Source organism: Brienomyrus brachyistius, chromosome 19 (genome assembly GCF_023856365.1).
Source record: "Brienomyrus brachyistius isolate T26 chromosome 19, BBRACH_0.4, whole genome shotgun sequence".
NCBI classification, from domain to species: Eukaryota; Metazoa; Chordata; class Actinopteri; order Osteoglossiformes; family Mormyridae; genus Brienomyrus; species Brienomyrus brachyistius.
Window position 1 is genome coordinate 13535419 of NC_064551.1, and position 72089 is coordinate 13607507.

Here is a 72089-nt window from a genome sequence, read left to right on the forward strand (position 1 = left end):
ATTTGTTACTTCCCCACGCCGTGCCTCGCCCCACCTTCCCCATCCAACACTCGCTCCCAGGTCTGCGTCTGAGGCTAGAACGCCGGCATGCTTGCACCAGTTTGCTCCTCAACCTCTGGAGGGGAGATAAAAAGCGGGGAATTAAATATTGATGTGAGGCGAGCCAGTCGCGTTATCTGCCGGCATTAATCTTAGCACGTTCTCACTGGAGAAGGTGCAGAATTAGGCACTCGTGGGGGCTCCACCAAGTCTCCTGCCACAGCTCCATTTATAATGGGAGTGCGGTGAATCCACGTTGAACTGATCCTGAACTTCAGCGGTTATGATTAGAAATCAGAGTGAGAGATATAGGAGCAGTGCATCTCCTCATAGACACGGGCATCCTTCCCTGAACGCTGCTTTTGAAGCCTGCCTTCCTGCGGGCGACTTAACATAACCCCCCAAAAGACTTAACACAACCCCTGAACAACCTAACACCACCACCTTATGCTGTGTTCCATTTTACTCGTAACTTGGAAATTCTGAGTTCCTAGTCAGAAGTCTCAACTGGAATGCCCCCTGAAGACAGAATTCCAACTCGACACAACCAGCTCAGAATTCAACATGGCTGCGCCCTTTATAAACAGAAGTTTAACCTATAGTTTTATAGTTTTTATTAGCACTTACGTCTTATTTGTGGCTCGTTAAATCGGCCGTACACACAATAATGTCCAACCGATATCAGTGGACATGTTGCTACAGTGTTTTTATGTGCAAAATACTGTGTGATGTGTTGCTATCAACTGATATCATTAACAATGGCTATCAGTTAACCAGGCTTGAACTGAGGACTGTTTCAAAAAGCAAGATTTTTTGCATAGTCGGATAATTTGTCGAATTTTAGGTAGTCTGGGCTAAATATAAGTGAGTGAAGATAAAGGCCATTTAAACTGGGGCAAATTAAATCCAACAAGCTATCCGGCTAACCAAGAAACCTTGCGTTTAGAAAGAGGTCCCTGGTATTTCTACATGGCTTTCCGACTTGGAACTGGAACACAATTAGCCTGTGTCTGATGTCATTCCCAGTTCCGAGCTCCTACCTCTGAGGTAAGAGGAATGCAGCATTAACACAACCCCCAAACAGCCTAACACAACCCCCTAATGACTTTACACTACCCCCCAACAACTTAACACAGCCCCCACAATGACTTAACACAACCCCCCCCCAACGAACATGCCCCGTTATCTCCCTGGGGGGGTTGCACCGCCTTTCACACCTGTGTCTCCAAGTGGCACTGAGATGCAAAACTTGTGTTCTGTTCACACCTGCCGCCTCCCGGTCCCCCACATATTGGAGATGCTAGGCTGCGACGGGGGGGACGTTTCCCCCGTGGGCTTTGCATCCGTGAAAGAATGACAGGTGCGTGCCAATTTGCCAATTTTCACATCGTCTCAATGGACGCCCGCACCTCGGAGGCGAGTGTCAAGCGCGGCAATCTTGGGAGCGTGTCGTGCTGGTTCCCGGCGGCCTCTGATGCCACATGCTGAACGCGCTGCATTAATGGCTATACAAAATAAAACGCAAAGCGCGTCGGAGCACATTAGTTAATGCAACTTGGCAGACGTGCATGTAATTATGGCCTGATTTTCTGTTAGAAACGTCCCTCTATTCATAAGCAGAAAGCTTTCTCTCCTGGATCTCTCTTATAAACGGAGCTCTGCTCCGCAATCAGAAACATGGACAGGGATGTAAACAAGGCCGAAGCTGAGATAAATCTCCATGGAAACGAATAAATATTTCATAGGAGATGCGACAAAATTAATAAGAAGCACCTCTGAAAATGACTTATTGGATATGAATATCGACATTAGGCTTTGTGTTGAAAACAGGAATTAGAAATGATTTCCCTTTCCCAAATTAAATGAAAGTTGTTTGGGATTCGTTAAACCAATGAAAGTTTCCATGGGATAATTTTATATCATGCAAAACTCATACATAAATGTAAGCGCAAAGTGTCTTCCTCTTTATAAAAAGCCAACATTCTTTTAAAGACATGTTGGATTGTATCTGCTACAAGTGTGCACCTTTATTTTGCCCGCGTAGGGACGGCACTGGTCGCCAATAAGGTTGTAATACTCTCCGGAGAGTAGCCCCCGTACATTTGGCTTAATGGCACGAGTTGGTCTTTCTTGCTCTACTCAGATGTGAGATCATTTAAATACTGCTGACTGGCTGGCCCCATGTTGTACAAATCCAATAACAGTGAATAAGACCTTCTTTTAAAAAGCAGACCAAAAAACAACACACACAAACAAACATTGACTTTGACAAACATTGATTGGCAGGCCCCAATCTTACAAATCCAAGAGCAATGGATAAGACCTTCTGTTATGAAGCAGACAAGAAAACCTACATCAAACAAACCTCAAAAAGAACAATAGCAGTATTAAAATAATAATATTAATAATAAGAAAAATGTGTCATTATTATTATTATTATTATTAAGGAAACAAACACTCTGAACTAAGAACTAAAAAACAACACTCTTGACTGAAAATAACTACCCCTGCATTGCAAATTGCACACACCTGCTGCTATATATTTTACAAATATATTGTATATTTATATATTCTATTCTATATTCTATATTTATATATTCTATAAATATATACTATATATATATATATTTTTTATATACCAGTATTTATATTACTACTACTGCTGCTACAATCTTGTGCTGCACTAAAACAAAAAAAAAAAAACCCTTACCAACCACAACCTGGGACTATCTCAAGTAGACTAGTATACTACTTCCCCTGTGCACACTGCTGGAACACTTTACTATATGTTATGTTTTTGTCTTGTTATATCCTGTATGTTACCTAAGTGTAATGCCGTAAGCCTACTTGCACTTTTTCTTAATATTACCTTATTGTTTAGAACGGTTTTTGTGTGCATCTGCACTTATTGTTGTCAATGTCTACGCATGGGACAATGTGAAACGTAATTTCGATTCCTTTGTATGTCAAGTACATTTGAAGGAATTTACAAATAAAACTGACTTTGACTTTGACTATTATTTATTTATTTTTATTTTATTTATTTATTTATTTATGTTGTTATTCTGTTTTTTATTGTACTTGCTGTGATGCTGTCCAGGGTATACATTGGTAAGACTGATGGATGTCACATAGATATTCCATTATAAAACGAGCTACAGTACTGCTGTACTTCTTTATTCACATGCTGACTGCATTTCCTAGAAATAGCTATCGCTTTCAAATGCCTACGGTCTTAGTGTGTCCTGTTCTCTGAACCATGACATGATGTAGAACAGAGGGCACGCGGTTACCGGCCTGCTCTCCGCTGACTCGGCCTGCTCTAGTATTACCCGCTATATGTGAATGCGAATGGCCCGGTCCGTGTGAGCTGTTTTGGACCGAAGGATCCCCGAAGCAAATGGATGATGTAACAGATGATGTAATAAAGCATCTCTCGGGCTACGGTAGCTGGCGGCGAGAACATCCACAGCAGAATGCCGGGAGCTTCTCCGCATACAGCGCCCATCAGAGCCCCGAGGAGCTTCGGGAGTTTGACTGACGGCCTTGCGAGGCTCCGTCTCGCTTTTTCCTAAGTGAGACGCGACGTGAAGGAGACCAGCTGCACCTTCTGAAGAACGGAGGCAAGTCAAGCCACCAGGAGGCAGGCAGGGGGCGCCGCGTATCGCTGTAAAAACGTGTCACTCAAATCGGAAATCCCGACGAAGCAACTCCGGTCTTACACAGCCGATGACGTCAATCAGCCACTGAATACGTAAAATAAATAACGTATGGAAAACGTACAGCGAGCTGAAAAGCACCTCATCCGGACTGAAAAGTAAATGCTTGTCGCACTGTTACGAAATGTTTGAACGTTTGCTGGAAAAGCCTTACCTTCCTTTAGCTGAAAAGATAATTTGACAAAGTATAACTTAACCGTTTAAACACAACGTAATTAAAGAAAGACAAAAGATTGAAAGCACCGGCTGCACCTGCTACACTTTCGTCTTTGTCTCGTCGATGTGGTACAGGCAGAGTAGTACTGTAGTAATTATCTAGGGTTTTCTAGCTGTGACATTGTGGTCGAAGTTGGGTCACCAGCTGGGTCTCAGCAGCTTCTCCAGGTGATCACATCGATTTAATCATTACCTCACCATCTTTGGCACGGTGAGCAGGCGGGTCAGGCTTCCAGTGCAGGTCGTGCAGAGTCAGTGCCATGGAGAGGCATTTGACAGCATTGATGTCAGCGAGACATGTGCTGGTGGAGGGAACATTGTGTTGATTCATCTCGCAAGCTGCAGATGTGCGTGACAATAAGATAATTGTTCTGGAAAGTCCCAGGTTCACGGGAAAGGCAGGCCTGCTTGACGACAGTAGCAGTGATTAATAGTGCCCGGCTTAAAAAAGAAAATGTAAAAAAATTTCAGGCCACGTCCTTATATGGAAATCCCAACAAGTTCCCCAATAAAGGTCACGCCGGTCAGGATGAGAATGTAAAAGTTGTCCTGAGGCTATAGCTACTCGTCATTCCGCGGACGCCAGGTGGGCAGGCACCTTACCTCCTGGGACGGGCAGTGCCTGGGGATGAACATCCCTGATCCAGCCCAACGTTGGCGGGAAGGAGCCTGCGGCTGTTGGGCCCATGAGGAAAAGGGTCTGTAATCTCTGGTATGATGGCAGCTCTGTACTAACAATGCAGTGCATATGTAGACCTGTGCAGTTATGCTCACTGCAGTCCATGGAAGGTAATTTACAAAAACACATCGCATGGAACAATGCACTATGCCATCCTTTCCGGCTGAGGCATCTTTGCATTTGATTGGTTAGGTGTCACTGTTGATGGCTTAATGCAATGGCTTAGTGTGCTTGGAAGGTGCTAATATGCAAAGCCGGATGCAGTGCGGGGAAAAAGCAGCTTTCCCACTCCCGATTACAATCATTAGCATTAATGTTACCCGCTGCTAATTATACTTAAACAATTTCACAAATGGAGGAACAGCAAAGTAAAAACGCACTGCGCTCCTGCATCCGCTCGCTTCCCCGCAGCGCTGGCTGCTTAATGAATAAATAAATAAATGCCACTCTGTTATTAAGAACATTCACCCATCCATCTTCCATAACTGCTTCTAGGTCGCGATGAATCTGGACGTCTATCCGAGGAGGCACCAAGAATGAGGTAGGTCAGTGTTTCCCAGTCAGGTCCTTGGGGAGCCCTAGACGGTCCACGTTTTCTCTCCCTCCCAGCTCCCAAGCAAAAATGTGGACTGGCTGGCAGGGAGCTGGGAGAGAGCGAAAACATGGATCGTCTGGGGGGTCCTTGAGGACCGGGCTGGGACGCACTGAGGTAGGGGACAGCATAGATGAGATGCCAGTCCATTGTAATGGGAGCGAAAAACAAATGAACTAAGAATTCAGCTAAATTCATTGGAATTTATTTTTATATAGTGTCTTTCACAACACAGTTGCCCCAAAGCACTTAACAAGAGTGTGTGGCAATACATTATTAGTTCATTTATACTAAATGGTTCGTGAATGCAAACTGATAAAGAGATTTTGCAATTCCGCCTGCGGTGTGTGGCGGTGGTGATGTGAGTCTCACGGCAGGCCAGAGCAATGGATGAATGATGGCCCTGTAAACGCCGATGGTGGCGTGTCATTGAACCACGATCCACACCATCTGTCACATCGTGACAGAAACAGGGGCAGATAGGCGGCCCTCCACGTTACTCGTGGAAAGTTGTCCTGCTTCTCTGACAAGCTCAGGGCCTTTACATCGCTGTTGTCTGGGTTGGCAGGTTAAGCCCACGATGGGGAAATGACATAAAAAAACAGAACTGGCTGCCTAGTTAAGCCATTCTGCAAATGTAGAGGAGGTACAACATTAAGTTCCCATTTGGCTTCCATTCACAGAAACCAAATACATGCAATACAATACAACCATACACTGTGTAGTATTTTAAAGCTTTCCTTTTTTATTACAAATTTAAATAAAGGCTGCAGATAGATAGATAGATTTGGTAGATTTGGTATTGAGCGCCAAACGTGATTATGTATTTTAAATTGAATCTTAAGGAATGGAAACAGGCATGAACAGGACGTACACTGGCCTACTGCACTGGGGACGTCACTTGACAGGATGTCTCTGTGAAGTAATACAAGCATTGTCCATTGTGCAGGCCATCCAAAATATTATATATATGTTTGTCTGTGTGTGTCTGTGTATATATATATGACACAAAAATACACACACACACATTTTTTGCAAAGGCCATTTGAACATGTGATTGTGTCCTTAACAGCTCTTTCTTTGGAATTTGACTGCAAACACATGTAATACTGGTTATATATGACTGTATAGCTCAGTCTCCTTCTCTCTTATCTCTTCATCTTGAAAATGTCAGAGGAAAGTCCACAAAAATTACAACCTTCACCAGAATGTTAATTTAAGAATAAGGGTTCATCAGAGAAAATGCTGGAAAATATACAGCAAAGCTGGGAGTGTCCGTCGCTTGAGAGGAAATGCAGTGCTGGTGGCTTTGATCATTAATCCATTTCCAGAGGTATCGCTTTTCTCTTTTCATGTCTTTTTTCCCCCGATTTCTTTGCGCCGTCGCATTTGCTGGGCAGACACAGGAAACCGGTAACGTGTAGCTTTAAAAGCAGGACAGCTGAAGATCCTCTTTGTCCAGCACCGTGTGATTTATTAACCTCCCCACCCTGCATATTTCACTGCCACGGTAACTCAAAAATAGTGTTTCAAGATGTAATGTCAGCAAACGTTTGGAAGACTTCATAATCTGCTAAATACGATAGCGAATGCTGGCAAGGCTTCATATTCTGCTAAATATACTTTTTATTCTATGGAGTTTTCATGAAAAGTCACGGTTTAGCCAAGGGATCATGTTTCGTTTCCAAAGTTTTTGACTAAAATGCCACAGGAGGAGTCTGTTATCCTCTTTGTACGTAGTTCAGACATGGTTCCGTTCCCTTGCAGTCTTTTAGTGTTTTGATTCCTTTCAGAATCCATAATAATACCGTGTACAATATGGGTTTTGATACCCCATACTTTTCAACACGTAATAATGCTTTAATACTCCGCAATAAATGTGGAACTCTTAAATTAACGCCATGGGCCTTGAATTCGACCTGCAGTCGTCTAGGAGTCACGTGAAAACTCTTAGCTTTCAATGTGCCTTTTCAGCGATGCCCTGTTGACTCCCATTCACAGGGCCGAGATGAGATCAGGGGCTCTCGCTGCCCCGGCCAAAGCTAAGCAGGCCTCTCGACAGCCATACATCCTACCGGAGTGTAAGGCCTCGCGCCAAAGTCCTTCGCTGTTGCAATTATGATCTGATACTACGAAATGTTTTTCTTCACCCCCCCCCCCCATTTTTAACAAACAGCACATCTGTGGCTAATAGGAGCCCCGATTGTTTTAAGGGTTCACAGGTTAACGGTGATTCATTACGGTGGTCTGCACGCTTCCTGCTCTTACTGCTTAGCATCTGCTCCGCTGTCAGTGGTGTCTGCACTCACCAGATGTGCAATATACTGTATAAATCACTCAGGAACACAGGAAACGGCTCTATCCAGTGAGGGGAACAAATCAATATCTCTTATATGCCACATGGGTTAGCTAATTCAAAAACCAATGAGAAGGCCAGCGACTGTAGGTTTAGTTATTTAGCGCATGTTAGAAGGCGGTTTCCAGTTGAACAGGAGGAACATCCTCAGATGTTCCTGCTACAGAGAAAGTACTGGAAAGTGAAGTATTTTTTAAATAGTTTTTAAAGTTTTTTTCTTAATAATGAAACTCAGTGTATTTGAGCATTTTGTTCAGCCCCTCGAATGAAACATTTTATGTGCATTTTCTCTGTCAAAATTTATGTTGCTGTCCACAAACAGCATTTACACCTTTTTCTTTTCATCGATGCTTTAGATAGAAACACCCAAGGTCAGTACAGCAGCAATTAACAGCAGGTTGATTCTAAAACATCCTCAGCTGCCATTAAGCTAAATAACATTTGCAGGAACGCCTTAAATGGCAGACGTACAGTAGTGCATCAACGGATAATGTTTGCATTCTAGATTTTAACACAGGGTACTAATGTTCGACATATGTAATAAGATGCAATAACATTTTACACCTATGAAAATATCAGTTAACAAGTACTAGAGAAGTAAATTGTATACAGGAGTTGGAGGTTGTTTAACAAATTAGATTTGAAAATCAATTTTATATGTAACGTAAACGACTAATTTATTCGGAACAACTTTTAAATAGAAAACTTATCAAATATTACTAATAGTATAAGCAATTACACAAGTCTAAATGACAATTATGAATATTCGGTTTAAGAGTAGCACTTGGAATGGAATGCATTTAATTACTTGAAACAAATTAATTAGTCTCATGGCAAGGCCTTCCTTCGTAATTATAAGGACTGATACGGTAATTACTCCATAGGACAATAAATGAATGTGCACATAAACTTCACAAACGATAGAAATCAAGTGGGGGAGGCAAAGCTAATTAAAATAATCTGACATTAGCTGATTAGTAAATTAAGAGTTATCAAGTGCTCTTCGGAAACAGCTAAAATCAGATGGCGCTAGGTAGCTTTCAGATTCTTTAATGGTAATCAACTCAAACGTTTAATAAATAATTATACCATTAAGCGATCATTTATCATCTATCTGCGTGAATTGCGGTTTGATTAAAGCTCTCCTCCCAGAACTGATCACAATGATCACAGTATGAATGCATTACAGATTTACAATTTCCTGCTCTGAGCGATTCATGCGGAAACTCGCGACTGTTCGCGGCCGTGTAGTCAAAGAGCCCTGGAATGGGGTTGGACTGTCTGTTGGGTATAAACTCTGAATTATTAAATGTATTCTGCTTGGCACTCCAGAAAATACAGTTTTAGATGTAAGTTAGGGTGCAGTGTGGCAGACATTGGCCGGAGAAAAACAGGTTTCCATAATGGAGCTCATTTATTATCGATCGTACAGTATGTGATGCCTTCAATCTGAGTAATGTGTCTCCATTATTCACCCCCGGACGTCCCGTGTGTAAAAGACCACGCGTGATGACAAATGACTGTGTGTTTGCCAGCCTGCGGAGGCTGCTGTTCACACAACATGGCCTCCGGTAGGGGACCCGAGGCTGCTCGGGTGTTGAGCCGAGGCCCCCGCCGCCCGAGGGGGCTCCCGGTGTCCGCGGCAGTCACACGCCGCCTGTTTATTACCCCGCAGGAACACAAACATTTCGATCGGCGTCTGCGCACGTCTGCAGAACCATAACTCACTTCTCCTGGGAGGGGTCTGTCAGGCGGTGCGCGAGAAATAAAAGCATCGTCGGATATCAGGCTCCGCAGCCCGAACAGGGCAAAAAACAGGTGCTAGGCCTGATACCATAGCTCTGGTATTGAGCTAATTTTAAGCATTTAAGCAGGACTGATGCAACGACGCCCCAACACTCCAATGACTTTGCAACGTACGAAACCATACAGAACTATATCGCACAAACAGAGCCTATAATATGGTGCATGGCGGGAACCGATAAAGGGGCACTTTGGCGCCTGTTTTTGCGCTCCGCATGAAAGCCGCTGCATGAACGGTGCTGCAGACAGAGTGAGTGTGCGCTGCATGCGTGTGAGTGTGCGCGTGAGGGCTCCTGAGTGTGTGCGTGAGGGAATAAGTGAGCGGGGATTAGAGCGTGAGTGCGAGTAACAAATGACACGGCATCCCCGACTGGCATAGGCACTTGAAAGGCTCACGGACAGCCTGTTCATCTGGACCTTAATGGGTCAGCCCCCAGAACGTTCCTTCATCTCTGAGTAAAATCTGACCCATTGTCTTCTGCGCCCGGCTACCAGCTGTGAACTAGTCCCCCCCCCCCACCCACCTCTCAGACTCCCCACTACCTCCCTGGTTTGTGAGGGTCAGTCGGCGCACTACAATTACACAGAGATGCTGTCATCTCCCCGGTGCGGGCGGCTGGGATGGAAGGAGATCCAGTTTGCGGAGGCTTTGGACCAAAGCGGAGTGTGCTCCACTCGCCTTCATCGCTCCTCGTTACGGCCGCGCGGTAGGATGTGAGGACGTACATTTCCGACAGCTATGGTCTGATAAAAACGCGGCGCGGACGTGCTTTACGTGCCCCCCGGGCCTTCCTGAGAAACATATGGCGGGATGCTCATTTAGCACAGCAGAAGAAAGAAAGATTGTGTCCTACTGCTTGTGCAGCAAACCAAACAACATGGTAACAGACACAAATGACTTTCCAGCACTACTTTGGGGATGAACGTCGCTCCCAAAGCTACCTTTTAATCCGTGTACATGGTTCAACTAAGCATCCCAAGGGCTGGCGGGTCGTCAGCATTCCTCCGTCTCAGCCAGGTTTCCTCTGGCCCTTTCTGTCGGTTAAAGACACCGGGCTCCACTGGAGACAGGACAAAGAGAGGACCTGATAGGAAGCGTCACCGACCCGCTCGGGACACCACATGTCGGGCTGCATTTCTGTCCGTCGGAACGTAGCAGGATGCCACAATAAAGGCCGACGGATTTGTGGTCAGCGGTCTTGCGTGAATAAGTGGCAAAGGGGCCGCAATCACCTCCCTCTGACATGATTAGATCAGTCAGTACCTCTATTACATCCATCCTTGGACACTGTTATTTATTCTGGGCACAGACTGTGAAAGACCAGCAGGATCCAACAAAGGTATGATGTTGCAACCATCCACACAGTCTGGACCTGCTTTCAAAAAATATAAAGGCTGGGGTACATTGTGGGAATCGTGCTCTTATCTGCACTCAGTACCTACTTGTATGTGCATGTATATACAGTAAAGTATTAAATTAATAAAAAGATATTGCTAGATCAGATCAAAAAGATGAACAATTCTGGTGCTGTGTTTCAGTGGGATTGTAGCAGAAGTGTAGGAATGTTTCAGGTCTTTGCATTTTCTTTCACCAGGTAGCGTGAACTGTACAGCATGACAGAGGAAGAGAAAAAATAACCTTAGTCAATCTGAGGGTTATATTTGATGAAAGGGAATTCCATTCAGAATTGATGACATGATAATGAAAACTTTCAAAGAAAGGCAATGATGGACAAGTGACATTTTATTAATTTCCACAGCTAACACACTCACTTGCACTGCAGTGATAGACAGAGGCAGGTCAGGCGAGGCAATTCATTACTGCGGTAAAAGACATTTCCCTGTTCGTAAGAATTTTATGAATTAGACATTGTCATCAGCCAAGTCCCTACTATCAAAATAATGTCTGACATCTACAAACTCAGAAAATACTACTAAAAAAAATTATAATACTGTATATGTGTAACACAAACACACAAAGGTTTGAAATTATATGTTTGTGAGGACTCTCCATTCATTTCTATGGGGAAAACTGTAATCCCAACATACAGTAACGACCTTAAGCCCCACCCAGCCCTAACCTTAACCATAAGTAACCAAAGCAAATACTAGACTTTGGGCACTTTTAGTTTTTTGATTGCATAGAAAAAATACTTGAAAACTGGTCCCCAGAACGTCAAAAAAACAGGCTTTTATTACATTTCTTAGAATGTAACATAAACCTAATCACATTCACACACATATATATACACAGACACAAACACACACAGACACACACACACACACACACACATATATATATATATATATATATATATATATATATATATATATTCATTTGCTAATACTTTGGCAACATCTTTTGAAACCTTGAAAATGACATCTGAGCGCCATTTCAGAACAAAGACCCCACACCATCACGTATAAATGGAAACCTCCATCTGATACAGACATGCCCCTTGTTTTGAGTATTGTTGTAAATACAATTGTTTTGGTCCCCCATAGCTACCACAATGGGTAAAAAAAGTGACTCTAGTTTCATACCACATGACATTTAGACAATTCTGTAAAAGCAAAAGCTTATTGATTAAACATATTTCCCCTGGAATATTAAATTCAGAGTAAATATAGAATTAAGTTTCAATAAACATAGTCGATGACTGGGAAATGCAGTGTGGAGGAGCCTGAGGGAGTCCTGCAGAAAGCAGCCGTCACTGTGCTCGGTGGAAAAGGTCAATTTCCCCGAATCTGCTGGGGGTACGGTGAGGCGGGGGTGGGGGGGGGGGGTTACGCGCAGTGGTTTGTGACATAAAAATCCCCAGCGATAAATTAAAAGGACAAAAGCAGTTCTGGATTGTGATAGGGCACCGAGCTCTTGTGGACTCGGCACAGAGACAAAGGCCTAATTCATTCTTGACCTGGAAAACAGCGTAATACCAACCCACATTTTCCGAGTCACCAATTATATTGGAGCTACTGGCAGCGAAAAGCACAAAATTGCAGCCGGCCATGTATGAGCAGCCAGTGGCTTTTACAGGGTTTATATCAGCATTCGGGGGTTTATCGTGATTTAGATTTCGGATTCATGAGAACCAGAACACGTTAGTGATGATTCCTTGGTTCCGTGCTCCACTTATGAAACAGCATTGTCTGGAATACAGTCTGCGCTATTTGACATTTACGCTGCTTCGCTAATGTTTTCCTCTTGTTCCGTGACTGGATAATTTACCGGAGGGTCTCAAGGCACAGGGCAGCTACAGCAGGACCTCTCCTGAATCCTGCAATCGGCATCGGTACAATCGGTACAAGAGCAACATATTAATAGGCCATATGTGCTTTCAGGAGAATTCAGACATGAATGGTTTTCATTAATGAATTCCACAAGTCAGGTCCTAAATAGATTAGAAAGACTGGATAGCCTTTATTGTGGTATTAGGTACAACAGCCTTGGCATAAGCTATTGTGGCTAAATCCGTGGCTAAATGTTGAAAAAGAGACAATGTTATGTCTAATGTCTGTCAGCTGTTTGTCACGCCGTTTCATCACTTCCCAGCCAAAATCAATACAGGGCAATTTACTAACTAGATGCTTTTCAAAGAGGCCCTTATGAACAAAGAAAGCAAGAATTACAGCAATTAGGTGGAGTGGTTGTAGGACTTGCGTCATGCAGACCCCTTGAGTCCATCCTTGAAACGTTTCCTTTTCATCTCCGTAGCAGCCGTCTGAGGTAACAGCACTGCGGTCTTGGGACGTTATTCAAACTGGCACCCAACCCGTAAAACAATCACTGCATTATTTACCGGCAGCATCTTATTGGAAGGCGGAGACCGTACACTGCATCCAAGTTCAGATTCAAATAAAAAAAAAAAAATTTTAAAAACAAGAAATATAAAGAGTTCATGAGTTTCATGAACTCATGAGGTTTACAGCTAAATCATGCTTTTGTAAAAAATTCTCACAAGATGGAAAAATCACCAATATCAACATGCTGTTACGGAGTAGATCCTATGCCAGACTGCGGCGAAGTGGAGGCGTCTGAAATGCCCTGCAGATGCATACCACGCCTGCAGTGCACCCTGGGAATGTTACCCAAGGACATACTGACCATTAACCTGAACCAGTAGATCACACAGAAGACACAAATGTGTCTCCAAGTAGCGAATATGATCATACACCACCTCTCCCCTCCATATTTGTCTGATTTGGTTCAGGTCGCCATTCCATCTCGCTGCCTCAGATCCTCTTCCTCTCTTCTTCTCTCTGTCCCTTCCCACCGTCTTGCCACTATGGGGAGCAGGGCTTTCTGCTGCTCTGCTCCCCGGCTCTGGAATTCGCTTCCTCCCGACATTACAAACATTACTTCTCTTCCTCTGTTTAAATCTAGACTCAAAACTCACTTGTTTAAAACTGCTTATTCCATATAACCATTTTTTGAATCTGTCTTCTTATTTTGGATTGTTTTTTAAGGATTATGTTAATTATCTGCTTTTATGTTTGTTTTATCATTTGTTGTGTACAGTGCCCTTGAGTGTCTTGAAAGGCGCTTTTAAATAAAATGTATTATTATTATTATTATTATTATTATTATTATTATTATTATTATTATTATTATTATTAATACAGAGTGATACTATCAAATAAAACAAAAACTTAACCCTCAACAGCTTGTACCGATCCATGCATCAGGGCAAGAGGGTTAACATTACAAAAAACGCGACTCTACAACTCTACGTCTGACCTTCCACTATCAAGCTCGCAGCCCTGCTAGAAAATTGATGAAATTGATGAAATTAAACATGAGGCTTTGGCCTGGAAGGGTACGGCTCAGGACACATGGATTAAACAATAATCAAAACCCGAGTACAAAATTAACAAATTAAGACGATAAAATCGGCCAAATACTGATAACATTAACGGAAAACAAGGAAATAAACGTGGAGGTGACCGCGTGCAGAAGCCGAAGTCACTGCAAGCAGGAGAGAAGAAACAGGCAAGAGCAAAACAGCAGTGGGCAGTGGGCAGTCTTAACTTCTAAATCCGTATGGTTTTCCTACAAAAGCAACAAGACATGCAGCGGCAGCTCAAAGCTAATAAACTGCATAAAACGGCACCTCAAACTAGCCTGCCGCAATAACACACATACTGTACTATAACTTATATTAAAACAGTCATACCTTAACAGCTGACAATCCAGCAGGAAGTAAGGGGGTACCGGTAACGAGGTGGAGTACGTGACCCCCCATCCCTGAGCAGCCAGGGGGCGGATGGCACAGGGAACAATCTTACGTTTTTAGGGGCCCCCTGCTCACGCTGCAACATCGGCAGCCAAATCACGACGCCGGATCCCAGACACCGAAAAGAGGCCCATCAGACAAGCGACCAGTGCAGGCCAACGCTTACCCCAGAGCACATGCTGAAATGGCTCCGAACTGCCCTCTTTATACACACTGCATTAATTAAAAATACACAAAAGAGGCTGGGCAAAGATGTAGACCGTAGTAGGTAACCTACTCCGCTACAACTCATTTGCACAATGCTTATTGTTACAGTACTCATTGTTAATCCTTGTATGCGGAAGGTTAGACGCAATAGCATGGCATCTGTAACTGTTTTGGGTGCTGAGAACTCTGAGCGGGGAGGTAAACAGACAGGACCGTACCTTGTCAGACCATCCATGCAGTGAGTCCCATGGGAGACGTGTCCAATCAGACGGGGCCTGCAGTTCCATTCCCACATAAAAGGCCAGGCCCGGTAGGACTCGGGCCGGTCCATTTCCTCGCTGCCGTTTCCCGGCTCTCAGACGTTCAACGGCGCTCTCTCTCTCCACTCTACCGCTCGCCGTTTTGAAGCCCGTCTTCCTTTGTCGCCTTCCCGAGCTTCAGTAGCCTGCGACGCTGTCTGATGTCTGCCTGACAGCGTTCCCTGGGTGAGTCGTGGCAAAGAGAAGCGAAAGTGCTGTTTGTTTATGTCTGACTTAAAACCCCAACATCAGAGTCACCTTTGAAAAAGGCAAAATAGACACTTTTCTTAAATAGATTTTTTTTTTTTTTTACGTAAAAAAGATGGCTTTAGTAAATACCCAAGTTTATCTGTGAGTATCTAGCCAGTTACTCTGAGAATATCACAGGTTATTATTCCATTAATGTGAGGTGTGATGACATGTGATGTTTGATAACATTCCCAGTCCCTGATAAGCTTTTATTTTGCTTTCATTCGGTCTGGAGATTGAAAAGTTGGAGGGCATTCAGAGGACAGCATGACAGAATAAGCCTCATTTCATCTACCTCTTATCTCTAATCCTATGATGCAAAAATTCAAGAATACTTCAACACTCATTTTTATCTGCCTAATTGTAAAGCCTTTCCTCTCTATTTATTGCTGTAACATAAGTGCCTATTTCCACGTATCTCGTGTTTATACACAAAAGCTCTCTCTGCCGTCAGCTTCCCCCATTCTGCGTTTGCTCACGCTTAATTCCCACACTAGTCCACGTGTGACATTTTAAGGAGGATCGGACATTAAGTGCTCAGGAACGTTCCGTTACGCACCTTTTGTTTAAGTTTTCACGCCAACTGGGCCGCGTGAAGGGCTGACTCCTCCACGCCACGGGGGAGGTGAACCCCCCCGCCTGTCTCACAGGAGGCGCTGAGTCTGACGAGGACGCGCTGCTCCCCCCCCATGGTAAGGCCGAAACCGCCTGCACTGCTCTGGCCGCCAGCATCTCCTGAGTGATACTCCTCTGTCAGCGGGAGACGCGGCGATTAAATCCCCACCAAGTTGACAGGGAAGCGTATCTGTGTGTGCACACTCGCGTGGGGGGTGGAGCTGGGGCAGGGGAGTTCGAGAGAATATTTTTCCTCTCAGTGGGTATCAGCCTCTCTCACTAGTTACTTCCTTTTGATGGAAACCAAGTCTCCATCAATCTCTTTCATTATGCTGCTCAAAGGTTTTTGTGCTCATTTGCCTTATTACAAGGCCTCGTATCACTTTTGTGTCAAAATATAATAACCTGGCTAGGGGCCACATTTCAGGGCATTTTAATTACATAAATATACGCATTGTCACGTCAGAGAAATGCATAGTCAACTGCATGTAGCAAGATATTTATTTGTTTGGTGTAAATCTTACATGACCGCTAAATAATTTGAGTAGTGTTGGTTTCCTAGCTGCCTAATTGGGCGACAAATTTGAGCGTCAGCGCTGAGAACATCGCCACGGTTAGAAAGGCTGTAAGGAGCGGTGTTAAATTTTTGCGTTTGGTTTCAGGTCCGTCAGCGGAACAGAGAAAGTGATACGGGGTGCTGCTAGTGTCTAAGGAAATGTTGCCAAACACACTGTGCTTCCCAGCAGTCACAACCTCTTGGCTTTTTGTATCTAAAATCACAAAAAAACTGAAACTGTAGACTCAGCTACGGGGATTCTGTTACTCAGTTTATTCTGCGTAAGAACACACAGACCTACACAGACGGCGAAAATGACATTTCGTCCCCTATAAAAATTCTCCACATACCGTATTGCTAACCAGAAACATAAGGTTTGTTTAAATGTGGTAAATATGCTTTATATTGTCTTAGGAACATAATATTCCATCATTTTTTTGGCTTTGGCTTTCTGAGGCGTGCTGGGGTATTATTAAACACATCCATAAACCCAGAGACGTTCACTGCGTTTTGTCGAAAAAGATACGGAAAGATGACACCAGGCTGGGCTTCTGATGCGCTGGAATGACTTCGGTTTCACTGCACTGTCACTCTCTGTTTCGTCTTCCTGTCACTGCCAACCATGATCGCCTTTAGACAAAGCTGCCGGCCCCTTCTTCTTCTGTTAAATAACTACAGTAAATGCAGTGCAGCAGCACCGCGTGCAGTTGACGAGAGGAACGATGCACCACTTCAGGCTTCATAAGAAACACCCACCCATACTTCCATCCATCCACCCCTCCATCCAGCAGTGTATCCATATTCTTATTCTGCTCAGTGTCATGGATAAATATTTCTAAATAAAATGTATTCAGCTATTTAATAAATGTTGCCCTGGCTATTAATATACAAGATGCCAAGCATTCTTCTGTGTTTGACTACTATTATAGCTCGCAATTTGAAGTTTGTAGGTGAATCACTTTGAAATGTCTTTCATAGCATGAAAATTGCTGGGTAATCAGTAAAAAAGTCCATGAGACTTGCCCCTTTTCTCCACATGTGGTCCGTACTGAGTGGTCAGGTACAGGGAAAGACCCAGCTCCAAAGGACCTCGAAACAAGGCAGCACAAAGCCAAGACCCGAGAAAAGGAGGCAATGGGCCATCGCTCTGACAAGCTGCGCTCCTTCATCTTCAGCCCGCCTAGCATTTCCCGTCTCCCCTCTCGTCAGGAAACACAGCTGGCCCTCTCATCCCAGCAGCTCCCTCTAACAAAACGAGGGCCAGCTGTGGCACACTCGCAGAAATCCTGGCCGGGGGTCAGGCTGGCAGGGATGAGGAGAAAAAGCAAAAAAGTGCTAACAAAAGCTTTGGCGGGCAGTGCTGTAGATAACCTCATGCCAGGAAAAGAGACACCTAAAGCAATCTGATTGGCTGTGCCTTTCGAGGCACGTGATAGGCTGAATGTACTACAGCCTATAGCAGACATAATGTGAAATATATGATACGAGGCACATCCTTTCCGCTTCAATAACTGATGCGGAAATACTGAACCTAAATAAAAAGTCACTGCAAAAAAACAAACCGTTCATTAAAATTCAAATGTGCATGTTGTGTAATAGTGTTTAGCACTGGTGGCTGATGATGCTTTTTGCCCAGATGCTAGATCGATATGTTTGCTGGCAGTGCAGAATATACACAGGAAGCATAGGAGGAAACCTTCCATCAGTCTGCAACTGACTGCAGAGATTTCTGCTAATAGAGAGTTTTGTTAGCAGTGGGATTTTCCGTGGTCCATGGGGTAATTAGCCAATACAGGGACTCCTACTGTGGTGAAGATAGGGACGAATGTATTGATTCAGCTGTATCAGAATCACGAGTTCCAGCCCTGAATGCATAAGCACTGCATTAATAATCCTATCACTCTATTGTAGCCGCTGAATTTAATTATTGTGGCATGGGGGCAATGGAATTTGGGAAATTTTAAAAGGAGTTTTGTATGCACACAACACAGAGAGCTTACAAATGAAGTGGTATCCCTTTATAGAAGAATGTGTGCACTGCATTTGTTGAAGCACTGCACGGAAGAAGTTATCCGGGTCATTTTCATTTTGAATTTGTTCATGGGGTGATTTTATTTGACCATCTATGTTAAAGCAATCCCACTGAAAAGCCTTTGTTGAGATTTCTCATACACAAAGACTTTATAGTTTAAGCACTTTCCTTATAGAGGCTGATCATGTGAAGAAAATGGCGTGACAGATATACTTTGGCTAGCAAAAGCAAGGTTATTTATTTTTTTGCGTAATATATCATATCAGGAAAGGTACTGTCTAGGTTATCAGTATATCATGAAAATAAATGATCAAGAGATGTTTTGTTTTGCAGTGTTAAATTATACAGTGCGTTCATTTCTGTGATCCAGAATGACCTCACTGGAGAACACATATCTAGAACGTGGAGAAGGATTCTTAAACTGGAATTTACTCAGCACATTGCAAGAAGTCAATACTCTATTTTCCCTTCTATCCAATTCGGTACTCACTTTTCCACTATGGATCATTGTGAGACTGGCAGGGTACAGTATAAGGCAGGTTACACTCCACACACTGTAGGTCTCTTGGTGGAGAGTCATGTGCATGAATTTATGGAGAGAGTGGACAAATATGTGAACATGGATAATGTAGAAACATACTATTACTGTTTTTTTATTATTAATATTAAAGAAACAATGTAACTAAAGCACAGGAATTGCAAATGGCCATACAAGAACACAAATGTATTTATGTATATTTATATGCTGTTAAAAAATTCTCATGAAAACTTTTGCCTAGTATATTTTTTTGCCTTCTGTTTGGATTTATATTAAAGACAAATAAAAATATGCATGAATAGTAACATCAGAGGAACTGAACAGAATTCAAAGAGATGGAAGACGCTAAGATCAAAAGATTATCAATTCATAAAGGGAAATATGACTCAAAGATAAAAGGGCACCAGAACCACGATACGTTGGTCCTGATCTTCCCAGCCTTGGTCAATAAATATAATTAAAGCCCATTTATAGGTTTTCATCTTATATTAAAATTACTATACAAATGAGTGGTGGGATAACAATGCAGCATTAGAGCTGGAAAGATCACTTTCATCACATGATTACATCAAGAAATAAGTCACATTTAGTACCTGGCTGAAGACACAGCAGGAGCGGTACATCTGGATGTTTTGACTAGTTGTTAAAAAGTCTTGTCTGATCTACAGACCTTCAGATGCAATGCACATTGTTAATGGAGGTTAGTCAGTGAGGTGCTCTGCGTGTATGGACACATTTTGGTTTATGCCTCATCAAAGGCCTTTACTTTGTACCACTTTTACACAATATATATGTGTGTGTGATTAAAACTATCTGCCTAATAGAAGAAAACAGTGATGCTTTATTATTCTCTCGGGGGAAATTCTTTTCTTTTTTTTCCTGCCTTATCATGCTCACCCTGAGACACACAGACACATATACAGGTGAGAGAAAGTTTTGGGGTCACAGTGCAGGGGCCAGGCAGCCTGCGGCGCCCTTGGAGCTGGGAGTTAAGGGCCTTGCTCAAGTGCGCATGGACATGTGACTGTTCTGCTGAGGCTTGAAATGGGTCTGATCACAGGCACAGAGGCTGAGCCCGCTGAGCCACTCGTCGCCCCTATTGTGTAGGCCCCCCTGCTGCCGCCAAGACCACTCTGACCTATCGAGTCATGGACTCCACAAGACCTCTGAAGGCATCCTGTGGTATCTGGCACCAAGACATTAGCAGCAGATCCTTTAAGTCCTGTTAGTTGCGAGGTGGGGCCTCCATGGATCGGATTTGTTTGTGCAGCACATCCCACAGATGCTGGATTGGACTGAGATCTGGGGAATTTGGAGGCCACCTTGAACTCTTTTTTTTATGTTCCTCAAACCTTTCCTGAACAATTTTTCGCATTGTGACAGGGCACATGATCCTACTGAACGAGGCTACTGGGAATACCGTTGCCATGAAGGGGTGTACTTGGTCTGCAATAGTGTTTAGGTAGGTGGTATGTGTCAGAGTAACATCCACATGAATGCCAAGATTCAAAGTTTCCCAGCAGAACATTTTCCAGAGCATCACACCAGCTCGCCTCCCTCCCTTCGTGCATCCTGGTGCCATCTTTCCCCAGGTAAACAATGCACAATCACCCACTAAATATAACAGAAAACATGACTCATCAGACCAGGCCACCTTCTTCCATTGCTCCATAGTCCAGTTCTGATGGTCACGTGCGCAGGACAGGCCCTTTCAGGCATGAACAGGGGTTAGCACGGCCACTTTGTGATGCACTGTATGTTCTGACACCTTTCTATCACAGCCAGCATTAATATTTTCAGAAAACTGTGCTACAGTAGCTCTCCTGTGAGATAAGACCAGAGATTATAGCCTTTGCTCCCCGTACGCATTAATGAGCCTTGGTCACCCATGACCCCATCGCTGGTTCACCGGTTGGCCTTCCTTGGACCCCTTTTGGTAGGTACTGACCATTGCATACTGGGAACACCCACAAGACCTGCTGGTTTGGAGATACTCTGACCCAGTCATCCAGCCATCACAATTTGCAAAGTCGTTCAGATCCTTGCTTGTCCATTTTTCCTGCTTCCCACCCATTAACATCAAGAACTGACTGTTCACTTGCCTAATACATAACAGCACTCTCAACATGTGCCATTGTAATGAGATAATCAATGCTATTCACTTCACCTGTCAGTGGTTTTAATGTTATGACTGATTGGTGTGTGTGTGTGAGCGCGTATGCCTTACCTTATGGGGACACAATGTCCCCACAACGTCATGCCTTATGGAGACAATTTTCCCAGTTCTTAATAAAAATCTGTGACTGCAATGAAAAAACTAAAAATGCAAAGGCTCCTGTATTTTGCTTGGATACTTATGGTTATAGTTAGGTGGGTGGGGGTTAAGGGTGTCATAGTTAGCGTTAGCATTTTTCCCATAGAAATGAATAAGCGGTCCCCATGAAGATATGTTCACGCAACTGTGTGTGTGTGTGCATAGGTGAAAAAGTCTTATATTTTCATCTGTACATTAGTAACATCAAGTGTCAAAAAAGTGTCATAACACATTTCATACGCATTACATCATACTCTTATGTAGCAGTATATTATGTTACAGTACATTTACAAACTTCTCATGTACTGTTTATATGCTTAGGTCCTGCTGAATTGGTCAAGTGATGACTGCCTATGTCATAAGTCTTACAAAATCACAGCACTATACAAGAGGTTTTGACACAAGAATGACAAGCTTAAAACCCACCGAATGAAAACCTCACCTGTCTAACCCATTGAAGCGCTTAGCCAAACATAGTTCACTTCATAAGTCCGGACAGAAGAGCCTTTGTTGTATCTGGCCTGCGAGGTGAGTCAGCCATGCAATCTGTGATTAAGATGTGAAACAGCCTGAAGCTGGACCTACCTGAGACGTTAGCTCTCCCCAAATATAGTTCTGTAGGTTCCAGGGTTCACCGGCCATACCCCAAAGAAGTAAGTCAAAATCTTAGTTATGACCAAATAAAGTAAAGAATGCTCGGTACAAAAAAAAAATAATTGCAACACCTGTCTGGTTTCCAAACCGACACATTTTTAAGAGATTTAATGGAAGGAGGTGATTTGTAAAAGGTGCCGGGGCCTGTGTGGGTGTGTGCATGTGTTTGTGCGTAGTGCAGAGTTTTAGAGCGAGAGTTACTCATGTACCGAGTGGTGGTACCACACCAAAGAGAGCTTCCATAACACCGTCGTCTGAGGAGAAAAGCACGTCACGTCCGTCATGGGCAACACATACCGATTTATGATTCACTGCTACGACACAGCAACCCCTCCTTCTGATTCCTGCCTGAATTCCAGTCATGGCCTAAATTCTGTTAAATCACACGATGCCTCCTAGAACACTTCTTTCATGTGTGTAATACTGTAAGGGAGCCCCAGATGACAGGCGGGATGGCCGCAAGACCATAGCAGACAAGTGGACGTTTTGGGAAGAGCGATCTCACCACTTGCTCATAAGACTAAGGGGACCAGCAGGCAGGTCCATTAATGAGCTGGCGGGGGGGGGGGGGGGCAGTCTTAGAGCTGCAAATGAGAACCTAATGACAGAACTCGTTTCCTTAATCGAGGAAGTAGGCCCATCAGTAATGTGGGCCTAGACAATACTTTAAAGTGTTTGTGCGTAATGCAAATGCTATTAATTCCATTACGTTTTATGAGAACCACATTCCCAGCTCCATAAACACAGTATGAGAGAGAGAGAGAGCTAATCAGTGCACCCAGCTTTGTATGCATGCATACTCTACAACAGAGCAAATGCCACCTCAAACCTAATCGTTTTACAGTGGTGCTAGTTTTTAGCGTTGTACTGCATACAGACTTGTAAGTCTATCATTTTGCAGAATATATGAAACTATGCTTTGCTTTACCTATTTTCTGCAATATGAAATATTAGCAAGTCCTGCCATTTTAGGTAGCAAAACGTAGATTTATTTCAGTGCAAGTAATAATCTTTGTTTATAGATCGATAGATGGAAGATAACTGACCTTTTAGCTCCTTTTCATTCAATGCCAATTAACTTTGACTGCGATGTATTTATAATGACAAAGGTCTGGCTGTGTCCAGTGATAATGAGCAAATTGGTCACATGAAAGTAAGCAGGCTGGATAAAGGGCTTATTCTTGGGAAATATTTAAAAAATGTAAATCAGTCTCCGCGGCCATGTCTGGAGAGGAAATTCTATGGCACCACTGGGCTACTTGCGGTACGAAGCTGACATTTAGAGTGGACAGCGCAATGAAGGTTCATCTGAGGTAGACATTACATATCTCACATGCCCAACTCCTTTCCCTGACTGCCCCAACCACAGTTGTGCTTTTCTAGACTTTGTCACATAAATCAAATATAAGTACTTATGTCTGATTAATGTCTGACTTTAGTCCTAAGTTGTATTTTTCTTCATTTGCGTCGTCCTTCTGTTATGCTTGGCATCTGAAGTGAGAGGGATACTCCTCCGTTGCGGCATTTAGGTTTAATGATTCTCCATCTTCATTACATTCGGAATAATGCAGAAAAGAGCAAAAAAGGTAGGGCCTTGGAAAACTGTTTCAGTTGCCGAGTCTGTATCTGTTAATGTATGAATAAGCAAAGTTGATCATTATAATCATTATTGCAAATGATAAGACCGCATAGAGGTTAAAATGAAAGCTTGTGGTTTTCTAAGCAATTATACCTTCAAAAAGAGCCAAGAAATATGAGAGTTTTTCCAGCCAGGCAATGTTAAGGGGCACCTTCTTAAATACCGTTCCGCTTTATACTGCGGTTTAATTAATCATAAAACAGAACTTGTATAGTATAATGTTATTAAACATATTGACGAATATGCAATTTTCATTTGGCGAAAAAAAATCCAAAAATTTTCATCTTCACTTGTTTCTGTATTTCATCACAGATTATTCATGGATGAGATGTTACATAATCCCATGCTGTAGGCTCCTGGTTTATAAGAGACAAAACAACAGCCTTTTAGACACTTAATGCCATCTCCCTTGGTCTGGTTGCATCTATTAATATTTTAGCGTATCAAACGGCTATCAAATGCATTCTAGTGGGCCGGGTGTCTGAGAGCAGACAATGCTTGATCAAACAGGCTGGTTTCATGTTCGTTAGGCACGCAGGACTGCCCGCTACACGGATACCTCAAGCTCCAAATAAAATGCTTCATCTCCTCTGTACATGAATCAGGGATTTGCTTTTGAAATAAGACATGGGGAAGAAGAGTGAATCCATTCGCCCAATGATGTTAAAATGAGAGCATCATTTTTAAATAATACAGGGCTCTTGGTTTCCTGAAATACTCTGAACATAGAGCAGTAAACACTTTGAAGGACTGCTAGGAGAAGAAAGGGAGAAGGCTTAAGATTTGACGTGAGCGTAGGCGCTGAACTTTCCGAGCGCATAACCTAAGGAAGAAAGAGATCCATAATGTTCTGTCGTTATGAGCTACTATTCCTGTGCCACCAGTAAAGATACAGGCGTATAAAAATAATACAAATGAAGGCACATCAACAAGTGAAGTGATTGAAATGACATACATTTCACAGCATGCTAAAAATCAAGGAAAAAGCAAGACTCCGCTGGGCTCCAATAACATTTTGGTTCACAATTATTAACCCATCACCGCCGGTTAACTCATTCCAAAATAAATCTTTCCTTGATTTACAGCATGCTGTGAATTCATCATCCTGCCACAGTCTATTTGACTCCTGTTTCGCATCTTGACATTTCGCACATACGGAAAAATAGCTGGAGTGTGTGCGGCAAACATGGCAACGTTTTATCAACAAACACCGGGCCGTACGTTAAACGCAATTAAAAACTCAGTTAAAACACTCTACAGTCATTGCAATGGCAATGGTAGTATGGTGTTCTGTTTTTAGACGAGCCTGGCCCTGGATGTTTTGGAGAAGTTTCCTCTTTCAGTAGCATTTGCTGAATAAACTGACATTTACCCCTGCCATAGACCAAAATAAACAGACTTTGGATGTCAAGGAACGTCAAAAAAGTAAATAACGGTCAACATACAGTCAGAAGCTACTCCTAATAAAGAGTATGTAAAGGAGAGAGGAAGCATGGTGAAAAGCTTAAACACGTTCCAAGGTTTATGACTCAGTGACCCCCCCTGGTCTCCAGGTGCTGTGTTTCATTGTCACTTCCTCCAGGAATAAAGCATTTCAGTGGCTCACTGCCCATGAAATGTTTCCATCCGACTTGCAAATGTTTCAATTAACCAGGCACACGCCTCTGTCCGGCGCTTAAAAGTGTCACGTCAGAAGGCCACTGCTGAGAGATTTCGAATTCGCTTTTCATTCGGGGCTCATTATGCTACAGGGGGCCAGGGATGGGAAGATGGGGGCGGTGGGGGGAGGGGGGGCATTCCTGTACTCAATAAACTTGTGTTTAAATTTACTTTGGATGTTTTTATTGTGCCGTGGTCATAAGTGTGATGCCTACAAGAAACAAAACTGTTAAAGTCTTTAAACCCACATTTCTCATCCTGGCTTGACTCTTGGAGACCTGAAAATCATTTAGATGAATTTATCATTTATTATCTCTTTACAGCGCAAATTATAAGGTGTAAAGTTATGAGGAATGTGTCGGTTTTATTTGTCTCTCACTTTATCACTGTATATCTCGTTCATTGATGTACCTGTAATCTTTTTACCTGAATGCAGAAATGGATCATCTGTTGCAACTGGATAATTTTGTACTTTGCAGAAGTAATGGTACTTTGTTTTCTATTGGGTATGAAGCTTCTCGTTTGGTTTTAAATGATTGTAAGTATTTTGCTTAAACAAGCATATGGTACATAGGGTTAAAACTCAACCACAGCTGCAGCCGGGCCCAGTGAAGACTGTAGATGCTCATATCTGTGTTTCTTTAGTATTTTGTTTTTTTATGTGTATCTGTCATATTCCTACACCCCTCTACCTGATCTTCTAGACATTTTCCAGGTGGGTTCTGTCCCCAAGGTGAGGCGTATTTGCCTTAGAATCCTGCACGACCAGTCATGACCCCTGAAATCTAACAGAACACTAGCCGTCTCACATATTTTTTTCCACATAATACACACATGCATTTTTTTTTTCAAACTTTCCTGAGGTCTGCATTCTCTGGGGGAGATGGATGAGAGGTCGTTATTTCTACTCGATGTGCTATTTATAATTGTGTGGTATCAATTGATTTTGTATGTAGAATCATTGTTTGATATTCGATTTCGTCTGGTTCGCTCGTAATGCCTCTGCTAGGTTTGTGTTGACTGCTGCAGGTAAACAATGGGAGAAATAATCATAAAATACATCAAACCAAAATGGATTTTATGAATGCACAGTACAACAGCAAGCAATTAAGCTCTAGAAATTAAGCTTTTTTGTCAGTAAATAGTATTTATTCCCTATTACACTAATACACAGTAATGAGCCTGTAGTTTTTGCCATCCATGTTTACTTATGTAATTACATCAAATATTCTTGTATAATACAAGATGCTTGAAGTAAGTAGCAAAAAAAGTATTTACAGACAAAATATTCTGTAGGTGGCATTAAAGCAGTCATTTTTATTCTGTGTCAGCTTTGCAAATTGGTGTACTTTTAATAAGGCAAATGCAGGTCTGTTTACTGGTCATCACCATAGCAACCAACAACTTTTCCCACATGTCTTCTCCTCCCATCATGCTTGGAACAGGAGTGATTCAGCTCTGACTATGCAAATAAGTGGTGTTGTAATCAACTGGAAGGTAATACGTTTTCCTTAATAATCTGTTTTTTTCCGTCTGTGGGAGTGTGTTTTTTTTACATCCATAGTAACTAGAAAATGTTACGTTATGACATCACAAATGTTAGAACTATGCAAAATATAGAAACTGGAAAGATGGAATTTAGCAGTTAATGTTTAGCAGTTTGTTGCTGGTGGAGATGAATAGTTATATTTACTTTCATATATTTACTTTTTTATGTCCAAAAATGATCTTTCGCCCCTCGCTGGGAGAAATGACGTGTACAGAGCTATTTTTAAATTTTTACAGGTTGTAATATATTTTTCCTCTCCTTTTAAATCCCACTGTACAATGGCTAAAATTACGTTTTGATGGGTGATGCTTATGAGTAAATGACACATGTAATTTAGAACGCATCAAAGACATTTTTATTCTAACATTCACATTCTAAATTTCACAGATTTTCCATTAATTTCCCATGAGTTATATAATAGTGATTTTTTTTTTTTTATAAGTCATTCTTACTCTGAATTAATTTGCTGGCTGCTATTTTAATTAATCTGCACATAAAAGTTATTGGAGGAAAAAAAAACTTTATGGATGTGAAAATTAACAAATGAACAAAGGTTCTGCAGGCTCGTTTCAGGGGGCACAGGAGATTCCATTCGGAGCCCTTTCGGTGTAACGACCATTTAGGGACAAAGATAACCCCAGTAGCAAAAAAAAAACATTTAAAAAACAGATAAAAAATACCAGGCATCTTACTAACAACCACAAAAGGCGCATGAGGGTGTGTCCGCCGAGAAACTCATCTGTAAAAACACTCGGAGCAGATGTGGTGTGGCGTTCCGGGCCCGGATGGAAATCCATGGCTAATCCCAGCGGCGAAAGACCACTCAGCAAGGTGTGTGCTGTAAGCAAATGAAGCGTATAGAGCCGGAGATCATGGGGGGGGGGAGTGCTGGACACGGGGGTGGGGGGGGGGGCACACAGCTGAACACAAGATGCACAAACGAAAACCGTGTGACGAAACAGCAGGACAAGACCAGCTTCAAAAGCTGTTTTGTATTTTTGGTTCTTCAACATTTTATCGATATAAACGGCTATAGATATGCTTTTAATTAAGACCCCCGCAAAGACAGCGTGGCACCATATAAACATTTGTATTTTGTCTCCAAAACATGGGAGATACTGAATGTTTTGCTGAGCTCTGACTTGCTATCGGCCGGCCAGGTGACAGAACTCCGCCACAGTGTGATTCCAGATAAGCTGAGCGCTGAGGGTCGGGGAAGGAGAGCACATCTGGCTTTGAGACGCATTCCCCCAAGGTCCGGCACAGCAGTCTCCTGTGGATGTGAGCTATAAAACACCGCCGGCTTCACAAATCCACTCCCTCGATAGTCAGCATCACCGGGGGCCCATGCCCTGGCCTTCCGACTGCGCAGGCAATAAAAATAACACCATTGACATTACCCTGTCACATACTGAAGCAGGAATCTGCATACAGAAAGCATAACGCGTATCTCAATGTTCGTCTCGTACCCATTTATCTCATACCTTGTACGATATGCAAATTAAGTCCGTCTGGTTACTATATACGGATACGAGATGCATTACTCTGTTACAAATGTGCAAACACAGCACCAAACTTCCAAAGTTGCTGTAGTAACCTCTGTATTACTGGTCTACCAGTTCTGCTTGAAGAGTCTCAGGGGAAGGACTGCTATTGTGTTGTCTCTCAAGGCCCTGATTATCTTAAATAAGGGGACCTGTTCAGAGCTTAGAAACATCATTATCATTGTGTGATGACTTGTGGTGTACATTTGTGAGCGGTGTTCCATACGGCCAGGCCACCTCTGGCTGTTCTGGCACCCGAGGCGAGAGTCTGCAGAGCAGCAGACAAGTAATTTTGTCAATTCTTTTATATTAAAAATATTCACTAGTTTGTATGTTTCAGAAAAAAAAGTATAGTGAAATATTAAATAAAGTCTAAATATATGAATAATAATAATAATGAATAATAATAATAATAATAATTATTATTATTATTGTTGTTGTTGCTATGTATCATATACATTTCCCTGCCTGTTTTTTTTTTGGCTTTTAAAGTTTCTCAAGGGATTATAACACGTGCAAGTTCATTAAAGCTATAGAAGGCACAGTCTGTAGCTGAACTCGAATAAACTAACATATTTTCAATAATTAATGTGAATTAGGGTCATTTTGTATGCTGTCACTCAGAGAGAAGGTCTTGTTTCTTATCCTGCTTAATAGCTTTAACTGCACGCACACCTCAATTCATGCAATAATAATGTATTATTGTTGTTTTTTTATTATTATTATTATTACTACTTGTTTGTTTTTTTGCTTGCTTACTTGTTTTTTACTCAAAAGTTAAACTAGCCTAAATACTCCTTGGAGGAAAATCCCATCCGAGCAGGAGATCACAGTCCCTACAACACTGAAAGCTCCTTTACCTCGCCAGTCCTGTTTCTATCCCCTTGGCATCCCTGTCTCGGCCTTTTCACTCAGAGAACTAGCCGCATCTGTGGGCTTTACGGACAGCAAGAACGGAAAATAAAAGAAGAAAGAAAATGTTTTGAAGCGGGTTGTACTTCTGGCGGCACATCCTTAGCCGGCTGGCGAAGGGTTAAGGCTCTCCAGGGGAGAGGAAGCGGAGGAGCGGAGAAGTGGGCGTCTCTGTCTCCCAGCGCGGTCCGCAGCTTCTCCGCGCTGCTCCTCTCCCGAGCCTCGTCTCCCGGAAAGTTGTCAAGTTGCGCTACTAAGCGGAGAAGCGTCGTTCCCATCTCAGCCGAGGACTAAACCGCACCGGAGGCGGTTTGCTGCGATCAGCCCGTTTAAGGTAAGCGCCGCTTCGCCAGGTACCTAAGAGACCCAGTGACCGAGCTGGGACACGATCGGGCTGCTCCGCTGCTCCGGGTTTAATTGTTTCGGCTTATTTAAACAAGAACTATAATGACAGTCGGGAAAAGCAAATATAATCAGTGTAATGATAATTGAACAAAGTCGCTGCAAAATCAAACGACACTGTCGGCAGTCTGAAGTTGATCATGTTTGTTGAGTAACTGAAGCTTAAACTTTTAGAGGTACTTTTTAAGGTTTAATTGATACGGTAAAATAATAGTTTTTGCTTTTTTGAATTATTGAGATGGTGTCTGGTTTTCCTGGCACAATGATGGTGATGCACTGTTCATTTTTATTTTATTTGCACACGCACTTAAAAGCCTACCGGCGTTGTGCTTTGCGTACTCGCCAGTAAATCCCTAAGTCAGTTAAATTGATCTAACTGTAACAATAATAAGTACAGGCCCGTTTTATTGAGTGAAATAAACGTGATAAGTGGCCGCTACGAGTCTCAGACCATCCAGCGCTAAAAGGAATCTATGGGATGGGTGCCGGACATCTCTAAACTGTAAAAAACATTAGGGGCAAATAATGGAAAGATTTGATTCTCATCCATCCTGCCTCTAAAAATTTAGAAATAATTCACCGCAGGAGGTGAAACAGAGTGACAGCCAAGTACTGATCCAACATTGGCGTTTGTTACACGGAGAATTTATGGAGTTTGCTGGTTTTCTCTGATTAACCACGTTATCTCTGTAGGCACTAATTTTAGTACCTGAAAAATGCTGGAGTGACTACAGCACTGTAGACAAAAGAAGGTGTAACCGAAACTGCACATATAAAATGTACACATTTGAAGCTCTTTGCAGGGCTTATTGCGATTCGGTTTTACTAACTCGGAGAGAAGTCTAGCCAAAACTTTTTTATTCTGCTCATGAAATCAATACTGTTGAAATGTAATAGTGTAATTTGTCAGTAATCCCGTAATCATCCTATAATTAAAAAGGCAAATTCGCATACAGTCGTCAAAATAAAAATGATAATTTTACGTTAAGCAAACTACCTAAAACCAGAAATTCACAACGCCTCGTCATATAACTTGACTGTATCTAACTGTAGCTTTCGTCTTGTGCTGAATCCTTTCTCTGTGGATTATGTACATTTCTCAATCTGTTATACCAATACAGCGGTTGTTTTGTACAAACAGATGCTTGCGTAGCCTTCATTTTGTACTGATGCTACTGGAACAGTTTAAAAATAACATCGTGCCTCAAACTTCGCTCTCTGTCTTTCACCAGAACTGAGATACTTCAGTAAATTAGAAGTTATCTAAAGTAGGACTTGGCCTGAAGGTGTCTATGAAATATGTAGGAAGAACACATTGTGACTAAATGAACTGTCAGTTCGGGGCGAGTGAGTGTGTGTTTGGTATTTCATCACAATCTGGCCTGGAATTCACTGAAACATTTTAAATTATAATGTTTTTTTAAATCATTAAATTATTTCATATTCCATCATTCCTAAAAGCACTTAATTTATAGTCAAATGGACACGGACTGGACATTTCAGTTATTTTATGTACGGGCAGGAGTTACATAGTAAACAAGGTCCAAAACTTTGCAAATCACATACTTTATGATGTCATAACATTAAATATACAGATATTTATATATGTACAGCTTATGACAAACCAGTTTAAATTATGCTGTACTTATTTCCTAAACTTTATATGTTACAAATGCGGTATATTAATACTGCTTCAGCATCAGTAACTAGATTCAGAGCAAATATTTATTTTCTAAGTTCACTTTTGTGCATTTGAGCTATATATTCGGTTGTTGCTGCGTCAGCAAGCAGAATACGCTAATTTTCACAAAGCCGCTCCATAAAGAATCACGGGCCGAGTCATGCTTATCGTTATACTGTAGAAACCTGGTGTTTTCCATTAGCCAAGGGAACGCGCTCAGAAAGTGTTCCAGCATTTGCCGCTATTAATGAATGTGTCGACTTTTGTTTTCTTCTTGGCAGGAAAATAATTCCGAAGTCAGGGAACATGTGACTGAATTAATTTTGATTGAGATTTTATGGGCCTGTGTAAGGTCTGGCCGGCAGTTGTTATTTGTTTTGTGCTCTTTAATAGTGCAGTCAGGAAACCCTGGAGCAGAATTCTGGCCTGGCAAATGGGCCGACTTAGTGTTCCGTCTCTGCTTTCTGTTTGGGTCCCAGTCAGCTAATTTAACTTGAATCGCATTCCCGGGCCGAAGGCTTTCGCTCGTTCACCAGGGCCGAGGCTGACCGCGAGCTGTCCCGCCGTTCGCACGTCCCGCCCGGCACGCAGAGTGAACGCAAACGTTGCATGTTGCTGACTTCCTCTCCTCGTGGCAGTGCAGCCACAGCCGGTTATGTTATCATCTCGTTAAAACATAAAGTGCTGTATGTGGATCTTACGCCTGTCTACTCACCGTTGCTTATCTGGTATAGCACACCCACCACTACTGGCATTTAACGGGGAGAGCGGGATGTTGGGTCGAATTACGACACCACGCTCAGTTGATTAGCTGGCCGTAACTGAGCCGTTGAGCAAGCAGAGCTCCTGACCTCACATCTCGGGCATGAGGCGGCTCGGTGCTGCCGACAGCCTGGTGGGATGTGTGGTGCGGGTGCCGCAGTACTGCTGTCCCAGGGTTGGAGATGAGGGGGCGCTAGTGAGTACTGCTGTCCCAGGGTTGGAGAGGAGGGGGCGCTAGTGAGTACTGCTGTCCCAGGGTTGGAGATGAGGGGGCGCTAGTGAGTACTGCTGTCCCAGGGTTGGAGATGAGGGGGCGCTAGTGAGTACTGCTGTCCCAGGGTTGGAAATGAGGGGGCGCTAGTGAGTACTGCTGTCCCAGGGTTGGAGATGAGGGGGCGCTAGTGAGTACTGCTGTCCCAGGGTTGGAGATGAGGGGGCGCTAGTGAGTACTGCTGTCCCAGGGTTGGAAATGAGGGGGCGCTAGTGAGTACTGCTGTCCCAGGGTTGGAGATGAGGGGGCGCTAGTGAGTACTGCTGTTCCAGGGTAGGAGATGAAGGGGCACTAGTGAGTACTGCTGTCCCAGGGTTGGAGATGAAGGGGCGCTAGTGAGTACTGCTGTTCCAGGGTTGGAGATGAGGGGGCGCTAGCTGAGCGGTACCCCTCTCCATCTGCCGAATGGGAATTCGCTAAAAAAAATCACAGGATCACAAATGACCAATAGTTTAAAAAAGGAATACTGAATACTCCTTTTTCTTGTTCTGTTGTTTTGTTGTCAATAGCTAATCGGTAATGATTATTCCTGAACTCCTGAATTTGAAGGGCATTTCGCTCGATGTAAACCGGCATACAGTTGGATCGGTGATATATCCACTACCGCCGTTCCAGATGCCGATGTAACCTGGCCGTCAAAAGATAAGAACACATCAAGGTCAAAAAATAAAAAAAACAACATGTTTTTAAAACACATTCACGCCATCAGGATAATCACTGATCCTTAGATATGTGTCGCAGACACAACTTTCATGCAGGTAGAACCAGTCACAGCGTTTGTTCTCCCTCCAGACTGCCTGTCGCGTTTTTATTTATATATGAGTTGTATGATGCTGCTAACATTCTAGAGGATCATCTGATTTACCCAAAACTGACAATATGATACAGACTGACATTACTGTACTTTTTTATATTCTTAGCAATGTACACGTAAAAAATTCCAGCAAATTGAAAGCAGACACCTGTATAATTATTTTTTAGCTGCATTTAACTTTTGATAAAGGTATCCAGTAATGCTTCCATTTAATCCATAATGTTTTTAAGAATGTTGACGGTCTATGAACAAACGGCAACACCTGTGAGACAAATTACGGGCCTGGCTGTTTTCATTCTGCCTGCGTTACAGCGGGGTGACACACTCGATTTCGTCTGTGTTTCCAGTTGCGGTATGAACCGTGAAGTCTCAAATAACTTTTATCGTGTTACGTTTTAGGAAAAATACGTTAGGCTTGGGTTAAGTTTTAGCGGACGACAGCCGGACGGCTCTCCGACCGGCACCTGGTGTTTGAGAAAAACCTGTTTGTTTGGTATAGATACTGACTGCTGTTGGCAGTGGGATGTCTTAGCTTCTGTTTAATGTGAACACAGTGAACGATGGGGGAGGATGGTACGTCCGTCACACCTTCAATGACATCTGTGACATCGGTCCCATGTCTCTGTCCCCCTCTCTCATGTCCGCTCCAGCAGAGGGGCTCACAATTGTGGACATCGCCCACCCGATTTGTCCAGCGGCGACCCAGCACAGCAACGGCTTCAATTTCAGACCCTCAGCAGAAAGGCCTCCCGCCACTTCCTACCGTGATTTATTACGGCAAATTGAAAGATTCCAAGAAGTGAGTCAGTTTGTGTTGGCGTAGTGCAGAGCGGGTCAGTTACAGTCAACATGGTGAAGAAAAAGCCCCTCCCCCCTTTGTACACTGCATTTATCTCAAAGGCCACTATCACTCGAAACATCGATGTTAGCCCGTCACTGCGACTTCCCAAATCCTCCTTAGTGTATCTTCATGCAACTTCAAAATCAGAGAGGAGATGTGCACCTGATAGTGATGTGTGATGATGTTATGCGGCAAGTCCAGACGTATCTGTGTCTGAAATATTTGCCGGATTATCCCATACGGGTCCTTTTCAATACCCAAAGGCTAGTACAAGGCACTGTGTTCAGGACGTCAACCAAAAAGTGAAGTCTTGACTACTTGTGTTACATTGTTAAATTACAGCTGCTTAATGAACCCGTTTAATTGACGTGAAAGTGAATTATGAATGAGAACACAAACATAATCACCTCCAGTAACAGTATTATAATAGTAAACGCTAATAAAAAGTAGTTAAAGCTATTAATGGGATGACAGCATACAGTACAAAGAAAAAAAACAGAACGATAAAAACTGCAGTAGACTCGGACGAAGGCTCGATAGACGCTTCCCTGAAACCAGATGACAGAATTTAGTATATTAATAATTAAATTGTAGCCTTTTTTTAACGTTGTTTAAAGTAATGGTTTTTTAGTTTTCACAGCATTTCACTCCAGGCATGATAGAGGCATCGTGCAACACTTTGTTACAAGCTGATGTCAATCAAAGATGCACAGACAGAAACGCTGCAGTGGGGCAGCAAGAGTAACAGCACAACGATTTCTCTACAGAAACACAACGCGCTTTTATTTCGGTAATACCGGCGCACTACTTAAACTCTGCCCTCCCCCTCCCCCCCTACGCGACCACTCATCCATCGGCCTGCCACGACGTACAAGCCAGAGTACGTTTGACATAAAATATTGGTGTTTCTTCAGGCTTGCACTTTTAGGAGAAAGCAACCATTAGAGAGGGACTAAGGCTGCGCAGTAAATTATGACTCGAGGGTCAAGCACTTTCCATTTATATACGAGTAATGTACACTCTGAGAAATGAGGCCTTAAGCTAGCTGACAGACAGACGGACGGCAGGTTCCTGGTGTCAAGATGCCGAGGTAGGATCACAGTTCGGCGAGAGTAACTTAAAACACTGCTGTGGAAATCGACGGAAGTAAGGGTATTTCGTGATGGCAAATCTCTCGACAGAGGACAACATTATCCATGACAGCCTTCTGTGTTTCTGAAGGACTGGCTTACTCAAAATATATCCCGTCTTTGTGATAATTTAATGTTTCCTTGGAAAGGCACATCTATTAACAGGAATGTGATTCTCTATATTCCTGGTGCATTTATGTCAGGATCTTCACTGTTGACTATAAACTCATTGAAAGGGCTGGTTTGTGAGGAAGGAAAATGTTCTGACAGCGTTAAGTAGCACCAGAAAGCCACCTGAAAACCATGAATTAAATTAGGATGCAAATTCACATTCATTACTGAAAATATGTCAGTTTACTCCAGTTCAGCCACATGACGTGTCTTTTATAAGTTCAATAAGCTTGCACATGTTATTATCGCTTGAGAAACTTTCAAAGCCAAAAAATCAGGTGGGTAACACCTTCTGGCATCAATATTTTATGAGGGAATGATGCGGCGTGTTTCTGGGCCCAGTCAGAGACAGCTCTAACCTTAGGACTTTTCTATGCAAACCATCATAATCACGTCACAAAACTTGTGCTTTTTATGGATTTTTGTGGTTTCAGTTCGAAAACGAAATGCTTTAATTCATTAATGCGCGAATACATTAATATATGATGTATATTTCTAATAAAAAATGAAACAAAACATGGATGTGCGATGCTATGAAGTATAAAACGCCCCCACAGAAAGCACCGTAATAATCTCATGAACTGTTGGCAATGATACTTTTTTTTCTTTAAATGGCAGGCATTTATTTTCCATCTGCTAGCACTTAAAATCCTGCTCCCGCTCTGAAAATACATTTTGGTTAAGAATTACGTGACGACGGTTTGACTGTCTCACATTGGGTGGTGGGGGGTGGGGGGGGGGAGGCAGTGACAGGAAGCTGTTTACCTCTCGGACATCTGTCGGCGTGCTGCGGCGACGTTAGCGGGTCCCTGTCGCCGCCTCGCCCTGTGAGTGGCACGAACGCTGCCGCTTATCTGCGTAATGGGGTTGAGGCCTCGTTACTGAAGCAGTCGCTCGCTCTGGCTGTGTGGACCCATGGCTGGTTCTGCTCACCAGGCCGTCGAAGTCTTTACGGTTCAATAAAACCGCAGTGGCTCCCCTTTGATGGGGCCGGGCTTCCGTTGAACTAAATTACGGTGATTATTTACTTTTTATTGTACTTCGCCCCCCACTTCTGAGCTTCAGATCTCTCACCTGCCCTACAAAGCGTCTGCCCTCCGGTGGGCAGGTCAGGGTAGCATGATGTTCCCAAGGAACTCAACTGCAGCTTTTAAACTAGGCTATTTGTCAATAAAATGAGGTTCAAAATTTGGGATCAGGTCCCTTATGACACCATATGATGGAAATCTGCTGTGTGCAGACCGGAGTCTCACCACGTCATTTCCTGTCATGGCCGTCGTGAGGAGTATGCACTAGAAGAGCACTTACCATTACTGGTAACTTCATATGAGGTTTTTAAATAAAATACGATATCAGCTAGGTAAAAATAGACATTACAAATGCGTGGGGGGAGGGGGGTGTACAATGAGTGAAAAACACTGTGTATTATGCATAGTCACTGTGATGGGAGCCCACACCCTGGGCATGAATGACAATGTGCTCCCAGAAAGTATTGACGGGATTCGTGTCACATTAGTGGAGTAGTTTGTTAAACAGGAGCTCGGCGTCAAATGGATGTAAGCTTTGCTTCATTATGACATCCAGCTGACATAGTCACATTTGGGACACTTATTTCAATTATTAATCGGGGGGGACGACCTGGCCTGTGATTGAAGGGAAGAAGAGAGTACAGGGCTGAATGTCAGACACCCCCCAGAGGACAAGGGAGGGAAAAGAAATGAGGCTCGTGAGGGTGACCTGAGGGGTAGAAACCTGCCCTGGGCAGGGGAGTGGGGGGCAAATTCCTTATTTTGCACTGCTATCTCTCTGTAGTAAAAGTGTGTTGCTTGTCTGTGCATCTGTATGCTGGAATGAGCCCATTAACAGCTGCAACATGAATGGAAAGGTCTAGCAAGTTGGGGCAGTTTGTAACAACATTTAACGGAGGTGGCTCACATTGTCACCGAGATTTCACAAGTGTTTAACTGGATTATGGTAGGCCTTCGCCCCCAGGAGCCCCACGCAGTAATGTTCCTACTGAGATCAACCAGAGTAACTTCAAATATGCTTTTATGCATTGTAATGAATGGGCCTCCTAGCACGAGTGATAGTAAGTAAGGCCTTATAACCTTTTTAATGCTGCTTATTTATACTAAAGCTCACAAATCCATTACTCTCATTTGTCTATTGTTAAGGTTATTGTTACGGAACACTGATGTATTGTGATGGAATGTCAGGACCGTTGTGTTCCGTTCCTTCTCCAGAATGTTCTGACAACCCTTTTCACTTTCCCTCCTGCTTCCACTGGTGTCTGTTTTTATGAAAGGTTGTGGAATAATTATATATATATATGTATCATGATGTCTAGCTGGCTATCAGCTGCAGAGTGTTCTGCAGCAGAAATCTCGGCAAGAACACACGTTTAGATTCGGCTGCATTCCTGACAAGCAAGTGAGGCTTCGGGAAGCGCAGGAAAGGGCCGCGGAACGGAGCGTGCTCGCATGCTTTGTTGCAGTATTGTTATAGTAGTGAAATAATGGAGTACTGCAGGTCCAAAGCAGCACTCAGTAAGTGTTAAAAAGGGAGCGTATTTTCAGTTGAAAGTGAAGCAAATTTGTTAATACTGTTACTGTTCTCGCTGTGCCTAAACCACCTACCTGGCTCTCAGATAAAGAGATATTATTCCAGTCTGGGCAGTGTACTGTAAGTACACTGTGGGTAGCATTTTTCATACTCTCAGTTTCAGTGATGTGGGTTTACATCATTCCCTAGTCTCAGTACATATTTCTCACGCCTGGCCGGTCCGGGAGTCGCGCGGCCCGGTGCCGTGCCGCTGGGGTCAAACCACACCTCTGCCGCGTGACAGTTTGAGCGACTGCGATGACCAGCCGTCTGCCCAGAGGGGACGCCTCGCACACGCCCCGCGACCCTCGATTTTGGGAAGAATGACTCAATCGACAAGCATCAGAAATGAAAGGCTGTTTCTTTTTATTTTTACAAAATTAACAATTTGTAATTTGAAAAAAAAAAAATTACTAATGAATTATTTCAATGCAATTAGACTGGAGAGACATTTAGACAACATTAGCATATTAGTGTTATTTGGATAGCTATCTCTTGCAGAAATGCTGGCCTTTAAATGCCAAACAATGCATTTTGATATGAATCATCTGAGGAAATACTTACTACACAACACAGAGTCCCAGAGATGATCATTTTAATAACCTCTGTAGTCAAAATAAACACTTCTTAATTCAAATGCCAGATGTATTTATATCATATGGAAAATGTCTGGTATTATCGTTTTTAAAGCCTTCCACTTTGAGCGATTGTAGATTATTTATTAGAAGTTTGAGCTTTATTTGTTTCTTTGCTATTTTTCAGTCAATCTTTTTTCCCTCCGTTCTTGAAATGTGTCACCGCCTTGTCTTGATAAAAATGAGCAGTTAGCTAAGGGGAATTTTACTAAGGGAGATTAAATAAACAAATCAGTTCAGCCAACAAAAATAAGTGTATGTAAAATAAACCAAAGGCAAAGACCCAAAAATAAAACGAAGTATTCATCCATTCAGCATCGTGTCGCCTTTCGAAAGGCAAGATGCGGCATGTAACTTTAAACACGCGTCTCCATTGAGCGTGTTACCAGGATGGGCAGGCCAGTTGTCTTCTGGCTTCTTGAGAGAAAATATTTGGGGAACAATGAAAGTGCAGCGGGCTGAAATGTGATCATTCCGGGTGACAGATAGTAATTAAACGCCGTTAAAAACCGGTTTGCCGCCGTCTCTCGCTGACACCATCGCCACGGTCAGCTTATTTTCAGGCGTCTCTCACCTAACGGCCAAACAAACCGTCAGAAGAAATGAAAAAGTCTCCGCGAAAAAATGGATTTTAGGGTGTTTCCGTTGTCATGCAGACAGACCTGTGCTCATCAGCTTGGTTGCAGATCTTAAAAAAAATAAATAAACAGCATTAACAAAAACTCAGTACTGATGTCACTTATACAGGATGCGAAGGGAAAGTCAAGCCGGAGTGGGGGAATCTTTTGATGGCTGCGGGACATGAACACAAGCTGTATATGTGAGCTCCCCCCATCACCACAGAAAGCATAAAGAGCCTATTGATAAAAAAGAAAAACAAGTTCTTCTTGTTAACCTATCAGTTCGACTGGATGTGGGCCAGGCCGAAAGCCCTGAGGCATGTTCCTGCATAGCGCACGGCCGCTAAGCCTACAGGAAACGTGACAGCACCGTATTTGCCTTTTCATCGGGCGCTAATCACCGGCCCCATTCTCACAGCATCCCTCCCTGTCCAGTCCGTCATTGGGTCTTAGCCGCGAGTCCGCTCATGCTTGGCGGAGGATCGGCGTCGGCCCGCATTTCTGGCTCTGCGGTTCCCCCGACATGCCTTGACAATGGTAATAACCGCTTCCATGTTTCAGCCAGGAACAACAAGATACTCATGAGAAAATCCCTTCTGAAGATAGGAGGAAAGGTTACGTCGGTGCTGTAGGTGAGATGCCAGAGATCGGATGTGCGTGTGCGTGTGAATGGACATCTTGACGCAAACGGCTGACCGTGCACTGGAGCACATTATCTCTGCGCCTTTATTGCAGTAAACACAGGAATGTGCAGTGGGAACAACGCCTTTGTTGTTCGAAAAGTCACCTCGTCGGTGTTCGAGGAAACCTTTTTGCATCTCCGGTATTTTTTTCCCATGGCTCAGGTGACGTAAGACGCGTGGTAGCGCGCTGCGCTGTTCAGCTGTGAGACGACTGCATCTGGTTCCCATGGAACGAGCAACTGGTCTCAGTAGCGGCCTTAATAAGTTGGTGGCCTTGATGTATGTGTATGGGCAGTGGGTGTGTGCACAGATTATTTGTTTACTCATTTTTATTCGACAACATATGAAATATAAAAAAATATATATAAATGACTCTACACTTCATATATGGCTTTGAAATAAATAGCAAAGCAAAAGACGCAGAATAAGAGTTTGTACTGCATTGTGGAAATATTCAGACGCTACGATATATTTTCCAAGACTTCTGGAATTTGTTCAAATATAAAATGTTTATCTTTCAATAATTTTTCTTTGACTTAAACTGTGTATATATATATATATATATATATATTTTTTTTTTATTTTTTTTTTAAAGCAAATATTCCCATATACCCTCTTGTGGAAGTGTAAAGGAAGTCAAATAAAAAAGATTGCATTTAATGATGGTAAAATTGAACTTCCAATCCATTTTTATCCAAAGATTTGTGCACATTTAATTTAAAAGGAAATTCTCCTAATAAAAGTTCACTGAAATAAATCCTCCTAATCCAATCCTTGCAGAAGGACAGATTTTACATTTACATTTATTAGCACTGTGAGTAGTTTTATGAAATGGAGCTTAAAAGTACAGCAGGACTTCAATCAGCAGACACAGAATCTGCTGGTCCAGTAAGACACACCTAATTTCTGAAATTTAGTCCGCTTTTTTTTTTGTTTCTGTCACGTGCGCAGTGTCTCCTACCCCACGTTTGGGCTTAGAGAGGAATTAGAAGCCGTTGAATCAATGAAACAATCTCCACGACCTCTTAGGACTAAAGTACTAGTATTTCTAACTACTGGTTAATGTTTTTTTTTTTTCTTTTGTGCGTTTTTAGAAGCCCCACGAAGGCAAACAGCTCATTTAATCTTGGCAGTGATGATTTTCTCAGACCGAGGAAAAGCTTATCTGATTGGGCAATAAGTAGAAAGTTGACCGGTTGACGACTTAATTAAGTGTTAGAACTATGAGTTTACCCCTGTGAAGGAGTGGACTGTACACAATGCATACTTTTAAGGGACAGATCAAATTATAGATGGGGCGTGAGCTTGTCTTTAGACAAGGCAGTCTGCCGTGAAATAAATTGAATAGTAAGGAAATTATATACTGTTCTGTTATATTAAATGGTTTTCTACATGTGCCGTCGTAATCACACTGTAATCAGATAAGCAGCACAGTTACACAGCAAACCTAACCCCATCTAAGCCATCATTAAAGTCTAACCACAAGCCCCTTTTGTAATAATAAAAGTTGTATTAGAATGTATATTTACACAGCTGTTACTGCTGTGCACCTACATTCACGCAATGGGTGATACCAACTTCCTGGTTCTGGCACTGATGGGACAGTCTCAGTCAGCGGCCCCCTTCTTCCGGGCCGGCTGCGCGTTCTGTGGCCCCCACCAATTAACGGGCGCGGGGGCTCTGTTTTCCCAATCGCGACGTGTGGCAGGGAGGCGGACAGGTGTGCCGTCTTTCGCTCCACCGGACCTCGGCGATCAATTTGAGCATGGTATGTGGATGGCAGGATGGGACAGCGAGGGGATGTGTGGATTTCACGGTGCCAAGAGACGTAAGTTCTGACTCAGTGTATAAACTGAAATATCGTTAAGGAAGTTTGTAAAATGAAAAAAAGAAGCACTTCCTGTTTTATGTGTTTAGTTTTTTTCCCCCTTCCTGTTCTGCACTGGGCTGAAGTATAGCAACCATGTGTGATTCATTTATGGCACCATGCTTCAATTAATCTGCCCAGGGTAGCAAAGGCCGGGACTCGGCCCAGCGCCACACTAGGTATAGCTGTGATTAATTAGAGCACAAACCGATCTTTCTCATTGATACAGCACACAATATCATCACTCACCGCAGGAACCTGTAACACCCTGTATTTATCACAAGTCTATGATTTGTCTGGTTTGTTTGTTTGCTTTCCTTAAAATTCCTATCAGTGTGGTCGATTCTTAAATTATACTTTAATTAGTCAGACGACGCCTTTTTATCCGACGGTTTTGGGAACGCGCAGAAATGGGAGAGTTCAAACGTACCGAAAAAGCATTCGCTGTAAGCGCCAGATGGACCTTCAGATAGCGGGTTTATGGTTTCAGCGACGCCATATGGAAAGAATAAAGAAGTTACAAACAGCTCCCTCTGATCGTTCTGCACAGCGCTAAGATAATCAGCACTGCCAAGGAAGAGACTAGGAGAGTTTTGATTCAATTTTAGTGTAATAAAATGCTTTTTTTTCCCCTCACTGTCATCTTCTGTTTGTTCTCTGTTGTTGTAAAACTAGTGGTAATTATGGTGTCACTGGTCAGTGCCGCAGTAGCCGCGCAAATCTGAATATTGAATCATGATATGACGAATATATTTTTATCTTCACTGACATTTTAAAACAACAGAGCTCAGACGTATTTGACAGTTGTCTGACTGCATCATTTTATAATTTAGTTCTTCTGTCCAGAGCTGAGATAGATGTTAAGTGGGTGGTAATTTAGTTATAACACAATATCTGTTTCCTGAACAATGCAAGTATAGCAGCATAATCCAGTCACATATTAGTGGATTGATTTGATCTGGAATCATGTGTAGTTCGCTGACTCTGTGTGTCAGTAAGAGGATCTCAGAGTTTGTTATCTGACAGCTTGGACAAGGTTCTGCATGGTTAAGCTTTGGACGTCTGCAAAATCCTCCTGTCTCTTGGACGACTTCTCATAGCGGTGCGTGAAGGTGGACAGGCAGATAACACTCTCACCACTGAATTAGGGCATCGCAGATGATCCTCTGACAAATGACTTGATCAGCAGTGATTTCGTGATGCCGAGCGACCGACTGAGCCCAAAAGGGGAAGAGGCAAAAAAACGAGAGTCAAAGGGTGAGGAATCAAAAATTACTGAGCACAGACGTGAGCGACGTGTAATTGGTACCTCACCATCACTCTGGCATGTTTTTGTCACCTTTGTTTCTCACTCCTGGAATCACATGTTGCTACGAAAAAAGTTTATCTTCAGTGTTTTCGTTCACTCCTCATGGGAAAATAAATAAATAAGCTATACACTTAAGTCACTGCTTGGTTTGTTGATAAGCAGACACGTAGAAACGGTATGCTGTTTCTAGAAAAGTCTCTTGGCAGAGAAAGGCCATTGTTAATATGATCTCCGCTGCGTGAAACGGAAGCAGATTCCCTCCCCCGCATCTGCGTCGCACTAATGAGGCTCTAAGGCGTGTTAAAACTAAAATTCAATGGGTGGCACTGGGGGTTGGCGGTCGGGGGGGGGCGGGTGCTGTGCCGATGCAGAATGGGTCCCGCCATCTGGGTGCACGTTGACGCTACAGCAGCCTGGATGTCAGGCAGCACAGTTCGGCCCGGAAGATGGAACTCTGAGCTTCTGGCTCGGAAGGCTGATACCCGGCGTAAAACATCCCGACGTGACAGCGACATCTTCTGACGCGCCCGCCGCCCCTCGTCCTCCATCTCCTCCGCCTCTCGCTGGCGACTCGCTCTGACAGGTGGCCCACATCCCCTGCCTTCCCGGCATCTGCTTCCCGTTTGAGATGCTGCCGGTCCCCGAGGTGTGGATGTGAGGTCGCCGCCGGTGCGGCGGGCCGGCTCTCTGCGGAGGGCACCTGTCGGCCCGCGGTACGAGACGTTAACAGATACGAGCCCGGCTCGCGGTGCCTTGGGGCCCATTTACCGCAAGTTATGGCAAGGCAGATTAATATCCACAACAGTGGTGTGTCGGCGACTGCGCCGTAGAGCCCACGTTGGGAGCACACATCTGTCCGGCAGTGCGTCCCCAAGGTGTCGTATTTACCCGCTTCATTAGGAGCACCTCTAATGAACCGGCCCCTAAACACCCGCTAAGCTGTAGTCGCGGTTTCTCTGCTTATTTATTGACTTACTTGCTCATTTATCCCCCAGAGAAAGTAGGAGGAATAATTACTCACTCGAGCGATACCGAAGAGACGGGGATGACGTGCGTTTAACGAGGGCCCCTCGCTCGATCTCGCGTCACCAAACACCGATTTATGCTGGATCGGCGGTGGCCAGTGCAGATGGCTGAACACAGACGCCACGAAATCCAGTGGCAGGCCGGCCTGGAAGCAGAGCCTCCAGTGAAATGGTACCACGGTCTTCAGGTTTGGACGTGGTGGCTGTTGTTGGGTCAGACGGTTTGTAGCTACAGCAGACGCTCGAAAGAGGAGGGAATCGGATCCAAAAATACTCCCCGACTACCTGGACGTTCCCATGGTTCTCAATGACGATTTGGCTGGGGGAGAAGATGGGGGATTGGGTATTAAAAGCAGATGTGACCTGAAAGGATCAGAATATAGGATAAAGGGGGCCATGCCTGGCAACCCCCCGGGGGAATGACGGTCGCTGTCCGCTGACCGGCTGGGGCCTGTGGGTTTGCAGCTTACAACATGTGTCAGCAGTCTCCCCCCGCACCCCTCGATGGCCTCAGAGCCACAGCCTCGTCGATTGAACTCCGTAATTCTGCTCGTTTCTCTGTTCTCAACTTCTCACCGTCTCCTGTTTCGTTGGCAGTCGTCTGGTTTGCATTTCCCTGTTTAAATGGTACTTTGCGTTCCTCATGGATGTGTAATTGATAAAGGCTAAGATGAATTCTTCCTTAGTTCGCACATTGTCGTTTTGAAATATGGTTGCTTTAATCTAAACAGTGACTATACTTAATTTTGACTGGCTGTTGTAAATATACCATGAAGTCAGCCTTGTATAATTACTTCTTGCATTAATTCCCTCTAACCTCCATCTTTGTGCACCATTAATTAAGAAAATGTTCCTTTCAATTTCAAATCAAATCTTCTCACTCATTTTCTCGGACCGATTAGTTAATCTCACTAAAATTCAAATCAGTCCATTTGCACGGGTATGTAAATACCGGGGGTGGTGTGGAAATCTGTCTCAATACTGTACAAGTTCGCTGATGTTTTACACTCCTCAGACTGTGTATTGGGATATGTGTGGGTGTGTGCATGTAAGTGTAGTGGAATCTGTCTCTCACAAGCTCTGGATTACACGAATCATTTGTGTTTACAAGTCATTTTGTATGAATGGACTTCATGACAAACAAACGCCGACGTTAAATTGCGTAACCTCTGAGCAAAATCTTAAAGTTGATACAGTGTAGCGTGATAACATCTGTTGAATGAATATATCCTCTAATGATTTGCAGTGCATAAATGGGCACACTGCGATCCGACTCCATCAAATAGATGTACACAACTCTGTTCCATTACAGAGACGCCTGCAATGACCTTCATGCGCTGCAAGTAATTAACTGTCAAGGCTACAGAATTAATTCTGAAATTTATTCTATGAAATTCATATACTGTAAAGTTTAGAGACAGAAGAAGAGTGAGAGAGGTTGTCATGGAGACCTGTCCATTTATTGAATTATGTAGTAGATTTTTTTTTATCTACAATGAGCTACTGCATGTTTTTGTGAAGTGGCAAAATATATAAATGGACTAGACGAATAAGCCTACGTGTAATCATCCTAAACTCAAATGAACTTATTTTCGCAGATATACTTGGTACTGGGATATGGTTTGTGTTCTGGTGTCGGATACATATGTATATTCATTCTAGTAATGGGAAGAAACAAAATCACTGTATTTAGTTACCATTTAACGAAATGCTGTTGGAGGACAAAAAAGCATCATGGAAAATGCTCAATGGAAAAACACTTGACCATTTTCCATCACAGTCTTCCTCGTGTTTGGTTAGTAATTAATGAATTCCTGTGCACTACTGCCACCTTATTACGATGCACAGACTGTGAAACAGCAACCTATTGATTGCCTCTTGGTCTAAAATATATTTTCAGAGAAAGGGTAGCGTTAATCTTTGGGTGTTGTGACACCAAGATGAAAAATAAAGCATTGAGAATGATAAGCACATACTCAAACGTGTTAATTATACTTAATAACTTATCTAATAATGTAATTAAATGCTCGGATGGAAAAAAAATATCCACAGGCAGTTCTACCAATGCTCAGCATTTTTATACGTAATGAAAGCTTAATGACGTTATAGATTTGCCGCAGGGCTGGGTGTGTTAAAAATGCTTTTCGCCGAGTTGGTAGCGCTGTGCGATCTACCGTGAATTTGCTCTGCGTGACCATTTTCCGCCGCTGTGGATAGACGGAGTCTGTCGAGCGCGCTAATGCCGAAACAGACTGATTCCAGGAGTTTCCGAAGACGTGATATGACACGGACACATTAATGCAGCTCTTGTGATATCGCGCACAGTTCGGGAAGACAGTGACGTGGGAATCACGACGGCGAAACCCAGAAACATTCCTTCTCTGCCGTTACCGTTTTCGGTGGGGTGTCTATTTGTTTGGTGGTGAGGCGTAGCTTGCAAGCGAGACGAGACATATGTGTAAAATTCAGATGACACGCAGAGCTAATGACGCCTCAGGGGAGTCGACTGAATGTCTGAGAGGGAACAGGAAAGGCTGGCACCAGATGATCGATGCGGATCTGAGAAGGCTTCCTTTTTGGGCCCTTCAGGTGAAGAGATCTCCCATCGGTGCCACCTGAGGGAAGCGTGCCAGGACATCTGGCCACCCTCGTCAGCAGGTGTGTCACCGGCACCCCCGCTAAGCTCATCTTCGCTGGCGTCACTCTCAGGATTGGGGCACTCTCTGGGTTGCCACGTCTAGGTCTTACTTGCTTTGGGCCAGAGTTGCATCTCAGCATGGGTCCATTATGGGTTGAAGACTGTAGTAATGCAACAGGAAGGGGAACCTGTATACAGGCCACATGCTTCCTGCTATTTTGGTTGACATCTCTGTCAGTGTTTATCTAACCGCGCATGACCCTCTCGATATGGTACACCCCCTAGTTGGACACGCCTCGCACAGGCCAGTAATTAATTAACGTCCAACAGGCAAATTTTTACGGAATTTTATTCCGTGGATGGGGACAGGCACGTCTGTCCAGAGGGGGAGGGCGCAGGGGAGGATTTGACAGCTGTAGCATTTACCGTAAGAAATTAAACCCAAAAGACAGCGAGAATGTCACGCGGAAATAGAGCGTGGTGATGCTGGGGGACGCTACCTAGAAGAATGAATTAGGGAGAGTTCATGAACAAAGGCCGCGCCCCCAGGAAGGCGTCCAGCGAGCCTCTGATCGACGTGGATGCTGCACTTAGAGTATGACGTGTCTCACTGTCAGTGAATTGTCCAACCCCCACCCCCCCACCCCTTACTAATGACAGGGAAGCGATTGATCTGCGGGGCGTGACGCAGCCAGTGTCCTGTTCCCACACTCAGGCCATCCATTATGGCACCCCGCCGCTGTCCGCGGGGCGTCGCCCGCGCACCCGCTCTAATAGCTGAGATGTTAGCGGTAATTGAACGACAGAGGGCAGATAGCACATTGGGGGGCATTGAGGGGGGTTCCAGGGGGCCGCCGATGCAGCCCAGAGGTCACATGGATATAACTATCTTAGGAGCTTCCTAGGACCAGGTCTGTTCACGTGCTTTAATGACTAATATCACAGCATGCTCCACTTCCTGCATGCCTGAGTGCCTATGTCCTTCCTGAGATGGCATTAGGGGCCTGACACATGCCCATCTTCCTGTAGCCGTGGGTCTGTATGGTATGCGAATGCATCGGGTCTTGGTCAAGGTACAGCAGCCAAATTTTTTCTCTCTGACATGCTGGATAATTTTAGCGGATGGGGTGTCTGTATATGTGTGTGTGTGTGTGTGTGTGAATCCCAGTGCGCATGCGCTGTGTATGTGTGTGTGTGTGTGTGTGCCTGTGTGTGTGGACGCCCGCTGTGTCAAACCCCAGTCCTGCAAGCTATGCAGAACAGATGCTGAATCGCTCTTTGGATTTGGGCTAAGATGGTCGGTACAGATAACTCCCGTTGCAACTGAATGCATATAAACACTTTCGGTCACGGCGGCACAAAAAATGCCACCTGAAGGAGGAGGACATTTGTGGTGGTGGGGGGGTGCGGAGGGGGGTGCAACGCACCCAGGAATGTTCCAGAGTGGCCACAGTGTCACAGGCTGCTATTTGACAGGTGCAGGTCGGCATGCCGCTGTCCCACGAAACACAAGACACACGGTCTCAAATCGCCACGGTGCATCACAAAATATGAGAATTAGCTACATGTAAAATACCCTGTGCATATATATACATGAGCTTAAATACTCAGAGGACTATTTAGTGAGTTTCCTGGTCATCTTAGTCTTACTTTGGATGAATTGGGGCTTGCGTGCAGGGTCATTTTACATGATATATAAATTAACATATTGTGAAAATCATGCTTGTAAAGTACACATTTAAAAATAAGTGCAGTAAAAAGTACTAATGTACTTTAACAATATAAATAAAGAAATATCAAAAACATAAATGCTGCTTTATTTTATTATTGATAATTTTTTACTGCTGTTCGAAACATAGTCAGCCATTTTCGTATGAGCAGCCATTCCTTGCCCAGGGGAGCAAGTTGACATGCTGGCAGGGTGACATGGTGGCAGGGTGACATGGTGGCAGGGTGACATGCTGGCAGGGTGACATGGTAGCAGGGTGACATGCTGGCAGGGTGACATGGTGGCAGGGTGACATGGTAGCAGGGTGACATGGTGGCAGGGTGACATGGTGGCAGGGTGACATGGTAGCAGGGTGACATGGTGGCAGGGTGACATGGTGGCAGGGTGACATGGTAGCAGGGTGACATGGTGGCAGGGTGACATGGTGGCAGGGTGACATGCTGGCAGGGTGACATGGTGGCAGGGTGACATGGTGGCAGGGTGACATGGTAGCAGGGTGACATGCTGGCAGGGTGACATGGTGGCAGGGTGACATGGTAGCAGGGTGACATGGTGGCAGGGTGACATGGTGGCAGGGTGACATGGTAGCAGGGTGACATGGTGGCAGGGTGACATGGTAGCAGGGTGACATGGTAGCAGGGTGACATGGTAGCAGGGTGACATGGTGGCAGGGTGACATGGTAGCAGGGTGACTTGGTGGCTCAGTGGGCTGCACTGTCACCTTACGCCTCCAGGCCTGTGGTTTGAATCCTGTCTCTCCTCTGCTTGTACATTTTTACATGTTCTCTCCATGTCACATGAGTTTCCTCCAGGTTCTTTGGTTTCCCCCTGTAGTCCAAAAAACATGCAGCTAGGATAATTAAAGTCTCTAAATTGCGTATGATGGACTGGCATCCATTCCTATCCCCCCCAGCCCTGTGTGCTGTGTTGCCTGGCCCTTCCCAAGGCACCCTGAATATGATAAGCGGTGAGAGGATGGTTGGGTCAATCTAAAAAGTAGTGATGGGGGTGTAAGCATTTCTTAGGGTGGGGGGCCCGTCCATTCGTGAGTGATTTGGGAGAGCGCCATTCCCCCAGCTGCTGGAGAGCCAAGACAGTTCACTTTTGAGCATCACAGCGTTGGGCAAACCAGCTGGGTTTAGCGTGAGGGAAACCTTGCAGCCGCCAGTCGCCCCGTTTATCAGAACTGGAGCCGCCATGGGCAACTTGCACAGAAAAACAGCTCAGGTCTGCTGTGGGAGAGCCAGTGGACACGCTACGTGCCGACGTTTACATGCAAACGCAAACCAGTCACCTCGCCAAAGCTAATGTTTTCCCCTATTCATTTTGACCTCAGAGTTCAGTGACAAATTAAATCCAGTTTTGCAGTATAATGTACCGAACGTTATTTCGGGCCGAGGAGAAACAAAAGAGGAGGAAAAAACTACAAATAAATAATAAAAAGCTCAAAGAACAAAAATACACAATGTAATTATAATTGATGTTTTTATATTTAAGTCTTCGTAGAATCATTAAACAGGAAATTTACCTCCCGTATATTTCGGGGTACGAAAAATAAATAGCATGTATTATCCGTTTCAGAACTATGGAAAATATAACAGATGAGGTGAACAGAGAGGAAGAGGGTGGCTCGGGGCCATTTACAGCTGCTTCTGCTGGCTCTTGGGGAGGAATTTTTCATTCCAGGAGGGTAGGAGGGACAGAGAGTGAGAAACACTGAGTGAGCAGGAAAGAAAAGAGAGAGAGAGAGAGAGAGAGAGAGAGGCAGTGCGCACAGGAGGCGAGAGGAAGCAAGAGCAGGAGGAGAGAGCAAGAGAACAGGAGAGGAAGGAGAGAGAGAGGAGAGAGGAGTGTAAAAAGATCGCTATCAACAGAATTCATTACTGTAAACATTTCCCAGGGGTCTCGAGGGGAGCAGGCAAGTCCTACATGAGCTGCAAACAGTGAGAGTGGAGGCACTATGGCCGGGGCAGAGCCGCGGAAAGTGGCTCGCCGTTTCGGGAGGATGCACGGGGAAGAGACAGCCTCGCGTCCCTGCCAGGGCTCCCAGCGCCTAATGTAATCCTCTGATCTCTCCAAGGGAGCAGCGCAGCTCACATCGCCAGGCTGAGCCGTCAGGGGGCGGACTGGGGGAGCGGAGCAGAGCGGTGAGCGCTTGCAGGAGACTCGCCTCGGGACACGGGCAGCATGCAGCCGGGGGGAGCGCGCCACCGACCCGTCCACGCCAGCCTGAAGCCAGCCGGAGCCGTGGACTCTGTTGCATCCCCAGCCTGCATGAAGGACGGAGAGCGAGAGGAGTGCTGCATGTACTGAGAGGATTTACTATGTTAAGGGCAAGAGACTTTCCCCAGAAGGTAAAAACTAAAATGACATCACATCCCGCTTGTTTGTTTGCCTGTTTCTTTATTTATTCCTTTATTCAGTTTAATTAATTAATGATTAATGAATCCCCTAGATGATTACTGTGAACTTGCCTAGTTTTCTGCATGCAACTACTTCATGATTAATGGTGAAAGATTGAATAATAATAATAATAATAATAATAATAATAATAATAATTCAGCATATTAAAATAGTGACAACTCAGTGTTGTCTCCCGAAATTCATTATTCTATATTTGAGGCTTAAGAAAGTCATGATTTAAATTATGAGTAGTAAGGAACAGACTATCGAGATGTTAGTCGTGTGCCTCTCACTTACTATTATTTGTTAATCTATTCATTAATTACATTTTCATTATGGTGAGGATCAATGAGCTACAGCCGCCCCCCCCCAGCCCCCAGCTGTGCGCTGTGCAGCACGGGGGCTCAGTGCACGCCGTGCCCGCTGTCCCTGCTGTCCCCGAGCCCCCCCCCCCCCCCCCCCCCCCAAACACCCCCCTTTTGTCATGCCGCGCCGAGACGATCGGCCCTCACCGAACCGCCTTTGAAGTTCACCTGATCCTCGGCCCGCCATTTCCGTAATAACCCTCTTCAACTTTTAATGGCGTTAAAGGCGCTCCCGCTCCGAGCTCATAGCCTCTGACGCACCCCCCCCCCCTCCACTCGCCCGCGCTCCGGGGCCGTCGAAAGCCGCCGGTGCAGCTGGCTCCGGGAGTCATAGAGCCCTGTTAGTCAGAAGATAACCTCCCCGCCACCCCCCCCAGCTGAACGTCAGCCCGGGAAGAAGGACGTGGTGCCCTCGCGGGAAGCGAAACGGCGAGTGCAGGACACCTGATTTACAGACGCGTTGCTCTCCTCTCCAGCCATTTATTTATTGACAGTTTTATTTTCTGGCTTATGTCTGACCTCACTGTCTAGTGATTCATTGACGCATCATAATCTTTATATATTTATTTTTTGTGTGAATTTTCCTAAATCTAGCACATATGTCCATAACAGACTCCATAACATTATTATTATTATTATTATTATTATTATTATTATGATTATTATTGATTTTGAATGTGGTTATACAGCCGAACATACCAGTACTGCTGCAGGATTACATTTTTTATAATTCTTTTTCATTAGCTCCCCTGAGGCTGAAATACCCGTCCGTTTACTTGTCTTTCCTGCGCTTAGCAGATACGTCCACAGCCTGCCCGTCCGGCCGCACTGGCCGTAACGTCGGCACGTTATGATTATTCGGCTGGCATATATCCTAAAATAAACTGGCACCGGGCTTTTCCTGTGATTGACAGCATAGCTGCTTTAATTATGGCTTCATTTTGCTTTTTCTGAAGGGAAGCTACCTCCTCCAAAGCCATCTACACAATAATGGCCTTAAGTTATGTCTGGGCTCTCTAATGCACCACGGGTGGTGCCTTTTAATCCAAAGCACGATAAAACAGGTAGACTGGGTGTCACACTCAGTGTAATCCTGTGACCTTGTGCTCGCTCTAAACCTTTCCACCGAGAAAATAGCCACGATCGATCATACATCCCTTGTAGGGCAGCTAAATTATTTTCCAATCACATTTCGTCTGGCAGTCCATGTTCGTCATACGAACGTTTTTTATCTCTTTTTTTTATTATAAACTTTTACTCTATTTTGTGTTTTAAGTTGCCGCGTCTTTGAAAACACTATAGATAACGCTACAGCCCTCACGAACGCAGTGAGCAGGATTTTTTTTATAGCAGCATGAAATGCTTTTCTTTGAATTATTACCGTGAAAAGGTTGAATTTCGAAAGCAGAGGCCTGAGCGGCGGGCCTGTCAATCACAGTCCCTTCCCAGGCCATCTACTGTATTTTTAGTGTCCTCTTTTACTGGACTGAAGAGAGGCTACGATCTCGTAAACACGGGCCTTTATTGAACATGAAATGACGGCCTTTTTCCCCAAAACTTCATTTTTTTCCCTTCTTCATCTTCACAGCCTTTCCATCCCTTCATCTCATTTCTGTTGCTGTCAGTCCCCAACACTCATGCCACAATTTAACCACCTGGGAATGTGACAGCAGTATATTTTATCTTCGCAGATGAAATGCTTCTGGGGGAAAACAGAAAGTCGGGGATGAAATATCACAATCCAGACAGTGCCATTTTTTTTGACTCTGATTGCTGTTTCCGCACTTATCACTTGGGGAGACCGCGGACGACGGATGGGGGGAGTTAAATTGACGGAGGGATCGCATTGACTGGGGGCTTTGGAAATTACTGAAGAGACACACGTCCCGAACGTGATCTGATTACGCCGGCTTCAGTTATACTTTCTGTACATAGACAGGCTTAATCTGATTTAACTGAATTATGAAAGATTTTGCTGTCAGAGAAGCATACGTGCAAAGCTAGCTTACGTACCAGGGGAAGAAACTTTAAAAATGAATACAATGTTCTTTCTGTCGACTGTGAGGGAGGAATGAATGTCCCTTTTATGCCCCCCCCCCCCCCCCCCCACCAACCAGTATGCAAAATACCTCGCGGCCTTGCGTTTTGGCACAGCCTGTTTCGTGTTTAGATGGGGATTGTGCGTGCGCAAGCGCGCCAGCGATTATCTCGAGGCGGTGGCAGAAATTCCTAATCGGCTGTTTATTTTGTTGGGACAGGTCTCTGGATCCAAATGTCAAGAGGCAGGGAGCCCACCCTGGTGCGGGATCAGCCGCGTGTGACGAGCGGGCGGGCAGGCAGGCGGCCGGCCGTGGGAGGAGCCTGACAGTGCCTCCGTGCTGCCGTACGCTACTAAATTGGCCCTCGCCAGGCGGCGAGCGAGCCGCGAAGAGCCCCACCACCATCTGACTGCGGAGCATGGACAAGGCTGGCCACAAAGCAGCACTAGTTAATGAGACTCGGGCCCTTGCACTTAGGACAAGCAATTATAAGAGGATTACCCCCGTCCGAGTCGCCATAGCACACCCCTCAACAGAGTGAGCATCGGCAGGGGGGTCTTCCAAAGAACTCCTCTCTGGTGGATATTTTTTATTTTTTTTTGGTAATTTTCCATTCCAACTTGACATCTCATTGGCTGTCTCTGGGCTCCACCCACCTGGCACTATGGAGTTACAGGTGGCGCTGTGGAATAAGGACTGGCCGAGCTTCCTCAAATCTTGGATAACTATTCTGCTGAGCCTTCATCTGCAGTTCTACCAGGCCGCGGGCTGCCCGCAGGAGTGCCGCTGCGACAGGACGTTTCTTTATTGCAATGACCGCAGTCTGACTTCGGTGCCTCTGGGAATACAGGAGGGCTACAAGATCCTCTTCCTCCACAACAACCAAATCAACAATGCAGGCTTCCCGCTGGAGCTGCACCACGTATCCTCGGTGGAGACCGTCTACTTGTACGGGAACCAGCTGGACGAGTTCCCCCTCAACCTGCCCCGGAACGTGCGCGTGCTCCACTTGCAGGAGAACAACATCCAGACCATCTCGCGCGCCGCTTTGGCGCAGCTCAGCCGCCTGGTGGAGCTCCACCTGGACGATAACTCCATCTCCACTGTGGGCGTGGAGGAGGGAGCATTTCGCGAGGCCGTTAGCCTGCAGATGCTCTTCCTGACCAAGAACCACTTGAGCAGCGTGCCGATCGGGCTGCCGGAGGATCTGCGCGAGCTGCGCTTGGATGAGAACCGCATTGCGTTCGTCGCTGAGGAAGCCTTCCGCAACGTCACCCGGATAGAGCGCCTTCTCCTGGATGGGAACCTGCTCACCGATGAAGACATAGCCGTAGGAACCTTCCAGGATTTAGGCAATCTCCGGGAGCTATCCCTGGCCCGAAATTCCTTGACCACCCCTCCCCCTCTCCTACCGGGGGCGGTCCTGGTCAAGCTCTCTTTGCAGGACAATCAGATGAATGAGATCCCTGTGACGGCCTTCTCCAACCTCCGGCAGCTCGAGAGACTGGACATCTCCAGCAACCAGCTGCAGTCACTGACACAGGGGGTCTTTGATGGCCTTGTCAGTCTTCGGCAGCTGACCGTTAGGAACAACTTGTGGCACTGCGACTGCGCCATTGGCTGGGTCATCTCTTGGCTGAAGGCCCTGCCACCGACACTCAACGTGCGTGGGTTCATGTGCCACAAACCAGAGAGGTTGCGTGGAATGGTGATCCGGGAGCTTGGCCTGGATGCTATCCAGTGCCCGGATGGTGCTGGGCTGCCCACTCTGGGACCTCCTATGCTCCCACACTGGCCTAATACCACTGCTGCTGTCAGTACCACCTTGCCTTCCCCGGGGCTCCCCTTAACCACATCCCCAGCCCCCTTCTTCCCAGAACCCACCGAGGATGACACCCAGAGGACGGACCCCCCTATGCCCCCGTTCCCGGATCCCCTCCAGGTTGCCTTTCACGTCGTCAACGGCACCTGCATCCAGGTGAGTTGGGAGCCCACCTTTCCCGTCACGGCCTACAAGGTGTCCTGGGTCAAGCTGGGCCAGAGCCTGAGTGGGGGCATTGCACAGGAGCGCACGGTCAGCGGGGAGCGCCAGAAGTATGACTTGACTGACCTGGAGCCCAGGTCCATGTACCGCGTCTGCGTTCATGTGCTTGACGCCTTCAACACCTATCGACCCGGAGATGACAGCGTGTGTGCCGAAGCCACCACGGGCTCGGCCTCCTTCGGCGGCCCTGAGCAGGCCACGCAGCAGGATGCCAACTCCCCGCTCCTGCTGGCCGGCCTGATTGGCGGTGCCGTTTTCGTCGTCCTGGTGGTGCTCCTCAGCGTCTTCTGCTGGCACATGCACAAAAGGGCAGGCTCCTCCTCCTCCTCGTCGAAATGGAAATACAACCGGGGCAGGAGAAAAGACGACTACTGTGAGGCGGGCACGAAGAAGGACAACTCCATCCTGGAAATGACTGAAACTAGTTTCCAGATAGTCCCCCTGAACAATGAACAACTGCTCAAAGGGGATTTCAGAATACAGCCCATTTACACTCCAAATGGGGGCATTGGCTTTAGAGACTGTCACCTCAGTAACAATAGCACAGCGTACTGCAAGAGCAATGTTCCAAACGCAGACTGCTGCCACACATGATGCTTCTCGGTTGGATGTCGAGCCTTTGTAATAAGAACCTAGTTAAATACAATACATCTGTACAAAACTATATACATTTCCGAGACCTGTCTACGATGTAATTTATACTGTGGACGATAACGTGGAATTCTGCTATCTTTTCTATTCCTTAGTAAAAAAAAAAAAAAACAAAATACAAATTGGTTTATAATTTGTTGGCTTTTGAGTGGTATTACTCAAGTGCTGTACAGATTCATTTGTACAATCAAGGTCCTCTTCTTACTTCTTACAGAAGGTGTTTGGTTTTATTTTTGAATGCCGATAGAAACTTGGTGATCTGCTAGCCAGCGTGGTGGAACGTGCTGCTGTTCCCCCGTGAGGCCACTAGAACAGCATACTGGCTGAGAGATATAATCGTCACCGAAATACAGGTCTCGTAGTTTTAAAGGAAACTGGGGAGGCCCTTTTAATGCAATCGATCGTATGACCATCCATTCAGGAAATTAACTTTTTTGGAAATGCAGTGACTCGGAAGAAGAGAGTGAATTTCAGCACCCTCTAGCCCTGTGTAGGCTGAAAGTAGACTGTTGAAAATAGCCCAGTGAATGTTTTTAGTGATATGTGAAGATTTGACTCAATTGTTGGCTCAGGCTGATATGAAAGTGCTGGCCACCAGGTGGAGCCGCTCTCACCCTCAACAGGAGATGAAGGCACGACCGCAGTACAGCAGATATGAGATGATCTCTGATCTCTGCACATGCCAGTGTTCTTTAATTTTGCTTATTAATTTATGCTGCAATACTCTTGTCTTTAACAAATAACTAACACAGATAAGCAGCTTCCAGACTTTCAATTATCCGGAACACGTTAAAATGCTACATTAAAATGGGAACTTTGAATGTGGGACTAAATTATATGTTTTTGATTTCTTATATTAATCAGTAGGATGAATGCTGTATTCAAACAATACACAGTACGAACTGCACATACAGATAAAACACCAAGGCAACAAAAAATAGCTGTTTTTGTTTACTGTGATGAATTAGTGTGGAATTAGAATAATTATGCCATCCATTATGGCCTGTGAAATATTTCGGGTTTAGCATTGATTAATAACCATTGTGTCAGTAAATGAATGTTTATTTATTTGTTTATCTTGCTTTTGAGTTCAAATACGATCCAAAAGATTGGCTAGGCTTAATGAAGTGGAGTCGCACCCGAGTTGTAACTCTGCTATGTGCTGCCTGGGACAGGTTCCAGACCCCCCAGCCGCAGCCCTCCATCAGATAAACAGTTGGACGATTGATGGATGGATAAATTAATTTATAAATAACCAATGCTGATCCATCAGAACAGGAAAATACTCACGTTATCAAGATGACTTAAGTTAGAAGAAGAAGATAAGATGTTTTACTGAAAATTAATCTTTTTTTCTTCTTCTTCCATGGTCAGTGAAACCACCTGTAGTTTAAATATATAAAGCCTGAGAGTCCTTTCGTCCTCCTAGTCAAAGACATGATCTTCCCTGGCAAGATGTTGTTTCAGGCCCTTTTCAAAGAAAGTCTGCTGGCTCCTACCCTACTGTGCTCCAGTAATCCCTCCAAGAAAGGAGCGAGACATTCAGACTCGTTTCAGAAAAGAAGGAATCAGAAAATAAAGAAGGAAAACATAGATGTGTGAATGTGTCTTTAGATTTGTCCTTTGCAGGGGAAAAATAAATGATCATTGATTTAATTTGAACAGCACAATATTATTATTCGTTCAAGAGGAAACAGGAGGAAATCCAGGCAGAAGTGATGATAGTGTTTTCTGCGAACACCAATGTGTTTCGACTGTGATTATCATCAATAACACCAGTAATAGATTGTTTTGTACGTTCAGCAAGTGCTACAAAGATCACATCGGCATCTGCTTTCCGTGCCATCCATCTGAGAAGGCTCACATTAGTTTTATTTGTTAGCTGTGCGGGACAAAGTACCATTAACAGCGTATTATGCTATTTGGTGGCAAGATGAAGATAGCGTCACAATTTAGAGTCCTTTCTGGCTTCATAAAATGGAAGATGCTTATCAAACAGTGATCTTTTGAAGTGAGCCAAATCTGTTCACCTTATTTATTATTATTATTATTATTTTATTATTATTATCGAGTCTCTTCAAACAAGTTCAATGAGTAATCACAATAGACAAAATAGTTCAGAAATAATGTAGAGTGATTATTACGCAGTATAAATGTCGGTTTTGTGGATTACATAGACAAAAATTTTTAATAAATCTGAGTCAGAATACAGACAAATACAAAAAATATATTAAAGGTCAGCTCTACTCATACCTGGAATTTGGATTTTTATGCTACTTGAAATCTGTTTTTGATTTAAGGATTCTCAGTAATTACTACGCAGTAAATTATTATTATTATTATTATTATTATTATTATTATTATTATTATTATTATTATTACAGTGTGTGGAACATTTTTGGATCAGATTTATATTGACCTAAGCAAAGGTTCTCTTCCATATATATAAAAATTAGATTCGAAGACTGCATTGATTTTTGTGAAACAGCCATTTTCCAAACAGTAGTATACCCCGGTATGTTGTGTTTACTGTGACAATTAGTAATACTACCTTTTATCTCATTACTGCTCTTTTTGCCAGTTCCATGCTTTACATTCTGTTTGCATTTTCAGCCGACATCTAAATCTGTTACCCTCTTTAGGAACCAAAGTTTACTTTTTTCTCCTAGAAAATATTGTTGTTGTATGATGTATGTGCCTTGAATTTAACTTACAGTGTAAAATCTTTGAAACCTTTAAATGTTTTTTGCACAAAATGTAAATACAAAAGTGAAGCTTTTTGGAAATAAAAAAGCCATGGTTTAATTTTATTTTAAATTTATTTATACTCTCATTTAATCTTTTTCAATTGCAAACCAAACATTTTTTTCCCCAGTTCTTACAAATCCTCCTTAGGACCCATCATATTTTGACCCCACCAAGATTAAGTTTATTTTTTTCCTCCAATACTTTTGAATTTTTTTATCCATTTAGGTCTTAATTTCACAATTTAAATGTGCCATTTACTGTACGTAACAAATATCTCTGTTCATTTTAACATTTTCTGTTACAGTTGTAAATACAGTAATGTTGTAAATGTTGGGTTCTGCAGATTCACTTCAGGGTCTGTAACAGGTGTTTACGGCACGCTGGACCTTTGATGAACACTGTCAATGGGGCGGATGACTCCTCTTTGCATGTACAGCCCCCAGAATGGCTGAACTGTTTCAGTGTGACCCTGAACGATCCACGCGTGTCTCAGAGGAGGGATATTCACGCTCAGCTGCATCTGTAATTTATATGGAACAGGGCTCTGCACAGTAGATAAACTGATATCAGGAGACGAATTCACCAAGTGCACTCTGGGGGCTGGAGCAAACTCTGCTGGTGCTCATTAATGGGGGACGTGAATCAATCAGCCGAGGACTCCAGCGACAAGGCGCTCGTATAAAAGAAGAATAAAACCTCTTTATTAACTTCAGCACTTTTTTTTTTTCTTGGCGAGCCCCGATTTTCCATGATCTCGCACCGTTTGTTATTCCCGGCCTTCGTTCGGGGACATCTAGGCCTGGCGTGCTCTGGTAACCGCCAGCTGCGGACGGAGCCCACACCGCTGAGGGCGCCGCTGAGGTAGCTAGCCCCTGGCGCTATAACAGCTGCAGTGAGACGGAGGGACGGTTCAGCCGGCTTAATTCAGTGAGCCCTTAGGGTCATGCAGCCTGATTTCCCCAGTCTTATTCAGAGTTATTTACTAAGCCTCCCATGTGTGAGACTACGTCCCGGAACTGATGGGTTCTTTCCATTCTAATAAACACCCATCAGGGACTGGGGGGTGATGGCAAGTCCCGTTTCAGGGACCCGATTTGAGTTCATTAGTGTCCATCTGCAGATAGAAGGAGCACAGCTTATCATTAAACTACGGCAAAAGCAGGCAGTAAGATCAAATCTCCTTGTTTTTAGGCAAGATTTTCACTATGAATCCTAAATTAAAATCCAAATTGTGAATTGAGCTATGAGCTATGATTTGTTATTTCTTAGTTGTCCTATGTGGCTGACATAGAGGTTCTTTACAGACATAAAACAACTTACATCCATCATTACTTTTCCATATAATGTATATTTCATGTTTTATTTTACTTACATTATGGTATTTTGTAACAATATTCACCTGCTAAAAGTTTCAGACTGGATTCCAAATAATACTATTCCATTCAGTATTTTTATTGTCCCGATACTATCTACCCCCCAAAATTATTTATTTTCTTCATCAAGATTAATTAAGTTTTTATTGAGGTACAAAATTTGTTACCTAAAATGTGACTGAGATCTTGGGCAAGTCAAAGACATTGACCTTTTTATTCTGAAGCAATTGTATGATTTTGACTCTAGCATCTTTTGCTCTTCGGCCTTCTATGTACATGTACTGTAAGCACTATGACGATTCCTAACCTGACTGAGAATACCCCTAAATGTATATATCTGCCAAGAATATATCTGACATAATGGCCAGTGGTCTTTTCAGCTACCTGAGCATTTGAGTAAAATTTTTATTGTCTAACTGAAAGTGTCATCAAAAGCAATGAAATGTAGAATTTGTGGAGTCCAAATGCTTCTACAAGGTGCAGTATGTCTGTTTTTAGAAATGAGATTTTATTTTTTTTGTTGAGAATTTGGTGATTAGTGATGAAATGTGTCCTCTGCATTTAACCCAAATGTGACATCGTGACATAGCAGGGGGCAGCTAATTCAGCGCCCGGGGAGCAGTGCTGGGGGGCGGTACCTTGCTCAGGGTACCTCAGTGCTGCCTTGGTGGTTAGGGATTTGAACCTGCAATCGTTCAATTACAAGTATGCTTCCCTAACCGTTAAGCGACTACTGCCCACATTGTGCATTATGCCCTGGCCTACCTGGGATAACCCCCACCCCCCACCCCCCCAAAAAAAAAAAAAAAAAGCTGTACCAGATAAATGGGTGGACAGACGGACAGATTTGCCTACTTCCATGGATTAGAATTTTTTTAAATGATAAAAAGTTGGCAGTGAAGGATCTGAATGCAGACTATGCAAAATAATAAGCATTAGGATTATAACTGCTGTAGTCTTCTATGTTGTCAAAGGGCATTTTAAAATAATATCCTTTATTACAGCTCACCATTACATCATTATTTGAGTGGCCACGCCTGTTTGCTAACTCAGGCAGCCTGCTGCTCTAGAACTCGAGAACTTTAAATACACAGCAGGGTCAAGAAGTTCAGTTACTGTGCAGCATCATAATGGCTAAGACACCTGATCCAAGTGGTTTTAAAGTTGGTGTGAGTGTCGGTGCCAGAATTGCAGTTCCAGCTCTCAGAAAGAGCCGCCCTCCTGGGATTTTCGCGCACTACAATGTCTGGAGTTTACAAAGAATGTGGCGTTTCTATGGCCAAAACACCTTGTTAATAGGAGAAGTTAGGGGAGAATGGCCGGACTCATTAAAACTAAAAGAAAAGTTAGAAATACAAGAATAACAGCTGAGTACAACACAGAAGTCATCTATGCTTGAAGCAGTTCTGAAGGCTAACATGGGTCCTGCCCCAGTATTAGCTAAGGGGACTTAATACAGTGGGTTCTACCTAGTACTATCTTGGATATCTAATAAAGCAGGTCCTATCTGGTACTAGCTAGTTGTACTAATAAAGCAAGTCCTACCTGATACTAGCTAGCTGTACACAATACAGTGGGTTCTACCCAGTACTATCTCGGTTATCTAATAAATCCGGTCCTATCTGGTACAAGCTAGTTGCATTAATAAAGCAAGTCCTACCCGATACTAGCTAGCTGTACATAATAAAGTGGGTCCCACCCAGTAGTACCTACAGTAGGTCTTCCTAATAAAGTGGGTCCTACCCAGTACTAGCTAGGTGTTCTTAATAAAGTGGGTCCTACCCAGTACTAGCTATGTGTCCCTAATAAAGTGGGTCCTACTCAGTACTAGCTAGGTGTTCCTAATTAAGTGGGTCTTACCCAGTACTAGCTAGGTGTCCCTAATTAAGTGGGTCCTACGCAGTACTAGCTAGGTGTCCCTAATAAAGTGGGTCCTACCCAGTACTAGCTATGTGTCCCTAATAAAGTGGGTCCTACCCAGTACTAGCTATTTGTGTCCCTAATAAAGTGTGTCCCACACAGTACTAGCTAGGTCTTCCTAATAAAGTGGGTCCTACCCAGTACTAGCTAGGTGTTCTTAATAAAGTGGGTCCTACCCAGTACTAGCTATGTGTCCCTAATAAAGTGGATCCTACTCAGTACTAGCTAGGTGTTCCTAATTAAGTGGGTCCTACCCAGTACTAGCTATTTGTGTCCCTAATAAAGTGGGTCCTACCCAGTACTAGCTAGGTGTTCCTAATTAAGTGGGTCCTACGCAGTACTAGCTATTTGTGTCCCTAATAAAGTGGGTCCTACCCAGTACTAGCTATGTGTCCCTAATAAAGTGGGTCCTACCCAGTACAAGCTAGGTGTTCCTAATAAAGTGGGACCTATGCAGTACTAGCTAGGTGTCCCTAATAAAGTGGGTCCCACCCAGTACTAGCTAGGTGTCCCTAATAAAGTGGGTCCTACCCAGTACTAGCTATGTGTCCCTAATAAAGTGGATCCTACCCAGTCCTAGCTAGGTGTTCCTAATAAAATGGGTCCTACCCAGTACTAGCTATGTGTCCCTAATAAAGTGGGTCCTACCCAGTACTAGCTAGGTGTTCCTAATAAAATGGGTCCTACCCAGTACTAGCTATGTGTCCCTAATAAAGTGGGTCCTACCCAGTACTAGCTATGTGTCCCTAATAAAGTGGGTCCTACTCAGTACTAGCTAGGTGTTCCTAATTAAGTGGGTCTTACCCAGTACTAGCTAGGTGTCCCTAATTAAGTGGATCCTACGCAGTACTAGCTAGGTGTCCCTAATAAAGTGGGTCCTACCCAGTACTAGCTATGTGTCCCTAATAAAGTGGGTCCTACCCAGTACTAGCTATTTGTGTCCCTAATAAAGTGTGTCCCACACAGTACTAGCTAGGTCTTCCTAATAAAGTGGGTCCTACCCAGTACTAGCTAGGTGTTCTTAATAAAGTGGGTCCTACCCAGTACTAGCTATGTGTCCCTAATAAAGTGGATCCTACTCAGTACTAGCTAGGTGTTCCTAATTAAGTGGGTCCTACCCAGTACTAGCTATTTGTGTCCCTAATAAAGTGGGTCCTACCCAGTACTAGCTAGGTGTTCCTAATTAAGTGGGTCCTACGCAGTACTAGCTATTTGTGTCCCTAATAAAGTGGGTCCTACCCAGTACTAGCTATGTGTCCCTAATAAAGTGGGTCCTACCCAGTACAAGCTAGGTGTTCCTAATAAAGTGGGACCTATGCAGTACTAGCTAGGTGTCCCTAATAAAGTGGGTCCCACCCAGTACTAGCTAGGTGTCCCTAATAAAGTGGGTCCTACCCAGTACTAGCTAGGTGTCCCTAATAAAGTGGGTCCTACCCAGTACTAGCTAGGTGTCCCTAATAAAGTGGGTCCTACCCAGTACTAGCTAGGTGTTCCTAATAAAATGGGTCCTACCCAGTACTAGCTATGTGTCCCTAATAAAGTGGGTCCTACCCAGTACTAGCTAGGTGTTCCTAATAAAATGGGTCCTACCCAGTACTAGCTATGTGTCCCTAATAAAGTGGGTCCTACCCAGTACTAACTAGGTGTTCCTAATAAAGTGGCATAAAGGTACACTGCATGGCCAGAAGTATCCAGGCAGCCATTCAAATTAGGGGATAGGTTATTTAGGCATAACCTTTGCTAACACAGGTGTATCATTAAGTCACCCATACAATCTCCAGCAGAACACAGCGGCAGTAGAGTGACTCTTGCTGAAGAGCTCAGTTACTCGCACCATGGCCCCATCATAAGACACCATCTTCCCTAAGTCAGTTCATAAAATTTCTGCCCTGCTAGAGCTGCCCTGGTCAACCGTAAGTGAAGTGATTGTGAAGTGGAAACGTTTGGGAGCGACAAAGAGCTCAGCGGCAGAGTGGTAGGGCCATGCAGACTGAGAGGAAAAGCGCGCTGAAGCGCTTTGCACGTAAAAATCGCATGTCCTCGGCTGGAACACTCACTGCCGAGCTTGCAGGCTGTCTCTGGAAGGACGTCAGCACTGCTCCTCAGAGGCCTCGCAGCACAGCATTCCACGGGAGAGCAGCCGAAAGCGGGCCTGAGATCAGCGAGTGTGGTGCCAAGTGCCTGCTGGAGAGTGCTGTAAAGCTGGGGAGGTGGGGGAAGCCCGGGGAGTCAATCTCTCTGCCACCGTGATGTGTGTGTGTGTGTGGGAGGCGGCGGGGGGCATTCTCCTGGGCTGGGTCATGGGTCATGGCATCAGTCTGGTGTGTTCTAGTAAGAATATAACTGAGGTTTATATATATATATATATATATATATATATATATATATATGTGTGCGTGTTTGTGTGTGTGAGTATGCATAGTGGCACTCTGTTATTTATATAAAATAAGATTATTATACATCTTCCTCTTCAAACCAGCTGCAACCCATTAAAAAGAGCTAGAGAGGAAAAAAATCTCAAAGCATTAAATTATTCCAAAAAAATGGCGCATCAATGTAAAAAAAGTACATATGTTTGCAGAAAAAACATTCCCATATCAGAGACAGAGTTGACTTTATTCACCAAGTACATGGAAGTACATTTGATGCTTTCTGCTCTCCTGACACACACACGCACACACACACACACACACACACACATATACATGTTTGATCTTCGTGGGAATCATACATTAATTTCAATAGGGAAAACCTAATCCCAAAAATGAATGGTGTGAGTGTGTGTGTGTGTGTGTGTATTTGTGTGGTCCAGGTATACCTTACCTCACGGGGACCAAATGTCCCCATAACTTCATGAACACCCATTCTTTCCCTTATGCGGACCAGTTTCCTGTGAAGTGGAAGTGAAAACTCTATTTAATAAAAGACCATGACTGCAATGAAAAAACTAAAAAATTGACTGCAATGAAAAAACTAAACTAAAAATGTTAAGTTTGTCTTAGTTAGCATTAGCATTTTTCCCATAGAAATGAATATTGGACCCCAAAAAGGTATGATCACATGACTATGTGCGTCTGTGTGCGTGTGTGTGTGTACATGTGTGTGTGTACATGTGTGTGTGTACATAAGAACATACACGCACACACACAGCAGACACTTGCCCGTTCCCCCTATTAAGTGAACACACAAGAATATCTCATCACGCCCCAGCTCAGGATTCCCCTGGCAACCGGCGGACCTCGTAGATAATCTGCCACAACATGTCAGTGCACTCCCGTTACACCATGTGAGTGTGTCGCGCACAGGGAGCCGGGGATTTGGCACGGGACCAGCAGCTTAATGGGGGAGTAGATGGGGTAAGGGGGGGGGGGCAATCACTAAACAAACACTATTGAAGGGCGGTGGCTTGATACTGAATATATAAACAAAAAATCCAGAAGTATGTTTGTCTGAGGTTGGGAAATGATGAGAATGAAGTATAAGGAGAAAAGTACATCCAAACACACACACACACACACACACACACACACAGACCCGTACTTTGTGGGGACCGTCCATTCATTTCTATGGGCAAAACTCTCAATGGCAACCATAACCTTAACCAGAACTAACCAAACAAAACACAATGTTTTAGTTTTTTGATTACAGTCAAGGATTTTCATTAAATTGAATTTGTCCTTCTGGGGACTGGAAAAATGGTCCCACCTCGTACAACATCAGATTAACAGATTTTTATCACATTGTAGGGACACACACACACACACACAGCAGGAGGACTAAATTAACCCAGATACTGCCCCCCCCCCAAAAAAAATAGATAAAAAACAAACCTGGAGCCATGTCAACCTTTCATTGATTTCATCCACTTCCTCTTTCACTCAGTCCTTCTTGATGTATCTCCAGATTTACCCAAAACATCAAAACTTCAAGTAGCCGCTCTGAATGTATTTTCCCTCCAGATCCCAGCTTAATGCCCCCACTCATTTCCCTGCCACCCTTATTCCAGAAGCTTCCACAGACTCTCGTCGACCAGGCTTATAATCTTAGGACTCTGGAGGAAAATTAGGCACTGGATTCACCTTATCCTTGAAAAATGGTGCCGGATTTAGAAAACTCCCGTCTTGTTAACATAAAATCAATACTCTCCTACAACAACGTCACATGACCACACTCTGTCCATATTATGTATGATATTTCCTACCCCCCTATTATCTCTATTGGCTTGTTTAGGCTTAGTGACTATCTTATTGCCAGAAAGCCCATTCAAAAGGAAACACTAAAAAACATTGACAATTTTTGCATATGCCATAATCTATGCATACAGTCTATTTTCCTAGTGATAATATTTATTTGGTTAATTGAGTTTTTGTAACACGTAAGCACACCAGTGGTTTGCCTAAGCCCAAAAATCTCATACAGCGAAAACTCTCAGTGCTTAATCATCAAGGAAACATATGGGTCTTAGTGATGTTGGCAAAACTAAATGTTTGTTTTGCTTTTTTCATTTGCTCCATTTCGTTTCACTGGAAATAGGACATTTGATATATTTTTTAATACAGCTAAAAGTGTCTGCTGCAGGTTCCTCACAGCTCCCCGTGTTGCATGCATTCATGCAGGAATGTACGGTCACTGGCAACTTTGTTAGGAACAGCATTTTAATATGTTGTAGGACCCTCCCCCGCAGCCCCACTCTCCGAACAGCCCAAACTCTGCATTGCATGGACTCATCACGTTGCTGGAGGCATTCCTGAGACATTATCGTCCATGTTGACATGATTGCATCACATAATTGCTGCGGATTTGTAGGCCGCAATCTCCTCTTCAACTGCACCTCAATAGTACTCTATTGGATTAAGATCTGGTGACTATAGAGACCAGAGAAGTAACTGATGTCATTGTCATGTTCATAGAAGCAGTCTGGAGTGACTTGTGCTTTGTGACATTTGCACATAAATCCTGCTGAAAGTAACCATAAGGAGATTGGTAAATTGTGGCCATAGAGGGATGTACATGGTTAGTAACAACACCCATACAGACTATGGTTTGGAAAATTATGTTCAGTTGGTATTTGTGTGGACCAAAAACACATTACAACCATTACTGCGCCATCAAAAGTCTGTTGACACATGGTAGGTTGGGTCCATGGATTCATGCTGTTCGCAGTTCTGCATGTCGCAGCGGCGAGATTCATCAAACTAGGCAACATTTTTCCAGTCTTCAACAGTCCAGTTTCAGTGAGTCTGTGCTCCCAGCAGCCTCAGTACTCAATGTTGTCTTCTGTTGATGTAACCCATCCACCTCAGCGTTTGACATGTTGTGTGCTCCGAGATGCTTTTTTGTTCGCCCCTGTTGTACAGAGTGGTTATGTGCAGTCTTCCTGTCAGCTCGAAACAGTCTGGCCATTCTCCTCAGACCTCTCTTACCAGCAAGGTATTTCCACCCACAAAACTCTATGTAAACTCTAAAGACTCTGGTGTGTGAAACTCCCAGGAAATCAGAAGGTTCTGAAATACTCAAAGCGCTCTGTGGTTTGACATATAAGTGATTTTGACCAACAACCATGCTTGAGGTCAAAGTCAAATAGATCACATGTTTAGATATTTGCATGAACGAGCAAGTGTACAAGTGTTCCCTCACAGCAAATAGTAAACCCACGCACTCGTCTTTACATTTTCTGTAACTATGTGCCCTTGCCAGGGTTACAAGGGGTCTGGAGCCTATGGGCAGAAGGCAGTAACCACCCAAGATGGGGTAAAAACCCATCACAAGGGACACTCACACACCATGCGCACCTATAGGCAATTCAGCAACTCCATTTTACCTCAGCATGTTTTTGGACTGTGAAGGAAAACCAGAGTACCTGGAGAAAACTCCATGATGGTACAGTACAGGGAGAACATGCAAACTCCACACACATGGAACCCTGGTGGAGCACTTGAACCCTAGTCCCAGAGATGTGAGGCCGCCATGCCACAAAGGTTAAACGCACGGGGTTAAAAAAATAGACCTTAGCAGGCCCAGCCCTGGGTGTTCTGATGTTCTAGGCAAGATTCTGCTGAACTGAGAATAAAAACAAGCCTTAAAATCTGAGGGCTGGTATTTTGACTTTAGGAATTGCTTAGTTCCTATCTACTGTTGTTTAGACTGGAAGAAAATTAATCTATAAAATCCCCAGTTTTCTGGAGATCATATTCAGTTCAGCAGCCCCCTGATGTTTATCAAGCTAACCATCAGATCTTTTATCCTTCTGGTTCAGACTTTCCTGTTGCCTGCTCACCAAAGGCTGAGGGATAAACAATGCAAGGCAATCCAAAGGAATTTACCCAGGGCCCAGACGGACCGCACGTCGACCCAGTGCCTCTTCCAAAAAGATCCCTTTTTTCTGCTATTCACCCTCGGCGTGCATTGTCAGAAACCTTGGACGCCTCCCTAGTTTCAGTCATCAAACATGCATCTAAACTTTATAATAAAAAATAAAAACAAGACGTTATGGTTAGTCAGACTTATGCATTTTAAATTATACTCAACAGTTATGGGGGCAGTAATGATATGGAAGATTTTTTTTTTTTTTTTTAGCTCTGCTGCCTGGAAACGTGAAACGGTGGATTCGCCGTCTGCCGGTTGTTTTGAAATTGCGGCTTTGCGCAAAGCCGCCTGACAGCCCAGGGAGATGAAGGAAGCGCGCGAGGGAGCCAAGGGACCCGCGCCGGCTCCTGTGAGCGAGGTGCCCGCCTTCCCGTCTTCCACGATAGCCCAGAATCGGAGCGGATTCCCACGGAGTGCCGTGTAGCGCAATAACAAACAAGAAAAAAATCCCAAAGTCTGCTCGCAGCTTACTACTTCTGAACACTTTGAACAACAAAGCTATTTGTTCTTTGACGCACCATAAAGGAAATAGATTGCGTAACCTTCAAGGCCCCCAACACATCTGAATATTGCATTTTCAGTAACACTAAAGCCCATTTCTACATACTGTCATTCCGACACATTTTATGAGCCAAATGTAAAGGATGAACTTCAGCCTTAAATAGTGGTGATTCAGATCACATTAGATGACTCTCTTTTTGTTATGTTATTCTAGTATTGTTGTAGGTGTTAGTAGTAGTACTAGTAGCAGTAAGAATATTAATAATGATAATAGAAAAATGTTCATTCAAGTATTACAAGGTAATGAAAACAATAGGCAGTAAGGGTCTGCTGACAAATTACAGGCAATTAGATACATGCAATTAGACAATGTTTGTATTTAATGGCTGTTAGTTTATACAGATACTTACTTAAAATGTGTTTAAAGGCCTTAGCTATTCATAGAGTCCTAGTCTTGCTGTGCTGTGAGACTGAAGCTTGCTCAGCTTTGTAGTTCCTGCATTCATCCTGACCTCTGCCATTCCAAAGTCCTTTATAAGAATCCCATTAATGCGTCCCAGCTAATAAATACGAACGTATCACATGAAAGCCTCGCTTACACTTCACACTAACACTGCGTGTGACACAGGAACTACTTCTATTCATTTCTAGCTTTGTGCATCAAAGGAGACTTTCATCTTCTGCCTCCGCTGGACTTTGAATTAGAATAGAGGTATTTGAAGATTAAAAAAAAATAAAAAATGAGAGATTCATTTGGAAGGCACGTCCTTTTAATGTATGGATCTAACAATAGTAAATTTCTTTTGGTGGAGGAGTAGTCGAACTTGGGTAATTGCATCTGTGAGTGTCCTAATACTTTACAAACCTGGAGCTCAATATGGCATAATCGTCTGAAAAGGAAGCCATTAAAGACACATGCTTTATTACAATCTTTATCATATTCTAATGCTGTGTTGCTGTTCCTAATCTCTTCTATTTTCAATATTAGCCTATACTTTTATAGTGGTGAAAAAGAAATTGGCATTTTTTAAGCATGTATGTTAATTTCATACAAAAATTTCTGTTTAAATTCAGATTGAGCTGGGGCAGCCTGAACATGGTAAATGAACAGACAGTAGTAACCTGTATTTATTTATTTTTTTTTTTGTGCATGGAAATGTTCTCTTATGCTAACTGCATATAATTTAAGGTCGCGTTGCAATAAAAGGAAAAGCACAAGGATTCATTTTATTTATCAAACATGATCAAAAAACAGGAATATGATTTTTTTTATCGTTTTTTTTCCCCCTTGACAGTTATCTTATATGTAAGGAACTAATTTGCAGCTTAGTTGGTCTTTTCCTCAGAAATTCAGTTCACAAAGTCAACCCCTCCAAAACCCAGTATGAAAGAACAATTTAAATGATTAAAGCACCACCTGCTAAGGAATCGAGGCCAGATTCGGAGACTGTTTGCGGCCTGGAATTGTTAGCACAGCTTCCTGAGGAGTGCCATTAAGCGTTCTTGACGCACAGATAGACAGAGACAGCCCCGAGTTTCACATGGCTGGTGTCCCTGAGAAAGGCACCAAGACTATTCCCCAAATAAGTGCCAAAACCAATATGTCACATTTTCCAATTTTTCTCCCCCGGCTTTGAAGGAAGCAGGAACACATATGAGCCAAATGAGTCACCCTTACAGGTATTAGAAGTAGCCACGCCCGTATTTTTCTCCCAATCAGGTGCATGGAGCATGTACGTGCCCACAAGTCTTTCCCCTTAGGCCAAGGGAAACAAAAGAGTTAAGGTGGCAGACCCCCAAATTCTGCTTCCTAGAACGATTCGTGTTCTGTGGAGATAACGGGGATGCAGGGCTTAAAGCGGAGCTCCATTGCAAATGAGAGCATAAACTTAGCCTCCTGCTCCAAGACTCATTTAATATGATGGAGCCTTCGGAATCTGGAGAGCACAGAAAAGAAACAAAGTGCTAATTAAGGATATGGCGCAGATGCTTCTGCTCGTTGCGTATTAACTTTTGATGCATACCCAGTTTAGCCGTAAGGGCTTCGCTCGCTCAGAGTTCCAGATGTACTTCATTAATGTTACCACCAGCAGTGTCTTTGGGGCCCGTAGCCCAGTGTGGTCACGGGATTAGGGTTTGGGAGCATCGTCTCCCAGCACACTCACAGAGACTCCACTTTCGACATCACTGTTTCCCAGTGCGGTTCTTAGGGACCCACATACAGTCCACATTTTTGCTCCCGCACAGCTGGGAGGAAGCAAAAATGTGAACTGTCTGGCAGGGAGCTGGGAGGGATCAAAAACATGGACCGACTGAGGGTTCCCAGGACTGGATTGGGAAATGCTGTTCTACATCTCTCTGCATCCATCAGCCCAGTCGTTTACTGACAGGCGTCTGGTGATGAGGGGGAGGAAATGTTAAAATCTATATTCAGGTTTTGATTCGATAAACAGCATTTCATTTTCAGGATTTTTATTAAGACTTCTGTTATGTTTTGTTCTCTTGTTTTTTTAATGGGAAACAACTTCACAGGGCAAAGGACAAGAGACCTCATTATTGTATAGAACCAGATAAAATGGCTGCATACCAAATGTAATTTAGTGTGACAGGGTGGAATCTGGGTTGGGTTTCGGCTTGCATTTAGACGTTGGATGAAAGCGAGATAAGGACAGATGAGAGTTTTCAGGCTGTTCTCAGAGAGCCCCAGCACTGCTCAGCTAATGATGCAATTTGTCCTTCGGGAAACGAGAGGGTAACAGTAAAACATGTATGAGAAGCACTTATTCTTCGAGAAGTTTAGAAGCAGCCAATGAGCAGCTTGTAACAACTCAGAAGGATATGTTAAGTTGCAACCACATCTCCAGATATTTCAGAACTTGACCAAAATGCAAAATGGCAGGGGAGTCTTGGCAAAGAAACCGACAGATTGTAGAACAGATACTTCCACGAGACCCACACGCTGCCGTCTTTCCGGAAAGTACCTTAAGCATTAGCCCTCATTATCAGCGCATGTGTTTTTAGGCAGGTCGCAGGGAGAGTATGCTTTATATTTTGCTGTGCGTTTATTTAATTTGCTTAAAAACCATGTTACCTTA

The 72089-nt window shown here is 43.9% G+C and overlaps 1 protein-coding gene across 2 annotated transcripts; it reads left to right on the top strand.

Moving 5' to 3' along the window:
• The first annotated feature begins 29470 nt into the window (after positions 1-29470).
• Positions 29471-58896, top strand: flrt2 (fibronectin leucine rich transmembrane protein 2). 2 transcript variants are annotated; one of them, XM_048986033.1, is made up of 3 exons: positions 29471-29739; positions 50665-50938; positions 53611-58896. In XM_048986033.1, the coding sequence occupies exon 3, from the start codon at positions 54056-54058 to the stop codon at positions 56027-56029; it is 1974 nt and encodes a 657-aa protein (XP_048841990.1). In that variant the 5' UTR covers positions 29471-29739; positions 50665-50938; positions 53611-54055; the 3' UTR covers positions 56030-58896. The 2 variants fall into 2 exon arrangements, with proteins under 2 accessions (XP_048841990.1, XP_048841991.1); XM_048986034.1 differs by lacking the exon at positions 29471-29739 and adding an exon at positions 50289-50506 and having other exon boundaries at positions 50669-50938.
• Positions 58897-72089: the final 13193 nt, after the last annotated feature.

Bases quoted from the DNA above. Each gene is read 5' to 3' on its own strand.
- flrt2 (XM_048986033.1), top strand. From the start codon at position 54,056: ATGGAGTTACAGGTGGCGCTGTGGAATAAGGACTGGCCGAGCTTCCTC.